This window comes from Hippocampus guttulatus, chromosome 21 (genome assembly GCF_054856545.1).
Source record: "Hippocampus guttulatus isolate MCC_2025c chromosome 21, RoL_Hgut_1.0, whole genome shotgun sequence".
Classification (NCBI taxonomy): Eukaryota; Metazoa; Chordata; class Actinopteri; order Syngnathiformes; family Syngnathidae; genus Hippocampus; species Hippocampus guttulatus.
In genome coordinates, this window is record NC_141281.1 from 5,916,889 (window position 1) to 5,969,898 (window position 53,010).

Genomic DNA, 53,010 nt, shown 5'->3' on the forward strand with positions numbered 1-53,010 from the left:
CTTACTATACTATGTCGTTTTTTTGGGATAAAAGCACCTTACTATACTATGTCGTTTTTTTCGGGCTAAAAACGCCTTACTATACTATGTCGTTTTTTTCGGGGTAAAAACGCCTTACTATACAATGTCGTTTTTTTGGGATAAAAACGGCTTACTATACTATGTCGTTTTTTTCGGGCTAAAAACGCCTTACTATACAATGTCGTTTTTTTCGGGCTAAAAACGCCTTACTATACAATGTCGTTTTTTTCGGGCTAAAAACGCCTTACTATACTATGTCGTTTTTTTCGGGCTAAAAACGCCTTACAATACTATGTCGTTTTCTTCGGGCTAAAAACGCCTTACTATACTATGTCGTTTTTTTCGGGCTAAAAACGCCTTACAATACTATGTCGTTTTCTTCGGGCTAAAAACGCCTTACTATACTATGTCGTTTTTTCGGGCTAAAAACGCCTTACTATACTATGTCGTTTTTTCGGGCTAAAAACGCCTTACTATACAATGTCGTTTTTTTCGGCTAAAAACGCCTTACTATACTATGTCGTTTTTTTCGGGCTAAAAACGCCTTACAATACTATGTCGTTTTTTTTCGGGCTAAAAACGCCTTTCTATACTATGTCGTTTTTTTCGGGCAAAAAACGCCTTACTATATATACTATGTGGTTTTTTTCGGGCTAAAAACGCCTTACTATACTATGTCGTTTTTTTCGGGCAAAAAACGCCTTACTATACTATGTCGTTTTTTTCGGGCTAAAAACGCCTTACTATACAAGTCGTTTTTTTCGGGCTAAAAACGCCTTACTATACTATGTCGTTTTTTTCGGGCTAAAAACGCCTTACTATACTATGTCGTTTTTTTCGGGCTAAAAACGCCTTACTATATTATGTCATTTTTTCGGGCAAAAAACGCCTTACTATACTATGTCGTTTTTTTCGGGCTAAAAACGCCTTACTATACAATGTCGTTTTTTTCGGCTAAAAACGCCTTACTATACTATGTCGTTTTTTTGGGATAAAAACACCTTACTATACTATGTCGTTTTTTTCGGACTAAAAACGCCTTACTATTCTATGTCGTTTTTTTCGGGCAAAAAACGCCTTACTATATATACTATGTCGTTTTTTTGGGCAAAAAACGCCTTACTATACTATGTCGTTTTTTTCGGGCTAAAAACGCCTTACTATACAATGTCGTTTTTTTCGGCTAAAAACGCCTTACTATACTATGTCGTTTTTTTGGGATAAAAACACCTTACTATACTATGTCGTTTTTTTCAGGCTAAAAACGCCTTACTATACTATGTCGTTTTTTTCGGGGTAAAAACGCCTTACTATACAATGTCGTTTTTTTGGGATAAAAACGGCTTACTATACTATGTCGTTTTTTTCGGGCTAAAAACGCCTTACTATACGATGTCGTTTTTTTCGGGCTAAAAACGCCTTACTATACAATGTCGTTTTTTTCGGGCTAAAAACGCCTTACTATACTATGTCGTTTTTTTCGGGCTAAAAACGCCTTACAATACTATGTCGTTTTCTTCGGGCTAAAAACGCCTTACTATACAATGTCGTTTTTTTCGGGCAAAAAACGCCTGACTATACTATGTCGTTTTTTTCGGGGTAAAAACGCCTGACTATACTATGTCGTTTTTTTTGGGCAAAAAACGCCTTACTATACTATGTCGTTTTTTTCGGGCTAAAAACGCCTTACTATGCTATGTCGTTTTTTTCGGGCTCAAAACGCCTTACTATATTATGTCGTTTTTTTCGGGCAAAAAACGCCTTACTATATATACTATGTCGTTTTTTTCGGGCTAAAAACGCCTTACTATACTATGTCGTTTTTTTTGGGCAAAAAACGCCTTACTATACTATGTCGTTTTTTCGGGCTAAAAACGCCTTACTATACAATGTCGTTTTTTTGGGATAAAAACGGCTTACTATACTATGTCGTTTTTTTCGGGCTAAAAACGGCTTACTATACAATGTCGTTTTTTTCGGGCTAAAAACGCCTTACTATACAATGTTGTTTTTTTCGGGCTAAAAACGCTTTACTATACTATGTCGTTTTTTTCGGGCTAAAAACGCCTTACAATACTATGTCGTTTTCTTCGGGCTAAAAACGCCTTACTATACTATGTCGTTTTTTCGGGCTAAAAACGCCTTACTATACTATGTCGTTTTTTTCGGGCTAAAAACGCCTTACTATACAATGTCGTTTTTTTCGGCTAAAAACGCCTTACTATACTATGTCGTTTTTTTCGGGCTAAAAACGCCTTACTATGCTATGTCGTTTTTTTTCGGGCTAAAAACTCCTTTCTATACTATGTCGTTTTTTTCGGGCAAAAAACGCCTTACTATATATACTATGTCGTTTTTTTTCGGGCAAAAAACGCCTTACTATACTATGTCGTTTTTTTCGGGCTAAAAACGCCTTACTATACAAGTCGTTTTTTTCGGGCTAAAAACGCCTTACTATACAATGTCGTTTTTTTCGGCTAAAAACGCCTTACTATACTATGTCGTTTTTTTGGGATAAAAGCACCTTACTATACTATGTCGTTTTTTTCGGGCTAAAAACGCCTTACTATACTATGTCGTTTTCGGGGTAAAAACGCCTTACTATACAATGTCGTTTTTTTGGGATAAAAACGGCTTACTATACTATGTCGTTTTTTTTCGGGCTAAAAACGCCTTACTATACAATGTCGTTTTTTTCGGGCTAAAAACGCCTTACTATACAATGTCGTTTTTTTCGGGCTAAAAACGCCTTACTATACTATGTCGTTTTTTTCGGGCTAAAAACGCCTTACAATACTATGTCATTTTCTTCGGGCTAAAAACGCCTTACTATACTATGTCGTTTTTTTCGGGCTAAAAACGCCTTACTATACAATGTCGTTTTTTTCGGCTAAAAACGCCTTACTATACTATGTCGTTTTTTTCGGGCTAAAAACGCCTTACAATACTATGTCGTTTTTTTTCGGGCTAAAAACGCCTTTCTATACTATGTCGTTTTTTTCGGGCAGAAAACGCCTTACTATATATACTATGTCGTTTTTTTCGGGCTAAAAACGCCTTACTATACTATGTCGTTTTTTTCGGGCAAAAAACGCCTTACTATACTATGTCGTTTTTTTCGGGCTAAAAACGCCTTACTATACAAGTCGTTTTTTTCGGGCTAAAAACGCCTTACTATACTATGTCGTTTTTTTCGGGCTAAAAACGCCTTACTATACAATGTCGTTTTTTTCGGCTAAAAACGCCTTACTATACTATGTCGTTTTTTTGGGATAAAAACACCTTACTATACTATGTCGTTTTTTTCGGGCTAATAACGCCTTACTATACTATGTCGTTTTTTTCGGGGTAAAAACGCCTTACTATACTATGTTGTTTTTTTCGGCTCAAAAACGCCTTACAATACTATGTCGTTTTTTTCGGCTCATAAACGCCTTACTATACTATGTCATTTTTTTCGGCTCAAAAACGCCTTACTATACAATGTCGTTTTTTTCGGCTAAAAACGCCTTACTATACTATGTCGTTTTTTTCGGGGTAAAAATGCCTTACTATATACTATGTCGTTTTTTTCGGCTAAAAACGCCTTACTATACTGTCGTTTTTTTCGGGCTAAAAACGCCTTACTTTACTATGTCGTTTTTTTCGGGCTAAAAACGCCTTACTATACTGTCGTTTTTTTCGGGCTAAAAACGCCTTACTATACTATGTCGTTTTTTTCAGGGTAAAAACGCCTTACTATACTGGGTTTTTTTTCGGCTAAAAACGCCTTACTATACTGTCGTTTTTTTCGGGCTAAAAACGCCTTACTATACTATGTCGTTTTTTTCAGGGTAAAAACGCCTTACTATACTGGTTTTTTTTCGGCTAAAAACGCCTTACTATACTATGTCGTTTTTTTCGGGCTAAAAACGCCTTACTATACTATGTCGTTTTTTTCGGGCAAAAAACGCCTTACTATACTATGTCGTTTTTTTTGGGCAAAAAACGCCTTACTATACTATGTCGTTTTTTTCGGGATAAAAACACCTTACTATGTCGTTTTTTTTCGGGCTAAAAACGCCTTACTATACAGTTTTTTTTTTTCGGCTAAAAACGCCTTACTATACTATGTCGTTTTTTTTCGGGGTAAAAACGCCTTACTATACTATGTCGTTTTTTTCGGGCTAAAAACGCCTTACTATACTATGTCGTTTTTTCGGGCTAAAAACGCCCTACTATACTATGTCGTTTTTTTCGGGCAAAAAACGCCTTACTATATATACTATGTCGTTTTTTTCGGGCAAAAAATGCCTTACTATATATACTATGTTGTTTTTTTCGGGCTAAAAACGCCTTACTATACTATGTCGTTTTTTTCGGGCTAAAAACGCCTTACTATACAATGTCGTTTTTTTGGGATAAAAACGCCTTACAATACTATGTCGTTTTCTTCGGGCTAAAAACGCCTTACTATACTATGTCGTTTTTTTCGGGCTAAAAACGCCTTACTATACTATGTCGTTTTTTCGGCCTAAAAACGCCCTACTATACTGTCGTTTTTTTCGGGCAAAAAACGCCCTACTTTACTATGTCGTTTTTTTCGGGATAAAAACACCTTACTATGTTGTTTTTTTTCGGGGTAAAAACGCCTTACTATACTATGTCGTTTTTTTCAGGCTAAAAACGCCTTACTATACTATGTCGTTTTTTTCGGCTAAAAACGCCTTACTATACTATGTCGTTTTTTTCAGGCTAAAAACGCCTTACTATACTATGTCGTTTTTTTCCGGCTAAAAACGCCTTACGAAAGATGGTTGTTGTTCTTCGGCAAAAAACACCACATAACACGGTCGGGGGGTTTTTTCCATTCAAAAACATGCAAAAAATCACTTACTATACATGGTCTTTTTTTTTGGGCAAAAAACAGGCTAAAAATGCCTTACCATACGGTACTTGGTCATTTTTTTCAGCCAAAAATACCTTACTAATAAACATGGTCGTTTTTTTCGATTCAAAACGGCTTACTATACATGGTCGTTTTTAACCATTAAAAACAATCGAATCATATTTCAAGTTTGTCTGCATGTGTTTCTCATCGCTTTTCGGAAGGATAGTTTTGAACACAAGTCAAGGGAAAACGGTGGCAAGCTTTCACGCAGGCCACATAAAATGACATGGAGGGCTACATCTTGCCCAAGGGCTTCAAGGTATTTGTCACCCACCCATGCAAATGAATCTTCAGACGGTGATATTGATATATTCAGATGAAGAGTGTTCCAGTTAAAAAAGATGCAAGAGGTCACACAGGGATTTTTGAAAACAAATTGTAAACGTCACATTCGTGAAACATAAGTAACCAACAACTTGTGTCGGGGAAAAAAACATCACCAACACAAGACATCTGAGTTGGCAACAGGCAGGTGATGATGCACTTCGCCGCTGAATTACAGGGTCATTATTTGGACGCAGTTACTCCAAAATAACAACACTGGTGTATAATTACTCGAAAAAATTCTTCACATGAACGAGCTTAAAGATGCACCATCCTGACATATTACTGCTAAACTTACAACACTTTGCATCTTTTTAGAAAGGCAGAACAAAGCAAACAGCGAAAGGAAATAGTCCCAGTGCAAAACACGGAACCAAGCAACATAAGTTCGAACTGTTGACATCGGAGCACTGTGGACAAATAATTTTCTTTTTGGAATGGTGTAGCTGTGAAACGTTAAGGAAGCAAATCATTTGGATTTCTCATGAGGCACTACTACAGCTTGACAAAAAGGCTTAAATGATCACAACGTCTTCATTGATGTCTTTCCAAACAAAAAGGATGTGTACTATACAACAGTATAATCCATTCATTTGCAAGAATCTGATGGAGGTCACTTCTTCAGACAACGGCACAAGACGTACATTTTATCATACTTAACAAATTGTCTTTGAAATAGAAATGGCTCGATTTCTCTTCATGCAACCACTCAGCAGTAACTTAACAGCAGTGATGTGAATACACACGAACATACGCGACTCACAAAAAGTTGAGGACGTGGGCTTTTGGGCTGAAATTTCAGGATGCACGACCACCTTCACAGGTGAACTTAATTCGACCTTATCTAAACCTTGGGATGCACTTCCAACCGTTTTTTTCAGCGTTATTTGCACGACAGGCTGTTCACGAACGCGAAGCTCCACGGCAACATTCACAGATGGAATTGCAATTCAGTTGAACAGCTTAGAGTGCCTTTTAGGGTCATCCTGAAATTTCACGCTGAAGCCCAACATCTCAATATTTTTCGGCCTCACGCCCGTAGACAACTTCCTGCTCACCAGATGTGAACATGGCTTATTTTATTTCTAAGCATGTGTGAGACAGCAATTTATGCGGAGGGATTTGCGCGCGTTAACGCTCGACCGGGCTTCATTTCTCCTGCAGCAAGGCGGGGATGTTGATGTTCCAGCCGATGGCCTGCCGGTCGAAGCCGCAGGTGAACAGGTTGCACGTTTGGTTCTCCTCGTTCCACGCCGTGCAACACACCATGCGCCTGTGGCCCTGCGTCGACACACGTATTTTATGTTTGCGTTCTCGCGATGCTCACCGACTCAAAGCTTGCGTTCCCTTCGTACCATTCTGTTGCTGCGAGGCAGTCGGGCCAGTCGCACGCCGCTCATGTCAAACAGCCGCACTTGTCGATTGTCGTGCGGCAGGGCGATGATCCTCTGGTTGGCAGAGACGCTTATCCTGCAATATTTCAGTTAACACTTTGTGACTGTTGTGTGAAGCATTTTCTTCATCGGTTCTATTGGTAAGCACTTTAGTTCAATTCTCTATTTTTGAACATTTTTGTCAGACTTTCGAAGACTTTGAAATGTGAGCGTCACGGGGTGGAAACGTAAACGGGGTTCGTTGAAAAGAGGTTTGACTGTACTTCCAAATAGCAGAGACAAAAAAATGGAGGGAACAAACCGGAGAAAACCCACGGCAGGAACTGGAATCCAACCCTGCACCTCTGCACTGTGAGGCACACTAACCAGTCGACTACTGGGCCACCTAGTCCTCTTCTAATTTTTGCAAAAGGTGGAACAACAAACACTTTTTGCTTCAGTTTGCCTACCTGTTGACAGCCGAGTCGGTGCGGATGGTTGCTATTGGCGACCTCATGTTCTTCAGATCCCACACTTTCACTGTGCGGTCGTCACTCCCTGACACCACGTTGTCCCCAGCCGTGAACACTGCTGATGTCACCGTGCTGCAAAGAAATATACGGAGACACACACACACACACACACACACACACACATACGGATTTTGTTATGGTTCAAAGGTTGTACTTTTTAGGGCATAATTCCAAAAGCTGTTTGGCCCACAACAACAAAAGAGCACGTTTCAATAGCTTTAGAATTACAGATTCGCACTGTAGCACGGTGCAACACACATGCACGCGCGCGCACACACAGCGAGTTTTTGCTGCACGTTTAATTCAAACTGACATGAAATTAAGGGCTAATTAGCGAGGACCAAACCGCTCTAAGTGAGGCAGATGCTCACAGCAACGGCTGTATCTTTGGAGGCGAAGTGCCTTTGCAGTGTCTCATAACCCAACTGAGAAGGTGTCAGCTGGGGAGGGAGAGACGTCTGGGAGGGTCTACTCGGTGGGGGGAGCTGAGGGGTGCATTGTCAGACAAGGTAATTTATTAAAAGGTTGATTAAGGTTAAAGCGTTTTCAGAAAGGGTGCGTGAGGAGGGAGGGGAAGTGCTCAGCGCTACTTAATAGCCTCTCTGCTGCATCGCTGACAGCTAAGGTCAAGATTTTTTTTATTTTTTTTTTGAGGAGAAGACAGTGGAAAAAGTATGGAACAAAGAGAATATTTTTGTATGGACAGCAATATACAGCATTTGATCAAATAAAGGTATATGCTTACAACTCACAACATGGTAACAGAAACAGGACAAATACACACACAAGCGCTTCACACAGCATTTCAATCACAGTCTATCCTGAAGCTGTTGGTATCAGAAGAGACAAATGTGACATGACATTGAATTTGCGGACCAAGTCCACGACTCCTCTTTTTTGCCGCTGTTGTCATTACGTTGCAATTATGGCAGGGTAGTGGGATGCAGGGTGAATGCTGCACTTTTAGCTGCTGTGCCATTGTTGTCAGTAAGTATTAGTGCTAATTGCTGGAGAAGACAGAAGAAATGTGAAGCGCTGGACCCTGAAGCTGGAACGCATTCGCATTTATCTGTGTGTCATAATGAACAAATTAGCAGCAGAAATGGCACCTTTCCTTTGTGACACTAATTGGTGTGTGTGTGGGCAGTTCGGTTCGTATGGATAGTAATCCGACTTTGGTGTGGGGAAAACAGGGAATAGACCCGTCCTACTGACGCACGTGCACACATTCTTGGGACCACACAACCAGGACTGTCAAAATTAAAGAAAGCTGACAATTAAAACACACTGGAAACTGAATTAATGAATTGCAAAAATAACCACCTGTAATTTTCAACTATCTGGAAGCATGTAATTGTGTGGTCGTAGTTGCAACGGAATGTGGGTATCGTACATCAGATCGGACCAGTTTTTTTTAATGTGATTGAAAAAGGTGCGACTCTGCAGGTATAATGTACGTACCATAGATCAAATGCTCCCCAAAACAGCTGCAGACACACACACACACACACACACACACACACACACACACACACACACACATCTTTTAAAGAACAGACAAGGTGTTGCCGCGGCGCTAAAATGAGTGACGGCAATTGAGTGCTCACGGAGGAAAAAGTACACAGAGTGGAGGATTAATGGCGAAGCAGCCAGATAAATACTGTACACAAGACACAGAGAGATGCCGAGAGACGCTGAGAGGCACTTCGTAACGAATGAGATGCAAGTGGAGGATTTGGCTTAGGAAATTTGTCGGTGAGGGAGTCCTACGAGGAGCAGACCCCAGAGAGAGAATGGAGCGCCACTCTGTGGTTCATATAAACGCTGCGGAGAAGCGCGGCCTTTTCAAGCACCCATTCAATTGTGTAGGTGTGTCTGAGTGCGAAACTCACTCGGTGTGGCCCTGGAAGACATTGACGGAGTGGATGGATGGATCTCTGAAGTCCCACAATCTGAAGGTGGTGTCCCTGGATGAGGTGACGACCAACCGCTGGGTGGGGTGGGTGCAACAGTGGGTCAACTCTTGGTCATGGCCTGCGCACACAGCGAGAAATCAGCCTTTATCTCAGGTTATGGGGAGAATAAGGTACTACTGTGGGAACATACATCCTAGCATCAAACTGGCCTACATTTTGATACGGCTCATGAAGCATGAAAATAAGGTTGCAGGCAAACTGCTATGAAACATTTCATTTACATGAAAGTTGCAGATGGCCCAATATGAATAAAGTGAATCCCCCACAGCTTCACAGTTTCATTTTGCAACCTTTTGAGGAACCTAAGGGTCTGAGCTTAAAGCACTTTGCTGCTATCTTGTGGCATCCATGGGAAATTACACATCCCAGTTGTGGGCGTGTCAATTAATCATCAGCAGACATGGATAGAAAATGCTATTAAGATAAGATAAGAAAACCTTTATTAGTCTCGCAATGGAGAAATTCCCAATTCACAGCAGCAAAGTTATGAAAGGAAGAAGTAGAACAACAAAATATAGGAGCTGCTGGAAAGCATAAATACTTGAAATGTGGAGGCAAACCTTGCGTTGTCTGCTGACGTACCAGTGAGAGTGTGCACCAGTTCAGAGGTCTCCACCTCATAAAGGTTGGCAGCACGATCCCAAGAAGCTGTCACCACTTGTCGGCCCCCCACCAGCCAATCAGCTGTGATAACGACACCCTGGTGACTTTTCAGGGTTGCCGTAGCGACCCGGACAGTGGGCACCTCGCAAGGGCCTTCGCCGTCCACCTCGCCTTCTTCGCGGTCTGAAGAATCCTGGTCATCGTCACACGGTGCCTAAAATTGCAAAAAAATCAAAAATAAAAAATAAATGTTGAGTCGCAAGCGCCTTCTGGGGAACAGATGACAAAGTCAATCGGGGATGTCAATTTCCAGGGCATTCCAGCCGATTCAACTCTTTCAAATTTTTCAACTCTTTCTGACTTCCGGGTTGAGTGAACGCTGGCGCGTTTTGGCTGCCGCTGCTCAACCCGTATTGTTTTGTGTTTTTTGTTATTGTAAAGTGTCCTTGGGTGTCTTGAAAGGCGCTTATAAATAAAATGTATTATTATTATAAATTGAGCAGAAGAAAGTGACTTACACTGACATCTGGTGCTGGCTGGGGGGCAGGTAGTTGCACCATGTAGCGCCAGATGTGAGCCGTCTGGTCCCCGGAGGCTGGGGCGATGCAAGGACACGGGAAAAAAAACATGAAGATCGACGGTGTCAGCTCGACAAGCGAGAATCGGGACAGTGTGCTCAAAAAGCAAGGAGGCGAAATAACATATTGACACCGATATTCAACTTTTTACCTGTGAGGGCCATCTGCTCTGTGGGGTGGAACTTGATCGAGTTGACTGAGGAAGAGAGATCAATACAAATGACTCAGAGCACCAACAGACTTCTGAAATACTTGCAACGACAGAAATGTCGGTGCGAGTGAATATTTTTCAACAAGAGGCCTTCACACTCGACAGCACGAAAGCCTCACCGGGCAGAGATGATATCGATGCCGTTTCTGGCATGCCTCACGTAAATGAGTCACTTTGTGATTACCTGATCCCGCATGGCCACCGTACTTGAGCAGACATTTCCCAGTCTCGATACTCCAAAGCAGAGCTGAGTGGTCTGTGAACAAAGCGGGTCATGTCGTCATGAACAGTTTTGCCAAAGCACGCGTGAGAACTCAACCTCGGAAATCTATGAAAACAGAGTGTACAACCGGGCAAAATGGTGTAAGGTCATATAAATCGAAATGTAGAAACTGCACTTGGAGCACAATTTTTGATTGAAAATGATGAGACAGAAAGTACAACAAGTGGTTTCGTGAGTTGCACATTGCATGGCGATATACCTGCTGAAGCGGTTCCAAGGACGACTGGCTGAGTTTTGGTCACACTGAGGTCCCAAATTCCATCCCGATGGCCAACATACTCCTTTTGCAGATGGCACAAAGCTCGGGAGCCTGTTGTGGCTTTGAAGCTGGATACAATCTGAATGGGAGTAAATGCAGTCATACAGAGAATAAAAAAACAAAAAAAAACGGGGTTACAACTGCTGCAAAATGAAGATCGTCAAGATGCCAAAAAAGGCAGGCCATTACTTGACGACATCTCTATTTCATTGGACCATCAGTTAGAACACTCCAAACACCACTGCGCTGCTACTTTCCAGTTAAAGCATCATGAAGACGAAAACCAAGTGAAAAGGAGAGGGGTGAGTATAGAAGCATGAGCCTCGTGCGAGAGGTGGGGGCCTGGAGTCGCATGACTTGACTCGGGTCACCGGTGGTTTAACTAAACACGGCAAAAAAATTCTCCGGCTGTGCCACATACGCAAGCAGCAAGCCGACGACTGACCAAAGCAAACAGCGTCCGTCTTTGAGAGTGCAGCAAAGCATCCGGCTCGCTCGTGTCGTCAGACTGCATCCATGTCCGCTCTTATTCTGTCGGGTGTGGTTAGGATCACACTTATGTTCTGCCTTTTGTTCCTTGACTATACCCAACCTTAAAAGTCCATACGTACGAATCTAATCGTGATTCATTTTTTTTCACCCAAATGGATTCCTGCTACTTGCTGCAGGTGAGTAAAATTGTCTCCAGCCACTGCATGAGGAAAATCGGGTTTTATATGTCTGTCAATGCCGCTGTTGCTAAAAATAAGTCGGGGGATGAGATACAGAGTCAAGGTCAGGCTGCAGTTTAAAAAGAGAATCGGAGCATGTGATTAACAGTATACACGGGACATTACCCCCGATTCGCCTCCTCATAACTCTCAAGTGGCCACACTTTTGACTCTGGCACGGTCCACCTATTTTGCCATTGAAAGCGTACAATCGTTTTATATATAGCAAAGAAATTACAAAGGAAGAACTCAAGGGAGGTGCGAGTGTCTGAAAGCAGGCTACTCTGCCAATGAATTACACTTCAGCGCATGACATCGCACATGACCTTTTGAGGGTGGGACAAGATGCGCCTCCTTTTCCTCACTTGGAAACAAAGCGCCGTTTGATAGCGACATCATGTAAGCCGTTCCAAATATTGACACGAGTAACACATTTATTAGCTGTACAAAAAGGCAAACAAGTTCAATACCTTACTGGTTGAGGCTTTGTAGGTCGTCTTCAGCTTCTGTGACAGTTGGCTGGTGCTGTGGCTGGCTGCATGTGCGACAAAGACATAGACAACATCACAACTGGAAACAGCTCTTGACAAACCTCGTGGTTGGTTTCACTGCTGCTGGCATGTCATCTCTCCACGGCAAAGATTGACTTTGCGGTAGCCACGAGTCGTGATGAATGATGCTCGAACACTACTACCGGATATTGATGCGTGTCATGCGCAGACAGCTTGAACTAAGTACCGGTATGTTCAATTCAAGTCAACGTTTCTGAGGCGCACTGGTCCACAGTGGCGGGGATTGTCTACTTTTTGTTTTGACCGACAGATAAAATACTCATATTTTTACTCCTTACAGTCTCATACCCGGCCAATGTGCTTAGGAACCTAAGGCCAGCATTTCCAAATCTTCCAGTGAAGCCACATAATCTGCATTAGGGCGACTGCACGAGCAATAACAAAAACATTACTCCGGCAAATCCCACAGGAAATACAAGACCTTTTGTTTTCAGGGCTCCCTTGGAGGGATCTCCTCCCTCAGGATTCTGTCCGTCGCCAGTCAGACGTTCATTCAGGGAATCAATTTCCCGTCGTACTGTAATGTTAGCACAGAGACAAGGCCTTAGTAGACAAACACGGTCTACATCCTGGTTTATTAGAGAATCAATAGCCAAGGTCAACAAAGTGCGCTCCAAAAATATAGGTTGACAAAAGGGTTAGTGTCACTGAGCTTTAAATTGTCTATATTTATTGTCCTGGTTACATTTTACAAAGCACATCTCAAGGTCTGGACAAACCGATGTACTCACGTTCAAGGTTTTCGATGTAGAGATTTTCAAACTCCCGTTCAATCTGGCCAAATAGGTCGACAAGATTGTTACGTAGAGACTGCGGCAGCTTGGAGTCCTACAAAGATACGCCAAAACAGAGAAAACTTAAAGCAGATGGGATTGTTGCCCACTCAACATTCACTTTGCTCAAACGCATACGTTACAACAGCAGCTGGTCGAGAGGGTCAATCGAAACGGAGTGTTATTATTTTTCGAAAAGAATTTCAAATACAGTAGATCTCCTGATAACGTTGTGGCTGGTCAGTGTGAAACCAAGAAACAAGTAATACAGAGAAACTAGCCAGTTCACCTACCTCCATTGCAAGCACACAGTTCCAAAAAGATGATCACACGTCTACGCCCCACCTACCCGCCCAGAGAAGTACAAGCTAGCGCGATGGAAAACGTCTGCATTTGACAGCTCAAACGAAGGCCTGACTCTTATTTCCTCTCTGCGGCCATCGATTACGAGGACCAGGGAACCAAATACTCCGCTGTCACTCTCTCTTCTGGCACAAGTTCAAAACCAACAGCTTGTCACTGCGACGTTCGTGTCCTGACCATTGTGTCGGCGCCACACACTTGCAGAAAAAGACGAATTAGAAAACAACAGGCAGCCATTATGTACACAAAGCTGCTTAGTTGTGCCACGAAAAACCCTGCGGCATAATTCAGGCTAATAATGTCGGCGTGGGAAAAGTGCATCCTGCAGGTTATATGTCAGTTTTAAAGTTAGGTGGGTACTGTAGGTGAGGCAGGAAACATTAACCGAGTCAGCAAAACTCGATGAGACAACGGGTCCGCGGCTGATAGTTTGAGTGGCTGATAAGTCAACCGGAGGAAAGTGAAGATTAAACAACTTGCAACCCTGCTAACACCAGTAGACAAGAATTACGCGATCTAGTATTGAATACTTTGAAGATCAAATATATTTTGGAGATAACGCTGCACAAATGCTTTGCATATGAATGAAACTGTAGCTCAGTTTGCCATCGCTGCTATCTTGTTGCTCTCCTGCAGAGTAAACTAGTGGAGAATGCATAAGCAGCGCTTTAACTCCTAAGAAATCCAAAAAGTTAACCGATTATTATTGGGGCTGTTGGTTGACTAAAGTCTACCACTAAACCAAAATAACAGCAGAAACATGAGAAAATGCACCCAAAAAAGAAATAAATAACCTGCACAACCTTTCCTCACTTAATCATACAGATGGAAAAACAACTAGACTGGGCTCCAGCATTAACGACCGGGATCTAGGTGATCAGGTGTCCTTGTCTTGATAAGTAAATACCTACCCACCTCATATTTATGAGCTTGCCTTTCTGAAGGTAATAAATCAGCAACTTCGAATGTAACCACCACTGGAGAGGATTCACTAAGTTGAAGAGTGGTCTATAAATGTAATGCTTTAAAAACAAGCACTAAACCACCGGTCATTGGGATTTTATATTATCCTCTTATATTATTAAAGTAAACTTTAGATGACAAGAGTGATGTTAAATTGAAATGAGTCAATTTCACATTTTGTAACAACATGGAAATCGTAGATTTGCAAGAGCTGTTAAAAAAAAAAAGCACTGTTGCTCAACCAGTCAGTACTGTACTTTCTCGAGAGGAAAGCAGCATCGAATAAGCAGCATCGAATAAGCAAATGATATGTAGCAGAGCACTGGGGGCCAATGTTCTTTCCCAAAGTCCTGCATATGTTGAGGAAACACAGTAGTGGCTTAAAAAAAAGTACGTTTGCACGGCGCTCGAGGTGTGCTTCTCACCTGTCCCTCTAGCATCTCTCCTCTGTGGCTGCCAGGCGGCCTCTCCTCCGTACTGTTCGTGCGCCGAATCGAGAGGCTGTGAGCCTTGCGCTTTTGTTTGGGGTGACGAGCAGTTGAGGCAGAGCTGCCGCTGCTCCCACCCTCAACGGGCATCCCGCCTACTTTGCCGGATGGCCCCGCCCCCGGTTTACCTCCTACCTGAAGAGCAGGCAAACGAAACCCGACAGGGCTGGCTGGCTGATGGTTGGGCAGTGCTGTTCAGTTAGCACCATTTGCCTGCGGGTCAAAGGCAAATTCCAGTTCAAAAAATTGCAAGGATATGCCCTGAAAAAGACAGATTAATCAAAATCCAACTACGTTCATACTTTTTAGATAATATTTAGAGACAGGCTGTCCCAAAAGTCATTAACCAAGGCACAAATAGCGGGTGGAACGTGGACTCGTATTCGTGATCCTTGGGATATTTGACAAAAGCCAAGTGTGAGTACTTTTGCCACCCCGAACGATAGGGGAATGCTAAGATTACAAAACAATAACAAGAATGTCTGAAGGGACAAACAAAACTAACAGGTTTCCAAAAGGTGTGTCAGGTAGAGAGGCAATTCAAGAACTGTTCAAGAAATATTTTACAAACAGTTTTACTGCTAATACATATATACACACACACACACACACACACACATATATATACATACATAGATACAGTATATATGTTAAAATCGTGCATTATACACCGTAAATAGCAGTGCTCTGTACAGGGAAATCCAAACTTACACTTACATAATCATGACATCAAGACTTAATGTATTTTACCTGTGAATAAAAACTGTACCAATATAAGTATGGACTTGATAAAAAAAAACGTAACTGTACTTTGGCAGTGATTGTTTTGCGGATCACCCGAGGCTCTCGCACATCATTCGTTTGTAATGTTGTAACGGGTTTAAAACGTGAAATTTAATTCAATTAGCATATTGACAAATCCGCGAACCACTTGACAGATGTCAAGGTTGACGTTTGGAAACCAGGAATATACGGCAAAAGACAAAAAAGACTCACCGCTGTCAGGGTTCACCGAGATGAGCGCATCTAGCACTTTCTTTCAGATGTCATTGCCTGCATACCACAAACTCTCGCCGCAGCGTGAAACGTCACTCGGTGTGCACTAATCACGCATGATATTCTTTACATTACTCAAGTACAAAAACACTGTGAGGCATTGGACGGTACAACGGTCGGAAAATGCTTTAAATTTTTTGACACATCACAGACTGCGATGGTGCAAATACTTCCGTGTTACGCATTTGCGTTTTGTTCTAAACCCACCAATGAGCTGTCACGCCGATATTACACCCAATAGAAAAGCAGTGAAGTGTGACGCAAGTGCTAGTAGTCGGGCGATTCACAGCCAGCATTGCGCCTTAAATGTCGTCGTAAGCGAAGGCGAAAGGGAAAGTAGACGTAGCGGATTGCTTTTCCAACGCAAGATATTGTTATAACAGTAAGTCTTTTTATGCTCTCTTTTCTCTAACGTTCTACGTAGTGCATAAAACGCACGTACTTGCGTTATCAAGCCTGGGTGGAGCTGGGCCGATGGCGTGTGTGATGAGCAGTGTTGACGGTAAAACAAGAACAGGATCAGAAGAATGGACTAAATTCTCGCTGATGTCTGCAAGTCTCGAAAGTGTATTGGAAACATTAGACGGGATTTTTTTAACACCAGAAAATTGTGATTTTTAGGCTGGCAACACATATATGCGGCGTCCAAAATAATCAACGAATGGGTAATACCTTGCTTCTCCCAATCTTGATTGGTATAGTTGGTAAACCTGGTTGACATTACACCTTATAAGTCCCCAAGAACTCAATCAAAATCTAAACTGTAGGTGACTTGACCTCTCATGCCTATTTTGACCAAAGTAATTAGGAGTGGGTACAGCTAATTTTCAAACAGTGAATAAAACTCATCAGCAAAATTATTTGCACAGGTACAGTACAGAAACTTGAAAAATATTTAATTACAATAGTAGAATATTCTATACTGTATTTGTACTTTGGTCCCTAGTACACTTACAATAGCACTACTAACCCGTGAAATAACGGGGTCACTGAAGTCAATGTATGATCCAGGCCGAAAGATTTGATCCATATTTTAGCTGCACCCAACGTCCAAGTGCCACGTGATTGGTTTGCAGTTTTGGTCACACGATGGTGCGGGCCTTGTGGGCGGTGTTACGGGCGGTGACTTTCCAAGGAGCAGCCGTGTTGAAAACAAACGCACCTGCAGGCTACGCAGGCGCTTGTCAACCTCAGACCGGGGCGTTTCGCCGACTGGTCACTGCGTGCTCCCGACCTTTATCCAGGTAAGCTTTCGGGCCAACATTATGTCGCTTAAAGTTACAACAAAGCTTATACTATACTGCAAACTGAAATCAAGAGACGTCCTCATGTCGGATTGCGTGGCCATGACATCTGACATAACGGTGAACTGGTCTATATTGCAGTTCTGGGAGAACTAGTTAATAAGAGGGTAGTTTAGTATTTATGTGCGTTAAAGACTAGTGTCACAATTTGTTTTAAATGTACAGTGAACCTCCGTTAATCGCGAGGATAAACTCCAGATCTCCCCGCCATATGGGAAAATGCGCGATATCGGGAATAACGGAGACAAGGGGGGGTTGGGGGGGGGGGACTTAGTGTTCCCCTCACACATGCTTTAAACACGTTTAAACTTACTAAAACATCACTTTGAGGAAACAAAGCCTAGGTGGCCAAGCAGTCTTGCTTCAAGGTGTGCGTAAACCATAGGTGTGGAGGGTCCAGGAGCCTTATAATGATCCTGATCACTTGAATCAGGTGTGTTGGAGCAGGGAGATATTGAAAACATACAGGACAGCGGATCTCGAGGACCGGACTTTGAGACTTGTGGCGTAAAGTACACAAAATTGATTTTTTGTTTGCTGCAGTGACGTGAGGCGCCAACAGTGTTCGGCCAAAATGCCTAAGATAACCACAGACCACCTGGATGAGAAGCAGGTGCAGTTGCTGGCCGAGATGTGCATCCTCATCGATGAAAATGACCAACGGATTGGCGCCGACACAAAGAAAAACTGCCACCTAAACACCAATATAGAGAAAGGTGAACTTTCCCTACTTTTACACCCGTCCTCCTTTTGGCGTGTATTTTTCGTCTCATACTCTTTCTGGCTAGGTTTATTACACAGAGCGTTTAGCGTCTTCATTTTTAACAGTGAAGAGAAACTGCTGTTACAGCAGCGCTCCGATGCCAAAATCACTTTTCCCGGTGAGTAGCACATCCACACAAGGTTCGTTTCTGCAGTTCGTAAGTGTAATACTGTGTCTATCTTTCAGGCTGTTTCACCAACACATGCTGCAGTCACCCATTATACACCGACAGTGAGCTGGAGGAGAAAGACGCCATTGGAGTGAGAAGAGCTGCGCAGAGGAGACTCGAAGCAGAACTGGGTATCCCCATAGAACAGGTAAAATGTGATGAAAGGAAAGGTAAAAGATGAAGGTGTAACAAGGTGCATATGCACTCCCTTTGCTTTCGATATGCAGGTGACTCCTGATGAAATGGCCTATCTAACAAGGATCCATTATAAAGCGCAGTCAGATGGCGATTGGGGAGAACATGAGATTGACTACATCCTCTTTATGCAGAAGGTAGCAATCAGTCATGATGGGTTAACTACCAGAAAGACTTCAAGTCCTCTGACGTACTTTATTTAAAAAAAAAAAACATTTATCAGAGCTGCGCTGATTTTTTATTTTTATGTCTCTGAAGGATGTGGAGTTGAGCCCGGACCCCAACGAAATTAAGAGTCACTGTTATGTGAGCAAAGAAGAGCTACGGCAAATGCTGGAGAAGGCCAAGCGTAAAGAACTGGAGATCACTCCGTGGTTTCAGCTAATCGCAGAGACCTTCCTCTTCAAATGGTGGGACAATTTGCAGAATCTAAAACAGTTCATGGATCACACCAACATTCACCGCATGTAATCACTAGTACCATCGGATTGGTATCGCTCTGTCATTTCAGACTTTTGGTTGTTCTGGTCTAGCCCGAACCAGCTCATGTGTTAGTTATCATGTGAGGTTCACAGGAAGTTTGTCGCTCAAAGATGCTTTGTATGCACAGTGGTGGAGAGGTGAACCTGTAGAAATTGAGCAGTTGACTCGTCTACAAGTGTAGAAAGGCAAAGTAATGAACTCTAATAAGATTCATGTTGTAATAACTTGCAACATTATGGCTAACAAAAATGAGAAGATCTTATTTTTGTATGGTAAATAAAATCTTGGATCTGCTTGACTACACGTAATTAAATATAGTACACTACGTACATATTTTTGCAAAGAACTGAACCTTACACTGCACGCGAGTTTCTTTTGTGGACTTTCACATTAAAGTGGTGTGACTTCTTGCAGAAGAGACTTTTTTTTTTTTTTCCTTTGGTCTGACTAATAAATAAATACTAAATTGTCCTAGGCGGCCCGGTAGTCCAGTGGTTAGCACGTCGGCTTCACAGTGCAGAGGTACCGGGTTCGATTCCAGCTCCGGCCTCCCTGTGTGGAGTTTGCATGTTCTCCCCGGGCCTGCGTGGGTTTTCTCCGGGTGCTCCGGTTTCCTCCCACATTCCAAAAACATGCATGGCAGGCTGATTGGATGCTCTAAATTGTCCCTAGGTGTGAGTGTGGGCGTGGATGGTTGTTCGTCTCTGTGTGCCCTGCGATTGGCTGGCAACTGATTCAGGGTGTCCCCCGCCTACTGCCCGGAGACGGCTGGGATAGGCTCCAGCACCCCCCGCGACCCTAGTGAGGATCAAGCGGTTCGGAAAATGGATGGATGGATAAATTGTCCTTTGTTGTGAATAATTGTCTATATGTGCCCTGTGATTGGCTGGTGACAGTCCAGGATGTACGCCGCCTATTGTTCAGTAGCATACATCAAGATGGATAAAACCCTTGATATTTAACATATGCACATAGATGACCATGAAACACGAAAAGTATAGACTTGCAATGTCTGTTTTTATTTACGATAAACATGTCTACTGTATATTAACACTGATGCATATTATTTTTGTTTCCTCTGTTAACAAAAGATCCTAGTTTTGTGGCATTGGTTCTCTGAGAAGTGCTTCTAATCAATCAAGTAAAAGAATTAAATGACAATGGCATTTGTACATCTCAAATAAGTGCTCTAAAAATATAGCATACTATATGGTATGTAAGGGCGGCCCGGTAGTCCAGTGGTTAGCACGTCGGCTTCACAGTGCAGAGGTACCGGGTTAAATTCCTGCTCCGGCCTCCCTGTGTGGAATTTGCATGTTCTCCCCGGGCCTCCGGTTTCCTCCCACATTCCAAAAACATGCATGGCAGGCTGATTGGACGCTCTAAATTGTCCCTAGGTGTGAGTGTGGGCGTGAATGGTTGTTCGTCTCTGTGTGCCCTGCGATTGGCTGGCAACTGATTCAGGGTGTCCCCGCCTACTGCCCGAAGACGGCTGGGATAGGCTCCAGCACCCCCCGCGACCCTAGTGAGGATCAAGTGGTTCAGAAAATGGATGGATGGATGGCTATATGGTATGTGTAGGGTTTTGCCATTTCAGTAAATAAAATAACATTTTAAAGGCAACAATAATTGTTTTGCAAAACAGCATTGTAAAAAGCGATTTGATTACATGAGGTTGTAAACTTGCTCGTACTGACGACAGGATTGTTGATGCCTAAAATTATTCAATCGCTACTAACTCTTCATGGCACAAGTTAAACACAAGACTGGCTTATTTAACTTTTTTTTCTTAAAAAATAAAGCACCTGCACTACAGAACAGATTATAAAAACAGCAGCAGTGTATATACAAGTAATTGTTAGAATGAACGGCTATGGACTTAAGGGGAACGTACTATAGACTGACGTTTGTATACAAATAATTGGAGTGCCTGCCCTGTCATCAAGGATGAAATTGGTCAGTGAAGGTTCATCTTTAGTGAGCTGCCTGGAATATTAAAGTTTTAAATTTGCGGGGGAGAACAACATGCTTTTATAAAGAGTATGATTGGGGAATAATTTGGAGTGTTTCCTTTGCATTTCCTAGTCTGGGTTTTAGCAGATTAAGTCAGGTAGAAAGGGGGTACTGTGCCGTGGTCTGGGTTCCGGTTGATTTGTGCAGCAACATCAGATGGCGTCTGCAGGCTTTGCAACAGGATTGGTGTTGGGTGGACTCAGCTTCATGGTGTTGCAAAACTCCACGAGTTGACCCGGAACTTCAGCCAACACACTCTTCGCCAATGCCTCTTTTGGAGCCTGTGGTAATGAAAGAACAGATTTGGCATTGAAGGAGTCAACAATTATGAAACGACGGAAAATAACTAATGTGGACAAAGACAGACAAAAATTTAATTGGCCACACAACAGTTTGCACTTGTGAAAATAACAAATATCGATGAACAATAAAAGTGACATGCACAATGGAGGGCATTTTAGCAGCGCTCGGGAAGAAGGCAATACATCTTATGCGGTTTTGCGTGTTCAAACCACTGGTCCGAAACTCAAGTGGTTAAGATACTGCCGCGGCTTCTGAGAGTATGTATTTGTGCTTCCACTATGCCAAAGGTGTCCTATTGGTATGTAGAAATGGCATGCAGTAGTGGGTGGAGACAGACATTCTATGAGTGCTCTGACCGTGAGGACAAAGAGCTAATATAAATAAGGTCCTCAAGTTGGAGAGCGGATAAATGCTCATGAGATGCATGCCGTGGTTCAGTTGAGCAAGCGGTTACACTACAGTATTTGTCAGGCAGGAAACAGCATGGGAGAGTTATATGGGGCTTAAAACCAAATACATGGGATACCCCTATGAAGAACTGGGCTCGTGGGGAGGCTTCAGTTTGAGTAACCCAAAGAAGGACGCCACTTGTTGAGGTAACTCTGCCAATACGCTTTGTGAAAGAGCCTGGCTGGGTGCCTGCAGAGAAATAAGGCACACAGACGAAAGTGGATTTTTCTGCGATATTTTTTGCTCCTCGGGATATTTTGAGGAAAGCCCGCACAAACATGCTCAGAGGACACCTGTGAACTGTTTTCAATTTTGACATAAATGTCATATAGGTCTCCCTTGAAGCAACGAATTAGTGATGTTAACAGCTTAAGATGGGGAGCAAGCGGGTGCGGGAGGAATCAACGTAACCGCAAGGCAAACTGAATTTACATGGTCCGGTAAATACAGTTGACTTACATTTTGAAACTGCCTGAATGGTACAAATTGGACGATGTCACGCATGGCAGGCTCGCCAGTCAGAGAGCGAAGACGCCCGTCGTCTCCATCCAGGAACTCCATAGCGGAGAAGTCTGCGCCGCCTACCCCCACGATTATGATGGACATGGGCAGACGCGAGGCATTGACAATTGCATTACGTGTGTGATCCATGTCGGTGATCACTCCATCGGTGATGATGAGCAGCACAAAGTATTGCTTTGGGCGGGACAAAAAAAAAAAGCAACCGTTAAATCACTGAAATGCCGACAAACAAGTCAGACAGACAGAGTGAGTTCATAGCAATTCAGCTGCACTTTCCACATCCTTTTGTGTTTTGTGTCCAATCATATCAATACATTTGGCATGAATGTTGCTGTATGAAATTTTGAAATAAGCAGCAAGCAAGCTGCACAACTGCAAACTAAAAAAAAAAAAAAGTGTACATTAGTAATGTCTACATTCTGCCGGTAGGGGATATAAGAGCATCGTGTTTAAGAAAACAAAAAAGCAATTATATGGAGTGTCGGGAAGCAAAAGTGACAGGCACTCACTGAGGCAGTGTTCTGCTGCAGGGCTTGCTGTGCAAAGCTCGCTACATGGTTGATGATTGGTGAGAAGTTTGTGGGACCATAAAGTTTGACCTGGGGAAGGCAAACCCTGTAGGCCTCCACTATCCCTTCAACACCTGCACACCACAAACACAATGACAACAACGGGATCAACTCATAACAGACTAGTCCAATATCAAGAAGTGCCACCTCTCCTTTTTAACACACCTGCACAGAATGGATTTGTTGGGTTGAAATTGAGTGGAAACTCGTGGGACACCTGTTCAAGAAATGTCACCAGAAATGTCATGTTTACACAGCTCACTCAGAAATAGTCATGAAAAAAAATTGTCTTACCTGCCATGTTGGGGGGATCTGGGCCCCGAAGCCAAACGCAGGAAACATCTTGTCGCTACAAAGGAGTCACAGACAATAAACATAAAGCGTTGCCATTTAAATCAAACCGGCCTGGGGTGTGAGGAAGGAATACAGACATCATTTGTTTTGTTTTGGGTTTTTTTGCTTGTCAGCTTATTTTGTACAGTACTGCATTTCACACATACCTATGCTTATTTTGTACAGTACTGCATTTCACACATACCTATCATAGTCCTGGATGACGTTGCCCACTGACCAAATAGCAGAGAGGTATTCGTTTATGCCCTGTGGACTGATGTAATGCAAAGAGTGAGGGGACTTTGGATCCCCATTGGAACCTGTGAAGTCTATTGCCACCTGCCAGGACATGACAAGGTGAGCAGGGGGAAAAAAGTGGCTACCGATAACAGACATACCAAATTTAAATTTTTGGGGGGGCCGGGAGAGGGACTTACGGTGAAGTTGAGTTGACAGCCCCCCATAACATAATCCAGGAATGTGTATTCTTTGACCACCTTTCAAGTGAAATGAAATTCATATTGTTGTTTTTTTTACACTGATTGACAACTACATTATCACACATAACCAAACAGCATAAGCACAGCAATATTTGTACCTGACAATGCTTCACACTCACAACACCAGAGTTCTTGTAGCTTTTCTTCTTTTGTTTCTTTTTACTGTTGATGCATTCAAATTCTGCCTGAGGAGAAAATGGGCTCTTTAGCACTTCGGACCACACACACTTGACGAGCAATAGTGACTTTAGCGATACTTCATTGCTATTGTTTGGCATGCTGTGCTACTATACAACTATACAAAGATTGAATGTTTTTTGTTAATGGCGACTGACGTCTCATCACAACCCGAGGACAGCATGAAATGAAGCACACAGTGGAGCAGCATCCAGAGCTAAGGCACAGCAATAGGTTATAATTACATAGCATGTGTGTTTAGTCATGTCATTTCTCGCTTCATAATCTCAAACGGCTGACCACTGGGCCCACTGTCCAAAACATGCTGCTCACTACTTTGAGATTGTGGTTGTAGTTTTGGAGGGAACACACACTGCCTAATATGCTCGTACCGGTGAGGTACGCGATGCTTCTTGAAGGCGCTTCAATGTGGTCTCGAAAGTACCGATGAGATCATGCGAGCCATCGCTGTCGTAATCAAAGCAGTCAACCTAGAAAGAAGAGGAAAATCAGTGATGTGGCAAATTCAACAAATGTCAAGGATACACAAAGGGTAACAAATACAGCGCTTTTAAGGATTGCTCCACTCAAAATGGTCATTAAAATAATTCTGTACATTTCTACAGTTTTCATTTTAAGTATACTTTGTGACAGCTAGTGATAATTATGCTGGTTAACACCAGAATATTTGAGCTCTTCTAATGTCACTTAAGTGGAACAAAACTTGAAAGATGCCCAAGTCCCAAAAGACATGCAAACATGAGCGTCTGCAATACGCATATTGCCAAGTTGAACACACATCAATATACCCGGCAGTGGACAAATGTCATATGTGCTGGATGAAAAAGAAATTTAGATGAAGAGAGTGCATTTCCCATCTAATCTAGTCACACTTCACCCATTCCAGCTAAGTCATGTTAAGATGAACTGAAAACAAAAACGACGATCTGGATAACTCACTTGTCCTGCACGCTTGAAAACAGCTTCCTTCCTGACATGTTTGCTTAGAAGTTAAGAGAAGACGCGTCATCCATCAGGCCTGCGCTAAATACACTCATCAGGTCACCGTGTCTGGCGTGTGACTTGTATGACCAGCAAATGAAGTGCTTAATTTTGAAAGAATGAGACTGTACTGGATGATGCCACCCTAAATGTGGCTAAACCTATCCCGAAGATTAAGCATTGAACTGAGGCGTTTGTTGATTTGTTGTTATAAAAAAAATAATCAATCAAACACATGTAGGTACTTTTATAGGTTTCTCCATGTCTCCGCCACAGAGAGATTGCAGGGGGATTCGGAAGGGCCTCCATGTAGGATTCAAGTTGTTCTTCACCACCTAAGGACAGAACAACTGCTTACTTCCTCTTCCTCTTGCCGGAAAACTAGGAAATGAGCATTGCATCCATTGTATCCGTTTAAAAAGAGCACATTAAACGGCAGTGTCACTTTGAGTTCATCTACCTCGGTCCTGTGAGCCAGTTGCCAGCCAGTTTCTGTCATCTTGTAGAATTCCAGATAGGGGTCAGACTTCCCAAAGAAATCCTGTCAGTTTTTTAAAAGAAGCACTTTTAAATTCATAACATAACAACATTTTCAAATTCATCTCTGATCTTCTAAATACCTTGTTGTCCAGTTTTCTTGCCTCCACCTCAAAATTTACCACCCGGTTATCTTTGATTTCTTCAGCACTGATCTACAGCAGAATACAAGGAATTAAACAACAGGGTGGGGTGGGGGGCACGGCGTACAATGAATCAACACTCTCAATTGCTCACTGTGATGGTCCCTTTTCCTGCGGGCGACTTGTTCTTCAAGACCAGCGGCCTGGTCAGTTTTCTACTGGACACGACCTGGATATAATTTTTTTTTTTTTTTTAAACAACATTTGAACCTACTGGAGACATCAAGGTATTGAGCTTTGCGTCCCAGGGAGATGCTTGACATCAATAATATCTGTTATTATGAACATTTACCAGTAGAAAAAATATTTTTTAACTCTGATGGAAACCCAAGTCATGAAAACCTTACCTGGCCCAAGGTACATTCCAGTTCTCCGAGGAAGTCATCATCGCTAAGATCAACGGTCTTGTTGTCAATGTCATAAATGCCAAATTTCAATTTCTGCACCGTCTCAAAGTAGTAGTCGATGACAAACTTTTTGGCAAACTTTGGGCAGAGGCAGTTCTGGACTTTTTCTGTGCGTTCCAACTGTTGAGAAAGTTATAAGATAAGATAAGAAAACCTTTATTAGTCTCACAATGGAGAAATTCCCAATTCACAGCAGCAAAGTTATGAAAGGAAGAAGTAGAACAATATGCGCAGATTTTGTTTTTAGTTTTTTTTTGTTAGCGTTTTCCTTCAGATGATTAGAGTTGAACATCGAGTGTTGTAATCTTAAATAAAACTGCCTGAAACACACACAGTAATGAAAAAAAGTTATTATTACTGATTAGCAAAGCGGGTATTTCCATCTGTAGGTTAATCATTACTTGTGCTCTGAAACAACCATGATACACAGTGGTCAACATAAATTAGTACACCCCTTTAAGAAAGGAATCGGCTTTGAAACCATTTCTCTGGGAACATAAGTTTTACTGAAATCATTTCTGTCCGCATTGACAAATCTTATTTGAAATCAGTGGCGCACTTGTGTTGGGATATTTTTGAGAGAGATAATTTTTCACTTTCTGCAAAAAATGAATGCATATTCCAACAGTCCTTTTTGGTTCTTGCTGGTCTTGAACAAACCACCTTCAGGTCAAGGGTGAGCTTGTTTCGCACACAGAAACAAAAAGGGCGGGCAAAACAATCAACATTAACTACTAGACAATGAATAAAAGGAACGAATGCAGATTCTCTCGACTGACCTCATACCACTGGGAGTTCGCGGTGCTCATTAACAGGACGCATAGAGGGTCTGATTTGGAGCCAATGTCTTTGTCCAGGAGATTATCACAGGAAACTGTCAACTCCACTTTGGTCACACACTGAGCAGCCATTTCTGACAGACTGGGATCAAATAACCGAGAGAACATTTTGATTTCATTTTCAAAATACGGAAGCAAAATGACCAAAACATGGGCTTCTATTGGAAATGCACAAACATTAAAATGCAGACTCCTTCACTAACGGTGGCACAGTTCCGTTAGTGAAAAATACTGGTGGGCGTTTATGACAGATGAACTCGAAGTATCTTTATTTGGCGGAACTTGAATCGCTGTTGTTTCAACACCGTAGTCTTCAGGTTACATAACGTACATTTTTTGGAGCATAAGCGATTAAAACTTCACACAATGCTGCTTCGGGTTCGCGTGTTCAATTCGTTACTGAGGCTTATGAATATTAATTTAGAACATTACAACTGCTCCGTTGCGCCAACACCAGGGCGTCAAGCTAAGCTAGCTGCTACGATTTACATACAAAGGCGCTTTGGGGATTGTTTCGCATGACACTTACCGTTAGAAAAGTGACACTCGTCTCCAAAATCCAATTAAATATGTTTGTTTGTTTGTTTCGTTAGGCGTGGCTTCGATGGACGTGAAGACTTTCACCCTCGCCCTGTCAACTACCTCAACGTTTGTGAATAGTGACTTCCAACAGTTACGCCTTCCAACATGACCACGCCTCTTTGGTAAAATAAATACAAATAAAAATGTATGGATGATAATAGTAATAATATTAATAATAATAATATGTAGTATATTTTTGTCACTAAACAAACATTGTGGAATGCAATTTCTGTTCCGTAAATACAGGAGTGTTAAAAATGTAGTCCCTCTTTATGTTGATAGACGACGCTAGAGGCTAACTCAAAATACTGCCACAAAGTAGTACAATAGCCCGTTACTTTTTGTCACCTTGAGACCTGCAAAAACACTGTTGAGAATAGGAAAGGCTGACAACCATCCAGTGAATCCCGCCGCTAAACTAAACACAGAAAACATATTATTTTGCTTCATGATATTATTTTGTTTCGCACTCAGGATACAGAGGAATGCCATTTGCAGTGTTGGGCACCTCACTTTGCATGGGGGAAAACACAAATGTATGTTAATTTCGAGGGGAGAGGTTGTATTGCAATCCAATTCAGTATTGGTGGTTTCAAAAAGGCATCAAAGTAGGTTGTTCCAGTATTTGTTTTTAACGTCGTACTGCATACAATGATGTATACTCGAACAGATAAAACATACAAATAAAATCAATATGAATACAAATACAATTCTCTGAGATAAGACAATAAAAATGACAAGAGTTACAACTGAACAAATGAATATAATGTTACAATTTTGTTATAGTAACATTCACAAATAACTCTTTGCCTTCATAAGCTGAGTGTTATTGATATGAGAAATGCCAACTCTGAAATGTAAAATTACTTCAGTAGAACACGGGCATAAAAAAAATTCCGTTTGGTAATCCTGCAATATTGCAGCGTAAACAGCATGTCAGCGCAGTTGTTGTGAGAGGTGGGGTCAGCAAGCTAGAATGGAAGCCAACACTGACATAATAATAATCCACACTTTACAAACTATAGGAGGTAGATATTTTGAAGTGGGTTTGTAAACATTTCTGTAGGCACGTGGCTGTTCGGACATTTTGCATATTAAGAAAATATCAACTGGCACTTAATAGGATAAAGGCAGGAAAGGTTTTTTTCCTTTTTAAATAAAAGAAATAGTGGTTTAACAGAGTGAGTAATTTGATTAGCGGTACAATTCGTTATGTTTGCTCACAATTCTAAGCAGGACTGGGGTCACTGGGGGGCTTCAGGTCTAATAAGTTGAAAAAAGAGGCCACTTGGTCAGGTAACTCAGCCAATACGCTTTGGGCAAGGGCGGCAGCTCCTGCCTGAAATGACAAAAACATTTTACTTGTCAATGTAAAAAAAACCCACAGAGGATAAATTGCATGGGAGTTCCAAAAAAAGAAAAAAAAACTCACACACATTTGAAAAGCTCTACGGAACTCACATTTTGGAACTGTCTAAATGGAACAAACTGGACAATATCTCTCATGGCAGCCTCGCCTGCAGCCGAGCGCAAAAGTCCATCATCTCCATCCAAGAACTCCATGGCGCTGAAGTCGGCCCTGCCCACTCCCACGATAATAACCGACATGGGCAGACGCGAGGCTTTGACGATGGCGTCGCGAGTCTGATCCATGTCCGTGATCACGCCATCAGTGATGATGAGCAGTACCAAGTATTGCTGTAAAACATTTTGGCAAATGTGATTCTCAGTTGGATTGGCGCAGAAGGCACGAGATGCCAAAATGAACATGGACAACAAAATGCCAGATGAGACATCTCGTCTTGACAACTCACAGAGGCACGATGCTGCTGTAAGGCCTGCTGGCCAAAACGGGCAACGTGGTTGATGATCGGGGAGAAGTTTGTCGGGCCGTAGAGCTTCACCTGCGGCAAACACTGCTGGTAGGCTTGCACAACCCCTGCAATGCCTAAAAAACACGCCAAAATCAAGACGAACGCTTTGCAGATCTACGTTACATTATGCGTTGCATCCATTTCAATCAATAAGGTTACCAAATAAGGTTATTTGGTTGTTGCATGTTTGTATGTGTGTTTATCAGTTTGTGTTGGTGTGGCTTGAAGTTAAAAGTATTCTCTTTAGATTTTCATTACCTTCGCAAAATGGATTTGAAGGGTTGAAGTTGACAGCAAACTCGTGGTTGACCTGGAAAATTCAATTCAGCCGATCCAATCCAGTACAAATCTCAAATGGTTCAAGTGAGTGTGCTATCTCAACAAAAACAACAGGAAAAAAAAATCACCTGCCACATAGGAGGAATCTGAGCTCCGAAGCCCAACACGGGGAACATTTTGTCACTGGACAAAAATACAACAAAGCATTAGATTACTGAATTCCAAAAGATGATGAATGGCTAGATTACAATGATCCCCCCATTTCTGAAAAGCCCAAACACACGGACAACACCTTCTGTATTTGTTAAATGATTTCATAATTGAGAGTTCAGAACACTCAGGGGCCATCGTATCATGGCCGTCCAACTATGAAATGACAATACAATGTGCTTTTACTTTCCTGGATTTACGTAAAGCCTACTTACCTGTCATAGTCTTGAATGACATTACCAACTGCTGTGATGGCCGAAAGGTATTCATTATAGCCGTGAGGGTGGATGTAATGAAGGGACTGTGGTGATTTGGGATCCCCGTTGGAGGCTGTGAAGTCAATGGCGATCTGGCCCGCGCAGATAGATAACGAATATTACAAATATATCCCAAGATATGAATAACGTGCTGTACCAAAAAAATAATAATAATAATAAGAGATGTAACTCTCCACTCACGGTGAAGTTAATCTGACAGCCGCCAAAGATGTAATCAAGGAAAGTGTACTCCTTGACGATCTGCATATGCGTGTTTGCGACAGAAAATAATCAATTTTATATATGGGGAAAAAAAAGCACAGGTCGAAAATGAAATCATTTCAGGAGAGAATTAGAGTACTAAACGTGGGCCAGAGAGCAAACAACATTCGTGAATACCTTGCACTGTTTGATGACTATAATGCCAGAGTTTTTGTAGCTCCTCTTGCGCTGCTTCTTCTTCCTATTGATGCATTCAAACTCAGCCTGGGCACGGAAAATATAAATGTCAAGTTGAAATCCACGTTGCACGAAAACAGAGAGAAATCTGCCTAAACAGTCTACAGACAACTCAATGGACACGGGGGATACTTTGACATTTTTCACCTGGATTTATTTAGATCAACGCACTAAAACCAATCTATTATGAAGGTAATGACTTTGACATTACATACAAATGTAAAGACTTTTCAAGATTATCGAGTGGCTAGCGGCCCTGAAACGGACCTTGAGATGGAGCAGGAAGTGGGGCAAACTATCGCCACTCACACTCTTTGCTCCTGAGACTTAGTTACCTTTATTCATTGTCTTCCAACATCAATTCCTAATTAGAGAATATACGGCTAAAACGAGGCATCAAGGCACAAATAGTCCTCTGGCCGTTGTTTGAACACCCTTGTTGTAAGATTCAGGTTAACTATGTTTGAGGTGAGGGCAGAGTTTACCGCGTAAGTTTGCGATGCCTGCTGTATTTGGCTCAGTGTGGTCTGAAAGGATCCGATGAAGTTATGTGAGCCATTGCTCCTGTAGTCATGGCAATCGACCTGGAAACAGAGTGTGACAGACAGGTTGTACAAACGATGATTCCCGATACGAAAAAAAAAAAAAAACTAGTACACATTAGCCAGATGTTCTCTTTATCAGAATTGAAAACAGTTGTAGAGAGGCATGGAGAAAACAGTCTCAAGAAATGAGACCGCAGCAATCAATATGCAATATGAATTAGCAATACACTGCACGTTCTACACCCAAAATAGGAACTGCAATTGTCAATACCCTTATAGATTTCTCCACATCACCTCCACAGAGTGCCTGAATCGGGATTTGGAACGGTCTCCATACTGGGTTCAGGTTGTATTTTACCACCTGCACAATGAGACAACATCACATTCATCGGGTAAATGCTCAAAAAGTCAATGTTCCAAAAGCAACACGTTGTCAGTGGCATGTACCTCTGTTCTGTGAGCTAACAGCCATCCCGTTGCTGTCTCCTTGTAGAATTCCAAGAATGGGTCAGACTTGCCAAAAAAACTCTGAGGTTTTAGAACAAACAAGTCAAGGGAGGTTGAAACCCGCAGTTTGGAAAGTTTTTCAATCGTGACGCACGATCTGCTGCACAGGTGCCCCAAATGGCAAACACGGACATTTTGCAGAAGCCTGTCGGTATTTGCCATCTAAAAAACACTGATTTATTCTACGCTCACCCTCAGGTGCAAAAAGTTAATAATACCTGCTTGTCCAGTTGTCTACCTGCAACTTCAAATCGCACCACTCTGCTGTCCGTTCTTTCTTCTGCATGTATCTGTTAAATATGGAAAAAGCATCGTCTTGACTGAAATATTTTTTTAAAGCAAATATGAGCTCTGAGAATCGGAATAATCACAGTAATTGTTCCAGCTCCTGCAGGCCTCTTGTCCTTCATGACAAGTGGTTTTGTTAGAGTCCTCGAAGACACAACCTGGACAGAAAAAAAAAAAAATTTCACCACATAATCAGTACACAGAGTTGCTGTCAATACCAACTTCTTAAAAATTACAATGTAGCACAGTTATTTTTGGTGCATTGTTTTAACAGAAAGAAAAAAAAAACAAGATCTCTAAAGCAAACAGCATTTTACCTGTCCCAACGTGCACACCAGTTCCCCCAAGAAGTCAGCGTCTTGCAGACTGCAGCCGACATTGTCGTCAATGTCAAACACCTCAAACTTCAACTTCTGCACTGTCTCAAAGTGGTAGTCAATGACAAATTCCTTGGAAAATTTGGGGTTGAGGCAGTTCATGATTGTCTCCGTCCGACCAACCTGAATCAAAAGTCATTTTCTTGCACTGGGTGTAGTTTTAGGCAAACCAACAGGAATTGGCCTCGTTTCAGATGCGTTCTAAAACAGACACCTAACTGGGGATAATCGAGGGTAAAAACAATTACACTAACCTCCACCCAACTTGTTCCAGATGTGCTTATGTACAGCACACACTGTGGGTCAGACTTGGAGAGGACATCCATGTCAATCAGATTCTGACAGGAGAGGCTCAGGGCCACCCTGGTCACACAGTCAGGGACCCCAGGACGGGGACTTCCAACTGCTGCCATCCCAGCTAAAGGATTGACATACGCAAGACCTGACAGAAACACTTATAAACAACACAATAATAACACGAGTTAATGACTGAGACACAAAACTGCTCATTCGTGCCTGGGCGTACTGTATACGCTATTCACGAGATTGTAAATTCATGTTTTGTGATATGTCGCTGTCGTAGCCTGCAGCATATAACACGCTTAACCACATTCAAGATTGTAAAGTTACACAAAGGCAAAGCATGGGGATAGTTCGGATAATAAAACCGTTATGGGAATTCGGCTGACGCTTTAAGCGAGTACTGAACTCGAAAAGAGCAGTCGACATAAAACTCAATGCTTTAGTCCAACGAACAATATGCTGAATGTAATCGAAACGGACTGAGCTCAAACGTCCAACTCTGTGTATGGATGTGTCAAACTTAATTAGAAGCAGTATTCAAACTGAGTCCGGTTTTAGGCAAGCAAAATTTTTTTTAAAAATCCAGGAACTTAAAGCGAACCCATTCTCGACAGCCCCGCTTAAACGTTGGCAGGAATGTTAAACCGATACAATTTTAATACTGTATGGCACGGTAAGGCCTAGACAAAATATATTTTTCGGAACATTAAGTTTGTTTTCGCCTGGAACTCACGTCGCAGTGCAGCACTGAAGGGAAGGTTGTTGTGTCGTGGGCGGTGCCCTGAGCGTTCGTTTTTCTCACGGGCTCACCCGTTTTACTCCTCATACGCAAACCCACGAGGAAATGGTTTTTTTTAAGTAATAAGTAACTTCAGGTTTTTAACGCGCTACTGCGGGATAAAAATCTAGCTAGTCAAGGTTTTCCTTGGGTTATGCAAGTCATAAATCCAGTCACATTGTTACAACACATTGCAACGACCGCGTATGTCATTAAAAAGATGACAGTCGTTTAAATTCCCTCTTCCGTCGCTTTCCCCTGTACTGTGTGGTCTGGCACAGCTCATATAAAAAATCTGTACAAATGGCAGGTTTATTTTGTATAAAAATATGACCAAGAAATGTTTTTTCAAAAGATTTTCCACCACTAACTTGACCAATAACACGTACAAAAAAAATCCAAAATGATTGATTCTATCAGATTTTAAGATTAAAAAACACACACACACACACATTGTTAAGCTTTTATTCATGTGACAAGATAATATTGTTTGCTAGTGACAAGTCCCATAAATATAAAACACATGCGGGTTGGATACTTCACATGCAACAGTACCGGTGAGAATTTGGGGGGAAAAGAATTTGCTGTGCATTAAAAAAAAAAAGTAGTGACAATTGGCTAAAATGGGGAAAAAAAGGTTAAAAGAGATCTAGATGAATAATAAGTACAGTACAAGGCATTCGGCATTCATTCTAAGCAACATACTGCATCTCAGATCACTTTTATTCACTGTTTATGTTCGGAGGTTTCAACTTGAAAGAATTGAAGAAGGACGACACTTGTTCAGGCAGTTCTGCTAGGACACTGTGTGTAAGTGCCACACTGTTTCCCTGCAATGACAAATAAGAGAATTAATAGAAACATTGAATGGTCTTTCTTTACACTCTTTAAGGACTATGAGTGTCATGTGGGTTACGCAGAAGAAACACACCCCAAATGCAATGAAACCCCAAAGGTCTAACACAAATGCCTTATGGGATACTATTCAGAAAGAGTTTGTTTACTTGGAAGAAAAGGTTTTGGGGTTTTTTTCCGGAAGCAACTGTGTACATAACTGGAAAAAAAAATATTGTACAATGATGCTGAACCGCTATGTGTGGCCTGCTACTCACGCAGAAATTTCTGAAAGGCACAAACTGGACTATGTCCCGTGCAGCGGCTTCCCCACTGGGCGAAAGCAGCGGTTTGTCATCGCTGTCAAGGAACTCCATTTCGCGGAAGTCTGCGCCTCCGACACCCACTATGATGATGGACATGGGCAGGCGAGAAGCCTCGACGATTGCCGTGCGCGTCAAATCCATGTCTGTGATCACGCCGTCCGTGATGATGAGCAGCACAAAGTATTGCTGCAAGTGAAGAAGAGGGAAACCGTTGAGTAGACTACCGGTGATTAAACATTGTCGCTAAAATGATCAAGGACAAGCACACACTTGGACCAAATGTGTCAATGAGCTACTTACTGCAGCTTTATTCTGGTAAAGACCTTGTCTGGCAAAACGGGCGACATGGTTGATAATTGGGGAGAAGTTGGTTGGGCCCCAAAGCTTCAATTGGGGCAGACACTGCTGATACGCACGCACCACACCCTCAATGCCTGCAATTATAAAAATTCTGCTTTAAGAGCAGCACCGAGGGAGAGGAATTCCCGTAATACCCAACATGTTTTTGGCACCTGAGAACTTACCATCGCAGTATGGATTTGATGGATTAAAATTGACCGGGAACTCGTGGGAAACCTGCGTGCATTGGCAAAATAAAATTGAAAGTATTCCCTCGGAGAACCAACATCAAATTTTGTCACTATTATCACTGCAGGCATAGGTTCAAATGCAACCAAAGCTATAAACTGCCGTGAGGTTGCCGCTAGGCCGTCCAACTCAGACGCCCGCTAACAGAAAAGTCACACCATGCATCTGTCAATACTCAAATTTCAGATCCAGTTTGAATATCTCATGAAATTCATGTGGTGTTTGTGCTGTATGCAGAACTGAGAACTGGATCAATGAACTTGTCTTCGTGGATGACTTTGTCCACCTCCATATCTACCTTCCACGCTGAAGGGATCTGGGCTCCAAACCCAAAAACTGGGAACTTCTTGTGACTAAAGAGAAATGCATACAGGTGTTAACACTCACTTGGATTCTCGTGTTGAGAATCCGGGATAGAACAGAGCTGAAATTGTACCTGTCATAGTCCTGGATCACATTGCCCACTGCCCAGATTGCAGACAGGTATTCATTATAGCCCTCGGGGTTGATATAGTGGAGGGAAGTGGGTAAATTGGGATCACCATTCGAACCGGTGAAATCAATGGCAATCTGACCCAAGTTCATACAAAAAAAAAGGGGGTGGGGGGGTCAAGACAAAAGTATTTGCAAAGTGAGAGATTTGTCCTGCTGTTGTGGACACTATACTGCACACCTCTTTATCAATCAAATAATCATTCAGTTAGCCTCAAATTGCAATTTTTGTGTTGCAACAGCATTGTGCCTCAGCGCACAAAGCAAAGTCCACAAATGTGTGCGCTGGAAGAGGTTGTAGTGTGAAAAATTTGACTTGCCCAAAATATCCCTCCATAAAATATATCTTTTTAAAATAACATAATGGAATCGAAACACACTGGTAAAAATTGTTTGGAGGGGGGAAAGTAAACGTATGAGCTCACGGTGAAGTTCAGTTGGCAACCTCCCATGATATAATCCAGGAAGGTGTATTCTTTCTCCACCTGGACCAGGTTAACATAAGAGCAGAAACCTTTGTATGATAATGCAGTCGACGTCGTGAAGAAAGGTTCAGCGAATCAATTACCTGACAGCGCTTAATGTAAATGACCCCAGAGTTTTTAGAGTCTTTCTTCTTTAGCTTCTTTGGGTTGATGCAACCGAACTCAACCTGTCATGAGAGGACACGAGTCGTATTATCAAACAAAGACGATAATGCGAAAACAAGTCATGGAACGCCACGACGACTTGACGGGAGCTAACGTGCTTACAGGGGAGACGTGCGTTGCGGTTTGCATCTCGGCAAGGGTGGTTTTAAAACTTCCAATGAGACTGTGGGAGCCGCTGACACGATAGTCATAACAGTCAACCTGAGCACAAAAACACATTTCTTGAGATGCAGTCGTCAGAAAAATGAGTTTTTGTCATGCAAAATGTTTTTTGTTTTTTTTAAAGACAAAACCACAACATACCATCTATTAAGTAATGCAAATTTGGAGCAGTTTACCACCTGCTATTTAGCATTTTAGTAAACTCTCACAGTATTAGTCGACGACGCACAATGCCAACGGCGCGGATTTTAGTAAATTAAACCCAATTTGGTCAAACACAAACTCAGTAAGTGCAATACAAACAAACTGAGGAGGGGGGTGGGGGGAGGAAATCAAAAAGGCAGACCTGATGATGCCATGAACTGGGGCTGCAAGTACCTTCTGGCCTTAAGTGTTGGAGCATTGTAAGATGAAGAGAAAATGCAATCACGACATATTAGTGTCATTAGTAGGTTGAATTAGGGTGACATTTCAAATGGCAGCAAAATATTCATCCATCTCAGCATTGTTCTGGGGTGGTGGGTGCAAGAAAGGGACACGGCAATTTGAAATGAAGCCAAACATTTCACCTTTATAGTTGTCTCGATATTTCCTCCACAAAGAGATCGCAAAGAGATGCGGAAGGGTCTCCACGTAGGGTTGAGGTTGTTATTTATCACCTACAATACAATACATGCTACGTCAAACAAATCCAAAGCGCGTGTAATGTTTCAAAGGAAGACAAGCGGGGAAGTCGTCGAGGCACAGGTACCTCTGTCCTGTGAGCCAGCTGCCATCCAGTGCCTGTCTGCTTGTAGAATTCCAGAAAGGGGTCTGACCACCAAAAAAACTAAGAACCCAGATCAGAGAAAAAGTCTCAGTCACTTTATGGCAAACGCAGAGAGTATTTGCGTGTTATGATCTTTGCTACCTTTTTATCAAGCCTGCATGCAGACACCTCAAAGTTTGCTACCCTGGTGTCTGATATTTCCTCAGCGGAGATCTAGAAAAAGAAAAAGAAATAAATCAACCATTTTTTAACAATAATACTACATTTTATTTATAAGCGCCTTTTATTATTAGAACACGGTCGTAATCCTATGCAAAATGTGTACGCTGTACATGATTTCCTTAATATTTCTACCTGTGGTATGCCAGTTAACTATTATAATCATGAAAGATTAAGTTTCCATAGCTGACGTCATAAGGTTGTTCGAGAGTGAGCAAACGAGTTGAGGCCGAATCAACGGCACCTCTACTAGTCACAGCTGAGCAGTGCAATCCACTCCATTGCGGTTCAATACTTACCGTGATAGTACCACGACCTGCAAGCCTCCCATCCTTCAACATTAACGGTCGAGTCATCTGCTTGTTAGAAACAATCTGGGCATATGACAAGCAGCAATGCATAATCAGGAACAAGGTCGGAAGAATACACGATTGTCTTGAATTGACGAGATGCTTACCTGGCCGAGAGTGCATTCGAGCTCCCCGAGAAAATCATCATCTTCCAGGTCGTAGGTGTTGTTGTCTATGTCATACACGCAAAACTTGATCCTCTGCACTGTCTCGAAATAATAGTCGATGACGAACTTCTTTGCGAACTTTGGATTCAAGCAGTTCAGGATCATCTCAGTGCGCCCTAACTGATGCACCAGGAAAAGCACACGTAAAAAAAACCTCGTCTGATGTGTTAGAAGGAACTAATTGCATCCATGGTGTATACTCTACGCACAAAAAAATTAGGGATAATAATAGTTCAGCTGAAATTTAACATAAAATGCATAACTGTATAACATTACAAGTGAACCTAATATAAATTCAGCAAACTTTAGAATGCACACGTGGATCTTTGTTATGCTGTTCACATTTTAACATGAGGCCAAGGCGAGGCCAAACAGCTGATCAACAGTATCTTGCCATGTGATGCTTCAAACAACATGTTTGCAAAAATATATATAACTTCACAGAATGACATCAACAGGTGGCGACAATACAGTGCAGACCTCATGCCAACGTGAGCCTGAGGAGTTAATATACAAGGCACACAGGGGATCAGACTTTGAGAAGACATCCATGTCCAGGAGGTTCTCGCAGGAGATGGTAAGCTCCACCCTGCTGGGCCAGTAGGAGGTCCCAGTCGAAACCCCACCCGAAGCCATGGCAACTGGTTGAAGACCTCAGGAATGCATCACACATTAAGTAAGGGATGGAGAGCGGCATTTGGAAAAATACAAAAGCAACCGCTGCACTACATTGACCCAATATCCGTGACGATCAGCTGTGCCTGCAAACTCGATTTTACCGTTATACTGTAGATACATTATGAGGTTGCAGTATCATTATTCCCAACACAAATGCATATAAACGCATGTCAGCTTAAAATCATGCTTCAACTAGTCGACGACGGCTGAGTGGGTGTGGCCATGTCTCGATACAGCTGTCAAGCCCCCACTGCGGACATTAAAAACAGATTACAAGTTCAACTATTGTGTACTTACTTATTTAAAATTACTTGTGTGATCGTTCCGGAAATATCCTCGTCTGTTACCGTTGGTAATACTAACGAGACATAGAACGTGTGTGGGCTGCATCTGACACGCTCAGAAAGCAACCAGAGGGCAGCACCCGTCACCAGTTGTTGTGGACGTTTTATCAGCTCATTAAAACTAGTAAAATTATGTCGTGTTGATTGCTGTACTCTTGTTAATTCAAGTTTAGTTCTGCAGTGCCACAGAAACTTACATGTACAAAATATTCATCATGAAGAGAAGAAAAAAATAACGGGAAAAAATTGTGGCATGTTTCATATCGGTTGCATTTCGGGAGCGCACCGACTCTTTGTGGTGCGTTCAGGAGCTAATATAAAGTCCGTGCGTGTTTCAATTTGCCAACACCGATGTCAGTAAGTAGTAAGGATAATTAGGTAATTTCATTGGTATGGCATTTTTCATAAAGGACTCACAAAACCATGATTTATGATGAGATTTAGGAAATTAACAAAATAGCATCATGGAAACAAGGGCCTGAAGTATTTGTCACTTTAGTCACTCAAAAGGAGCATGGAGTGGGCTCACAATGACATCTCAGAATTACTTTTATTTCACCAGGGTTGATTCCACCTATTCGTTCATCTTCAGAGTTACATAAATGAGTGTACAGTATATACATAGTATACCAAGACAAATATTTACAGAAAACCGGTCAAATAAACTCCAAAATAGCAAAACACACAAGTTGATTCTACCAGTAAATCCATTTTCATTGTTACATTACAGCAGGACAAATAAACTGCAGACCATTTATGAAATATACAGAAGTCCATCAGAAGGGAAGAAACTGTGTTTTGCGGTTAAGGTGTTTGTTGACCCTGATGGATCAGGGGTGGCACGATACCGGGGCTAAGGCTATATAGAAATCTGTTTAGCCCAGTTCAGACCCACCAGCACTTTGATATTCTAAAATATATTTCTAAATTGTTTTCTCAGCCCTGTTTCAATCCCGAGAGGGAAAAAATAAATCCTGGAGCCATCCCTGGGGTGGACATTTTGTCCCATCAGTTTGCAAAATAAGCACACATTAGATAATTTGATACAAAAATACATATTTGTCATTATATTACCGTAATAATGTATCACCATATGTTTATGCTTTAAAACGGTTACATGAATTCCAAGAAGCTTTAAGACGGTTACATGAATTCCAAGAAGCATACATGAGGAACATCTATCTAACAAACTAATCCAGAGTTTGATGCTCGATTTTGACATGAAAATCAATCTCAGCAAAAAACGGCCTTTTCGTCGCGCAATACATGACGTTACTTATCCCAATGTATTTTAACTTGCTTTATTCAAAAAAGTAGCTTTGCGCTAAAAATATGGCACAATCTCAGCAAAAAACGGCCTTTTCGTCGCGCAATACATGACGTTACTTATCCCAATGTATTTTAACTTGCTTTATTCAAAAAAGTAGCTTTGCGCTCAAAATATGGCAAATTCCAAGTAGCAAATTGTGTCGATTAGACATTCATGTGTCATCTCACATATTAAAAATGGCTTTATATCGGAAGGTGACAGTATCACGATAGATACTGGCATATCGTATACTGTACAGTATCCATAATACGTCGCAATACTGATATTTATTTTCACCCTCGAGCCAATGATTCTTAAGCTGTTAAGTACATCTCACTTTGGCACAACCAACACACTGCCTCGGCTGGTGTCCAAGGAAAAAAACGTCTAAAATGTCATTTTAAAAGGAATAGCGGTATGCAGACCTGCGTGTGCTTAATCTGTGGATTGTGTTGATACAGATATTGGAAGAGAGGTTTAACTAGAAAAGATCCCCCCGCCCCCCCCCCCCACCAAAAAGGAGCTCCTTTATGTCCCATCACAAAAGAAAACAGGACAGATGTTCAGGATCCACCATCTGGAGGACACCACTAAACTAGAATTGTAGCTCATCACCAAAACTGAGACACTGGAGAAGGTCACCACCTCTTGAATGTGATGCAGCGGACAGGGTCTCAACATGCGGCAGTGGTGCAGAGAGCTTTTCCTTACTCAGCGACTGGATGGACCCTAATTTCTGACTCTGACTCCTAACGGAAGTCTCAAAGTCCACCAATGGCGCTTGGATCTCCGTGTCTTGACTCAGTAGTCTGGAGGACTCTGCTTTGTGATGATGAACAGTGAGGGGATTGAATACTTGTTTTGTTTTCTGACTCTGCACGGACGGCGTCGTTTGGGTCTTTTCCTTAACACCGAGTGCGGCGGAGGAAGGTGCCTCAAGAAGTCGCAGCGGTACCTGATTGAGCACCTCCTGTTTTATGGTCTCCGCCACCAACGTCTGACAGTGCGCGATGAGGCGTGGTTGTATCTCTTCCTTTGCGTCAAGATGCTCCAGTGCTAATTGGATGGGTTTGTTGAGAGGCTTCGAGGGGCCGGCTGTTACTGTGTGACCCTGCACAGCCAGGTCCACCTGGGTCTCTACCTTTATGTTTCCCGTCAGCGTAGGACCTTCGAACACCTTGATGATGAGCTGCTGCGATTCCCCTATACCCAGGGGCTTGGTATACTCCTCAGCCTCGGTAAGCAACGGCAGGCCCTGAGGCTCAAAATGCTCCAGTAACAACTGGAACCCATCTTCGACACTCTGAAGCTCAATCTGAGAAGCAGGGGAAAGAAGCATACAATCCAGGAGATTCAGTGCGTGGTCGTTCTCAAGAGTTTCTCCCTGAGGCTGCCCCTCGGGAGCAATTGAAAGTTCATTTTTGCCACACGGCATCTGCATGAATTTCTTTTCTTCAATCAGTGCTTCCACAGACTCTTCTGAATCGAGGGCGGAAGGAGGCTGCGAGTTGTAATGCATTGTTTCGGAAGAGGAGTCCAATTCATCACATGCCATGATGTCCTTTTGGACTGTCGAAAGGCACATGCTATTGGTATGTGCAACTTCAGGATCTGGTGTATCCTCTGCAAAGAGATCAAAAGAAGAACTATCTTTTCCGCTTGCTCAAACTACAGCAACACTGCATCAAACAAGAATGGCTGCCATGTTGTCAAAAATTCTGCCCAACAAAATGGCGTTTCACTCTAACGATGTGGCGGGCTAGTTTGTGGTGATGTGTGGTGACGTACTTGAAACACCAGTGTGTATTTTACTCTTTCGCCGCTTCCTGCGTTTCCCCTGGAAAAAAAAAAAAAAAGCACCCCCTTCAGCATATCCCACGATCAAAGCAAACATTTCCATTCCCGTCATCATCAGGCGGGTCGCAGACGCTCATGTGCAACTAACATAGTTTTCACAGGTGGACCAACGAGGATAAAGCTGAGCGTGCCGCCGTTTCTGCGCATCCGCTTCTTCGTAGTATTTGTCCCTGTCCGCCTGTGGGAGCAACTTCCACTGTGAACGCACAAAAAAAAACACAAACATGTTCAAAAAGGACGTCGACTGCTCGGGGTGAATGCCAAATCAGCACATATTTACAAAAGACTGAAATGCACACAGATTCAGTGACGTGTCGTAATAGACATTTTGCAAATGAGTAGAAGACAAGTCAAAGTAGTTGAAGGTAAATATGGCTCGAAGAAGGATTATGGTGATGTTGACATGTAATTACTTAATCCAGTCACAAACCACACAATGCGGATTGAGCTCTGCGTCTCCCCCACTCCAATTAAAACCCAATTTTACATAGTTGAAATCATTTTTTCCTCACTGTCTGCAAGCGGGGCTCCGTGATCACGGGGCTCCGGCAGTAGCCACTGTCAGCAACTGCTTGGCTCACTCTCGTCCTCTTAGCGCTGTTTTAGCTTGGACAAAGGAACCAGGACGAGCATGAGCTATCAACAAACTGTTGCTTTCAAAACACAGGATTATACCGTTGGACGAAATCGCGCCAAAACGACCGTCTGCCTCCATCTCCCCAACGCAACGCACACCCTGCCGTTTCCGTTCTCACCGCTGCTTAAGCGATTCCCTCGACAAAACCAAAAAGCGCACTCGGTCATGACCTCACAGAGAATCCGAAATGACGGAATTTATGGAACAATCTTGCTCAGCAAAAAAAACCGTTCTTTGCCCTACAACGGTGATTCTCGAAATGTGGTGGCAGCACCACCGGTGATGTTTGCTCCCTCTAGTGGTGTGTCAAAGAATCACTGCATTAAATGTATACACAGTGCATGATACAGTGGTTTAAACTTTTTTATTCCCTAAAAAAAAAAACTATATACTTTAATATACACTACTGTATGTTAATGGTTGTCGTTAGTGGTAGTGGAGTTTGGTTTTTTTTTTTTCTTTAAGATGGTACTTGTTAGGTTGTGTAAAATGCTTGGGAGAACCAGCACCAACCAGACTAGTTCCAGAGTTTATGTCTACTTGGGACTTCCTAGAATCTTTCCATTGTACACAAGACCTCCACAACTAACTGATGTACTGATTGTACTCAATAAGGGCATAATGCATGCTGCATGTGGGGTGTCAGTATCTCGCTTCTCCAAAAATTCCTTGTAGATGGAAATTTTATTTGACACTCATCAAGTACTTGGTTCTGCCATTTGATGAGTCTGTTGAAGGTCCAATGAGTCCAGTTCTAAAGATGCTCCTTGACAAGTGCCTTTAGAAGTACCGTCAGTGTTATATGTACAGTCCCCTCCAAAAGTTTTGTTTTTGTTGTGTAGCGAAGACATTTGGGTTTCAGATCAAAAGTAGGATAGGAAATAAATGTCGAGAATTCCAAATTTTATTTCATGGTATTCACATTTTTGGATTTCATCTGTGAAAATTGCATCTGTTGTAAAGCGATGAAGACCAGAGCGGTGTCTACGGGGGTGGGGCAACCAGAAAATCAAAATGAGCTATTGCACAAACAGAAGGCAGAGCCAATACAACGATTTGGAATGTCCCGAAAAAAATAACTAAATAAGTACTGCCATACTGAGCAATAGACATCAAACAGGTTAGAGAAGAAACATCAAGTCCATTCCACAAGATGAAAACCACTCATCCGGCAAGATGAATCGGGAGGCCAGATTGGATTTTGCAGATATCAGTCAAGAGATCCAGCCACTCACCTTTTTAAACAAAATAGGATGGACCTATGATTTTACCAAAGTGATGAAATGTCCAAAGTAAGAAGGAAGAAAGGATGTGCTTATGATTCAAAACACACACACGCTTATCTGTGAAACGCAGTGGGGGTACTGTCAGGCATGGTTGCTTTCAAAACGGGTTCACCAGACTGTATATTGACTATGGAGCTCATGACAGTCACAGCAGAATGAATTCTGATGTCTACAAACCCATTTTGCCGGGCAAATTCCAAAAAATAAGAAAACACTTTCAAACTCATCGGAAGAAGCTTCGTCATGAAACAGGACAAAGACTTTGGGTCTTTGTCCTGTTTCATGACACATTGCCAACACAACAAAGGACTCAATCAGAAGGGAAAGAAGCTGCAGTGAAGGCCTTGAAAAGCATTTCAACCAAAGCCTGCCACAAGGCCCAAGTCACTGGGTCGCAGGCGCGATGCGGTTCTTGCAAGTGAGGGTTATTCCACCAAATATTAAATGTTAGTCAATTTAATCATGTCCATGTCAATACTTTTGCTGAAAATAAAAAGCCGGATTCATTTTCGTCTTTTGATCTGAAGCCCGCAGGTCTTCAGCTCCACTCAACTGTATTTATGGAGCACTTTCAAACAGCCATCGCTGCATACAAAGTGCTGTACATGGAGCAATTCAACATATACATTCAAGATACAACAAAACCGAATGAATTGACCGTGCCGGTCCAATACTTTTGTAGGGGACTTGGACATGACATTTGACTGAGTGCCGTATGTCTCTTGAGCGTTCCCCCAACAGGGCATAACCTACCATTTTTCCGAGGGCCACATGAACAGATGCACTGTCTCTCTTTTCCAGTTGCATGGTGACTACTTCTCTGTACTTGTTTGCAAACAACATAAAGGCATTCGGCGGCTTCTTGATGTAGGGTCGCTCCCGCACATGCTCAGTCTTCCTTGTGTTACTGAAATTAAAGGCGCAAAACGGGTGTCTTTTAGGAAACGTTGTCAAGAGTCAAATGAAGCATGGTACCAATCTCAAAAGTCTCAAAAGGGACGTGCACATTCATGCAATTACATGAAGTTGCTGTTTCTTTTTATTCTTTTTAGTGCTGGATGTTACATTCATTGTGGGGAAACATTTTGAAATCGTTTAAATTGGTCTCAATTTTGATGGCACAAAAATGTGGCATTTAGGGGTGAGTAGCCATTTTTATATCCACGATACTCACACACACACACACACACACACACACACACAAATAAAAACACATCGACAGTTCATGAGCCAGTATGGAAATGTTTGTGCAAACAAAGCTTACATAGTTGTGAAGAGGTTTTGCGGAGGAGCTGCAGACATTAAAGGATGCACCTGCTCAAACAAAATTTCTCCATTCCTGCGTCAACGGGAATAGAAAGACTGTGATGACGTGAATAAGGTTTTAATTTCAGTAGTCCTTTGTAAGGGTTTCACTCACATAAAACCAACAGGTACCATCTGCGGGGCCCCGGGCGTCATCATCATGCCTGATGGTGCCCTTATCTGAAACGGGAGATTTTGAATTTAACCGATTCAACTGTTTTTGAGCACGCAGTGCAAAAAAGTAAAATAAAGAGATGAAAAATGAAGATTCGAGTGATTATAACATATTGAAACACTATGCACTGCCTGTCCAAAAATGGACAGGAAATTATACGCTTTCACCATGAACTAACAAATTCTCCATCAAGTCACTCAATCAGAAATACAAAGTTGGTCTCATACCATTTGTTGAGGATGTGGACCGAGGATGTTTTGAACAGGCCATTGATGGGGCAGTTGCTGCTGTTCAAAAGTAGAGTAAAATTATTATACATTCCATGTTCGATCTCGGTGGCTACACACACATATCTTAGCAATCTTAGATCTGAAATGTAACCGAGGTTGTTTCTTGCGAGAAGAGAAACCTGCCCATGCATGCGGAGACGACCGATCAGTTTGTGCACAAGGAAAGCGAAGCTGGAACTATTGCAGCCTAAACGTTCACAAAAATAAAAGCCACGATAAAAACAAAGTAGAATTGAGAAAGGGGGGAATCTTTCATCTAGACTATTCGCAATGCCACATCTATTTGTCTTCTGGTAACAAGTCGCTTTCAATCCAAAAATGTTTTTTTTCCCGAGAAAACCATTACTTATGAGGTCCCGACTTTTGCTCGTCCCCTAGATGATATTTGGGAAGACGTTGTACAACTTACCTGACTGTGATTATGGAAACCGGCGTGACTATTAAGGTGCACCGGCGGTCTGATCTGCTGCGGTACATTGTACATGTTCGGGCCCGTCATCATTGTGGCTGGCTGGGAAAAACGAGGCCCCACGGGGAAAGTGGGCAGCATCGGCCTCGGATGGCATTCTGGCCTGATCGGGTGCATTTTGATCCAGTTTCAGTGAGAAATACAGATCTTGATCCGAAGCGCTTGTCATTTATCAATTAGAAAAAAGACTGTGGCGGTCATGCAAGAGGTAATTCTGCAAAAAAGGATCATTTTTGTTTTTCTGTATGTTGCATAATTTTATGGAGCCGTTAGCCATTCGACGCCACAGCTTGTATCGAAGATGGATGGATATGGATTACGTAACATCATGTCTGACAGTGGTGATGAATCCTTGTCAGCATGATGTAGTAGTGACATTTCAAGGACAATGCAAACAACTTAGAGCAATTACATCTGTCAAAGCCTCCAAAGACTGTTCCAATTGCCGAGCCATTGAACTTTTACCCGCAGGAAACCACAATCGTTCAGATCAATAATTTTTAAAACCTGTGCTAAACCGCTAACCTGTTCATTCTGTACACCTTGAACTTGGACATTCATCTACCACCGTGCCACCTCAATATTCCATCCCCACCAAACCAGGCATCTCACTCGGCACTACTCCTCCCAATTATCATCTAAAATTGCCTTTCCACGTTAAAACCTGGATGATCACACACTTCCACAAACCAAACTGCAATAAATCCAAAGTCCTCTCCTCGACCCGGGACATCTCCCTCACCACCTATGTGCTGCCATCCCCCATCTCCCTCGAACCTTTGACCAAAATATCAAACATACACAGCGTTATCAATTCCTGCTCATCACCTAAAAAGCTGTACGATAACCTCGCCTGCTCCGCCATCCCTCCTCAAAACCCATGTCCTGCACAAACCCACTGAAACCCCCTCCCAGAGGACATCAGAAAGCCACTACTTACACATTTCAATCCAAAGACTCACCTCTTCAAACCCGATCACTCGCCCCATTTTGTCATGCAAAACCCATTTATTACCCATCCACAATTTTCTGCATAGCTTGTCTTCACAGAGGTTGCTGGTGAGCTGGCGCCGATGCCGGCTGACCATTCACACTTGCATTCACACCCACAGTATGGTCAATTTAGAGCATGGGTGTCAAAATTCAGAATAGTTCAGGGGCATCATACAGCCTAATTTGGATGTCAAGTGTAAATGTGAAATCTATGTTGCACTGTATCAATGAAAGGCAATGCAAGTACATTGAGAACATATTTATATTGAATGAACTATCTTTTTACAAACAAGAACAACCTCAGATTTCTCAACAGCAACGTGCAATAAACTTCATTTTATCATCTACATATGTGCATTATGACTTATAACAGGGATTGCATAGGTTTTTCACCTTTTAATTAATCGTTTTTCGCAGTGGATAAAGAATGCACCCGTCAGTTACGAAACTGATTACGTCGTTACATAACTGTCACGCAGCAAGCCGTCAATTACGTCGCTGCCATGTTGGACGTAAGCAAGCCGTCAGCATGTTTATGGTGCTGGTTGTCGTCGGCGACGTTTTACAGGCCTCTATGCACTAACCCGACGTCGGTCACGTTCAGCGGCTATCGCGTGGTGTCGGCACGTACCGCCGGAAAAGTGATCACGTACGCCGCGAAGTCGACTAGTACGTACCTTGGGCGCATGCGTGCGAATCCATACCATCGGCATCGGTCGTCCGGTCCACATTTCAAACCGCAAGCTCGCGGCCGCAGCAGAATAAGGTGTAAACTAAGCAATTAATTTGTTGTCGCCCAACCCCCCCCCCCCCCCCACATGAAATTAACATAATAGAAACATGACATATACAAAGTATGTCTAGGGAACAACGGGGACAGCAAAAAAGGACTTTTTGTTAGTCACAAGTCTCATAAAAGGAGACAGTATCAATGTGAAAGTATGTACAGGTAGGTTTCTGAGTGCCATTCTCGACTAAAAAAAATATAGCCCTGAGTGTTAAGTAGTTATTAAAACGGCATCTTCATTCATACTTTGATTTTTAAAAAATCTAAAAAAGTGCAAGCAGATCCACAAGAGGTCTTGAACTGCCTCGCGGGGGGTTTCCACAAAAAGAGCAACCCACATCAATGTCACTTTTAAACTTAGTCATGTCACAGTTGGCCCGATGGTGTTCATGTAATATTTTACAACTCATTTTCTTCACCCTATTAGTCAGCAAATACTTAATTTGGGACCTGTTTCTCAATATCAGTAAAAAAAAAAAGCAGTTCCGGTATGACACAAAATATGGAATGAATGGAGACAGCATTTTTCTGAAACAGCACAGACCTTGTTCCAAATTTGATGTTGAGTCAAACATTACCAATCTCCATCTCTAAAATACATGGGAGGGAAACAAGATTGGGTAAAAGCATTAACTTATTTTTTTTGAGTATTTTAATTTCTGCAGTTATTGCATCAAATAGAATGTCATATTATATTGGCGCAACTGGAAATTTCTAAGCATGAAAGAATTCTGAATAAGATGTATTGTTGCTGTCAAATAAATGCTTTACTATAAGCGCCTATTTTTCTAAGGATTTATTTTTGTACAAAATATATTTGTTGTTCCATATTAGGTATTCAACTCAAAATTTTGCTGCTGTAAATTGTGATTTTCTCCATTGTGAGACAAATAAAAGATTTTCTTCTTTTTGAACACTTGGCTGATGCCAACCTCTGTGCAATTTGTATAGTTTTGAGCACGCGAAGGAGAATCCAGAAGCTGAAATATATATTTTTAAAAATCAGGATACGTCGTTCCAATTCAATTTCCCCATCATAATAGGATAAATCGTGTCCATGCCCACCGACCCATCCTCATAATAAAATAAACGCAGTTGACGACAATTGCTGTCGCAAGCGCTCCATGTACGTCAACATTTCAATTGACATTTTGCGTAAGCAGTTAGATGCGAAGTGCTTTCGCTTGTTTCTACGTAGGATGTCGTGAGCTGTGTTATTCTCTCTCTCACGACTTAAGCAGATCGATGCAAAGTTGTTTGTTGTTGCGTGTGGCTAATGAACGACTACGAGGGCTGGTGTTACGGAAATTACACGTTCGTTTTTGTCTCTTGGTTAAAAAATACATTAAGCAAAACAAAACAAAAACAATCTCACAGATTAACCTTTCCCTAGCACTAAATGGCAACTAATCCACAAACAGGTATGGTACAACAAAACAATGAATACAATTTACTTGTGCATGACGACAAAAATCTGATTTAGTCAAATATTAACACGAAAGATTGTTGAATATGATAAACAGGAACTACATATTTGTCAATACAGTGACCATCATTCGCAAGTAGAAAATGGCTTGCTCCACTTAACCACATCTTTTATGACTTTCAAGGCACTTCTGAACCGTTATGCAAGAGCTTGCGGTATGAACGGTATAACATCAATTCTTTAAAGACAGTTCATTTATGAAATAGATGGGCCCGAAGTCGTTTGTAAGAAAAGGTCAAATAAAAATGTAGATGGTGTAGATTTGTTTTGTTGCAAAGAATTTACATTTTAAGGTCATGGGGATAATTGCATGGTTACAATGTGTCAAAATAGGAATACTCCTGGATTGATTTTTTTTTTTTTTTTGCATGACATTAAATTATAATTCAAAGGAACGATGGACAGAGCAACACAGGAGTGTGCGTGCACACGCGCGCGCGTGTGTGTGTGTGTGTGCGCGCGCGCGCGTCCGTGCCCAAGATGAAATACTTGCCCCCATCCTGATTTCTGTCCGTTCATCAAACCAATTTTAATGCCACACAGAGACTACCCAAGGAAATATAAAATGCAGTTTCTAAATGCCAATAACATTTTTAGAGCACAAAAAAAAATCCCAACCTACCTGTCCCCGTGTAAAAAAGGTTACACACATACACACACACACTTAGATTTGAATGCATCAACCTATGTATTTTTGGAATGCAACTCCAACTTTTTTCAGTGTAGAAGCGATGCAGCATAGAGGAGGGACCACCTGGTTAATGTAGATGTAACATGACAGTATGTATGACTAGATTATTGTTAGGTATGATGATGTGTTATATATATTTGCTTTATGATTGGGCCATTGTCAAAAGAAAAAGCTGTAGCTTGAGGTATGTTATCAAATTGTGTCCGACTGTGTCATAATAGGTCATTGATACAAGGACAAAGCAGAAGCAAGTTATTATTGGGTTAATATGACTGTATTGCATCTTGTTATATGGTATGTGATTTTGTTACGCCCAGATAGAAAATGAAAGTGTTGATATATTGTGTTAAGTGATATCGTACTGCTACTTACTCCCTTTTTAACATGTAACTCAGGGGTACCCCCAGTCAGGTACGCGAGACCCCCTAACCTCCCAGATTTTGATGTCCCCCTCCTCCGGCACACCCGATTCAAATAATAGGCTCATCAGCAAGCTTTGCAGAAAGAAGCCTGATAACAATGTTGACCATTTGAATCGGGTGTGTATGCAGCTAATTCATCACCCCCGATTGTGTTATGCTGTATGTGCATTCACACACAGGAGAAAGAGGAAAAGCCAACAGATTTTGTGTTGCTCGTGCTAAATGTACATGCAGTATACGGGTCAAATGTTCAAAGAGCATACCCATACCTGTCAACTTATACGGTTTAGCCATAGTTCATACGGATTTTGTGGTGAATCTTATGTATATGGCCGTATCGCACAAATCATACGGATTCTAAAAATTTCCGCCCCGCCCCCAGAATGGTGCTAGTCTACTCGAATGCTTTCATTTCCAAAGTAAATATGAATGGATGCTGTAACTTCGAGCCGATGGGTCAGCATTTGGAGTTGGTGAAAAAAGTAACGCAGGAGTACAACTCTGAACACAGTAATGCCACTAAGTAGAATGATGATTAGACATTAACCAGACATTGTATTATGGAGCTCTACAATAAATATCATTGAAAATTTCGTGGGTTTTTTTCTGCCGTTATTTTGACATATAAAATGCTTTGGTATGTTATAAAGATTTTTTGCTCTTTATAAGGATTTTTTTGGTAGTTTATACAGGTTGGCGCTCCGAAAAGTTGACAGGTATGCATACCTTGCATGCGGAGAGTTGATCTTGCAGGTAATACCCCGATATTCCAGCTTTTCAGGCTCCATCCCACACAGGAATGCGGTTTGGAGCTCTTCATCCGCTGTTCCGGCGCCATGGCCGATGAATTGCTTTCACTTGAGGACTTCAGTCGCAAGCCAATAGTTTCAGGAAGTGCAAGTGTGAAAAACTTGCTGCTCTTGTATTTTCATGGAAGAATAAATCCACTCCTCCGAGGAAGGGCAAATGATTCGCACAGAAGTGACTTCCAAATAGACACGTGGTAAGGCCAAGAACTTCTCTATTTCATTGTAATGGTTCAGATATTTTCTTGTTGGAATGGCTTGAGGAAAGGGCTCGCATGACTCCATCATCATCACTCCCGTGAAAAGTTTCTCATGTTTCTACATCCATTGGTGAAGGCATCACTGATAGTTAAAACTGGTCGAGTTCAGTGACTGAAACGCTTCGGCAACAGAACCGAAGAGCTGTGATGATCTCACACTTTTGCATATGCGTGTTTACTTGCGGTGCGATCAATGTCAAGACCCTGGGTTCGCAGGATCTCCAGAAAAGGCGTGTCAACTGGTGTTCGAGGGTGAGTTCCTGCGAGATTTGGGTGGATGACACCGCCTCATCAAAGTCAGCTGGAAAAGGCGGCGGGCCAAACGCAAGTTGATCTGTGACAAATAGAAGATGCCCCTTATCAAGGACATCAAGCATGCAGCTTCTGCAGGACATTGCGTGCCTTGTCAAAAGGGGAAGTCAAATCGGAAATGTTCTTTACAATGTATTCTACGCACCCCCACTATAGTCTAAAGAGGGCATTCTAATTATCTTTGTGGAAAATGAGCTAAGCAGAAAAATCCACCTATCGCGGGGTGGCCATTTTTTTCTCATTGACAGAAAATGACATCACAGTGCCTAAAAGCTCGGGTAATGACCGTCGACGGCTCACCTTTCTGAATTCGGTCATGCGCTGTTTGCAAGATGAGCATTTAGGCACTGTGATGTCATTTTCAGTTGACAGCAAGTGACAATACAAACTGGCTGTCCCCTGAGATGGATCAAAACAGGTCGATTTTGCTGCTTAATACACAGCCTCCCCCTTTGGGGGTTGGCCCTGAGACGCTGACAGAAAGAAACCTATTCTGATGACTGCTCAGGTAGATGAGGAAGATGGTGTAAGTGTGGCGATTGCACAACTGACGCATGGGATAGAAAAGGCAAAGGCGAAAAGCGGGGAAGGGGATTTGGATTTTTGGAGTAAATTAGCTCAGGTGAAGGGAGTGGTTGTTGCGATGTGCAAAGTCAATCAAAGATGTTCTAAATGTGGAGGAGGTCATTGCGGGAATTCGATCAAGAGGGTATGGAGAACCTGACTGCTGATTGGCTTTTATTTTTTTTGCTCTTAGGAAAGTGAAATATGAGTTGGTGGCAGTAATGAGTTGTTGGGAGTACGTTGCCAACCGCATAACAATTCCAACAGAAGAATACTTCATTCATATTCCACATACACAATATTAACGAATACCATGTTTAGATTAGTGGGGGTGCTTAGAAAAGACTTTTTTTTAACTTACCCTTTAAATGTGGCAATACATTTTGAGGTGTGTTCCAATATTCTAACACAACATGAGCAAATACAATTTTAAAATCGACTCTTGACCAATCCAAATGTCAAGCTCACCCATGACCTGACTCCATCGACATCCTAATTCAGCCAAAAAAAAATCTCGTAATTGAGGTTCAGGACTTGACTTGAGGTTCATTCACACCAAACTATCAACTTTTTATGGGGCTTGCTTTGATTGTTTTTG

The 53,010-nt window shown here is 42.1% G+C and overlaps 6 protein-coding genes across 11 annotated transcripts; 1 reads left to right on the forward strand and 5 right to left on the reverse strand.

Annotated features, from left to right (window-relative positions):
- Positions 1-5,244: 5,244 nt before the first annotated feature.
- Positions 5,245-16,495, reverse strand: LOC147186847 (WD repeat-containing protein 37-like). 2 transcript variants are annotated; one of them, XM_086101791.1, is made up of 14 exons: positions 16,459-16,495; positions 14,898-15,173; positions 13,105-13,201; positions 12,795-12,890; positions 12,272-12,336; positions 11,032-11,170; positions 10,734-10,805; positions 10,490-10,534; positions 10,279-10,355; positions 9,740-9,974; positions 9,074-9,215; positions 7,119-7,253; positions 6,631-6,745; positions 5,245-6,556 (listed from the first exon to the last, which is right to left on the reverse strand). In XM_086101791.1, the coding sequence occupies exons 2-14, from the start codon at positions 15,048-15,050 to the stop codon at positions 6,425-6,427; spliced, it is 1,503 nt and encodes a 500-aa protein (XP_085957917.1). In that variant the 5' UTR covers positions 15,051-15,173; positions 16,459-16,495; the 3' UTR covers positions 5,245-6,424. The 2 variants fall into 2 exon arrangements, with proteins under 2 accessions (XP_085957917.1, XP_085957916.1); XM_086101790.1 differs by lacking the exon at positions 16,459-16,495 and adding an exon at positions 15,957-16,278.
- A 610-nt stretch (positions 16,496-17,105) lies between these two features.
- Positions 17,106-27,463, forward strand: idi1 (isopentenyl-diphosphate delta isomerase 1). Of its 3 annotated transcripts, none has more exons than XM_086101792.1 (7): positions 17,106-17,260; positions 17,864-18,036; positions 18,109-18,201; positions 18,270-18,400; positions 18,480-18,584; positions 18,706-18,857; positions 27,319-27,463. In XM_086101792.1, the coding sequence occupies exons 1-7, from the start codon at positions 17,106-17,108 to the stop codon at positions 27,383-27,385; spliced, it is 876 nt and encodes a 291-aa protein (XP_085957918.1). In that variant the 3' UTR covers positions 27,386-27,463. The 3 variants fall into 3 exon arrangements, with proteins under 3 accessions (XP_085957918.1, XP_085957920.1, XP_085957919.1); XM_086101794.1 differs by lacking the exon at positions 27,319-27,463 and adding an exon at positions 18,959-19,346; XM_086101793.1 differs by lacking the exon at positions 27,319-27,463 and having other exon boundaries at positions 18,706-19,346.
- LOC147186849 (copine-3-like) lies at positions 19,929-27,405 on the reverse strand. 2 transcript variants are annotated; one of them, XM_086101787.1, is made up of 17 exons: positions 27,255-27,405; positions 26,666-26,807; positions 25,827-26,006; positions 25,574-25,648; positions 25,420-25,491; positions 25,260-25,340; positions 25,045-25,134; positions 24,190-24,288; positions 23,719-23,805; positions 23,558-23,617; positions 23,326-23,459; positions 23,082-23,136; positions 22,953-23,004; positions 22,728-22,861; positions 22,156-22,392; positions 21,773-21,885; positions 19,929-21,224 (listed from the first exon to the last, which is right to left on the reverse strand). In XM_086101787.1, the coding sequence occupies exons 2-16, from the start codon at positions 26,795-26,797 to the stop codon at positions 21,775-21,777; spliced, it is 1,599 nt and encodes a 532-aa protein (XP_085957913.1). In that variant the 5' UTR covers positions 26,798-26,807; positions 27,255-27,405; the 3' UTR covers positions 19,929-21,224; positions 21,773-21,774. The 2 variants fall into 2 exon arrangements, with proteins under 2 accessions (XP_085957913.1, XP_085957912.1); XM_086101786.1 differs by lacking the exon at positions 21,773-21,885.
- Positions 27,464-27,916: 453 nt separating the features above from the next.
- Positions 27,917-33,133, reverse strand: LOC147186850 (copine-3-like). Its single transcript, XM_086101785.1, has 15 exons — positions 32,358-33,133; positions 32,044-32,226; positions 31,810-31,884; positions 31,657-31,728; positions 31,379-31,459; positions 31,203-31,292; positions 30,872-30,970; positions 30,327-30,413; positions 30,129-30,188; positions 29,886-30,019; positions 29,589-29,643; positions 29,440-29,491; positions 29,122-29,255; positions 28,769-29,005; positions 27,917-28,646 (listed from the first exon to the last, which is right to left on the reverse strand). The coding sequence occupies exons 1-15, from the start codon at positions 32,514-32,516 to the stop codon at positions 28,536-28,538; spliced, it is 1,629 nt and encodes a 542-aa protein (XP_085957911.1). The 5' UTR covers positions 32,517-33,133; the 3' UTR covers positions 27,917-28,535.
- Positions 33,134-33,635: 502 nt separating this feature from the next.
- Positions 33,636-39,007, reverse strand: LOC147186851 (copine-3-like). Its single transcript, XM_086101789.1, has 16 exons — positions 38,717-39,007; positions 38,222-38,394; positions 37,682-37,861; positions 37,524-37,598; positions 37,147-37,218; positions 36,988-37,065; positions 36,806-36,895; positions 36,177-36,275; positions 35,993-36,076; positions 35,850-35,909; positions 35,369-35,502; positions 35,231-35,285; positions 34,869-34,920; positions 34,645-34,778; positions 34,297-34,530; positions 33,636-34,014 (listed from the first exon to the last, which is right to left on the reverse strand). The coding sequence occupies exons 2-16, from the start codon at positions 38,375-38,377 to the stop codon at positions 33,907-33,909; spliced, it is 1,611 nt and encodes a 536-aa protein (XP_085957915.1). The 5' UTR covers positions 38,378-38,394; positions 38,717-39,007; the 3' UTR covers positions 33,636-33,906.
- A 1,592-nt stretch (positions 39,008-40,599) lies between these two features.
- Positions 40,600-51,673, reverse strand: LOC147186852 (uncharacterized). Of its 2 annotated transcripts, none has more exons than XM_086102048.1 (8): positions 51,197-51,673; positions 45,560-45,619; positions 45,273-45,337; positions 45,117-45,191; positions 44,606-44,759; positions 42,018-42,125; positions 41,861-41,909; positions 40,600-41,695 (listed from the first exon to the last, which is right to left on the reverse strand). In XM_086102048.1, the coding sequence occupies exons 2-8, from the start codon at positions 45,560-45,562 to the stop codon at positions 40,668-40,670; spliced, it is 1,482 nt and encodes a 493-aa protein (XP_085958174.1). In that variant the 5' UTR covers positions 45,563-45,619; positions 51,197-51,673; the 3' UTR covers positions 40,600-40,667. The 2 variants fall into 2 exon arrangements, with proteins under 2 accessions (XP_085958174.1, XP_085958175.1); XM_086102049.1 differs by lacking the exon at positions 51,197-51,673 and adding an exon at positions 46,032-47,842.
- Positions 51,674-53,010: the final 1,337 nt, after the last annotated feature.

Bases quoted from the DNA above. Each gene is read 5' to 3' on its own strand.
- LOC147186850 (XM_086101785.1), bottom strand. From the start codon at position 32,516: ATGGCAGCAGTTGGAAGTCCCCGTCCTGGGGTCCCTGACTGTGTGACC. The intron at 30,020-30,128 runs GTGAGTGGAGAG...TGCGCGGGCCAG, and splicing joins GCTGTCAGATTAACTTCACC to ATCGCCATTGACTTCACAGC. The intron at 28,647-28,768 runs GTGAGTTCCGTA...TTGTCATTTCAG, and splicing joins CATTTAGACAGTTCCAAAAT to GCAGGAGCTGCCGCCCTTGC.
- LOC147186851 (XM_086101789.1), bottom strand. From the start codon at position 38,377: ATGGCTTCGGGTGGGGTTTCGACTGGGACCTCCTACTGGCCCAGCAGG. The intron at 37,066-37,146 runs GTAGCAAAGATC...CTGGGTTCTTAG, and splicing joins CATGCAGGCTTGATAAAAAG to TTTTTTTGGTGGTCAGACCC. The intron at 34,015-34,296 runs GTGAGTAGCAGG...TTGTCATTGCAG, and splicing joins TGCCTTTCAGAAATTTCTGC to GGAAACAGTGTGGCACTTAC.
- LOC147186852 (XM_086102049.1), bottom strand. From the start codon at position 46,208: ATGCACCCGATCAGGCCAGAATGCCATCCGAGGCCGATGCTGCCCACT. The intron at 41,910-42,017 runs GTTAGTTGCACA...TTTTTTTTCCAG, and splicing joins GGTCCACCTGTGAAAACTAT to GGGAAACGCAGGAAGCGGCG. The intron at 41,696-41,860 runs GTACGTCACCAC...ATCTCTTTGCAG, and splicing joins AATACACACTGGTGTTTCAA to AGGATACACCAGATCCTGAA.
- idi1 (XM_086101792.1), top strand. From the start codon at position 17,106: ATGGTGCGGGCCTTGTGGGCGGTGTTACGGGCGGTGACTTTCCAAGGA. The intron at 18,401-18,479 runs GTAAAATGTGAT...TTCGATATGCAG, and splicing joins TGGGTATCCCCATAGAACAG to GTGACTCCTGATGAAATGGC. The intron at 18,858-27,318 runs GTGGGACAATTT...TTGTTTCGTTAG, and splicing joins GAGACCTTCCTCTTCAAATG to GCGTGGCTTCGATGGACGTG.
- LOC147186847 (XM_086101791.1), bottom strand. From the start codon at position 15,050: ATGCCCGTTGAGGGTGGGAGCAGCGGCAGCTCTGCCTCAACTGCTCGT. The intron at 12,337-12,794 runs GTCTTGTATTTC...TCGCACATGCAG, and splicing joins GGGAGCCCTGAAAACAAAAG to CCAGCCACAGCACCAGCCAA. The intron at 10,535-10,733 runs GTAATCACAAAG...TCTCTTCCTCAG, and splicing joins CGGTGGCCATGCGGGATCAG to TCAACTCGATCAAGTTCCAC.
- LOC147186849 (XM_086101786.1), bottom strand. From the start codon at position 26,797: ATGGCTGCTCAGTGTGTGACCAAAGTGGAGTTGACAGTTTCCTGTGAT. The intron at 23,806-24,189 runs GTACGAGCATAT...TTTTCTCCTCAG, and splicing joins AAGCATCGCGTACCTCACCG to GCAGAATTTGAATGCATCAA. The intron at 23,460-23,557 runs GTAAGTCCCTCT...ATGTCCTGGCAG, and splicing joins GCTGTCAACTCAACTTCACC to GTGGCAATAGACTTCACAGG.